The following is a 71,752-nucleotide window of genomic DNA, read 5'->3' as shown; positions in this document are numbered from 1 at the left end:
TGCTACTTATTGCCTCTTGCACATCTCACACTCAATCGATATTCAAAACAAAGCAACATACCTTTAAAAGACGGGTGAAATAATCAGACAGGTCCTTTGTTGTATTTCAAACCAACTTAGAGAAATGTCTGAATAGCCCGTTATTATACTATACCAAGGTCTATGACCATTGGATAATCACTGCGTGACTTGCGCGTGCCCATTACGTCATCGCCGCGTGCTTAACGCATGCCAAGCGGCATGAGTCCCTTTTTAACTTAACACCTGCACTCATGTATAACATCAACTACTTCACCCTGTCACATCAGCATTAGCATTGATGGCGATAGAAACTAACTTCTTGATGAACCTGAAACGCACGTGTAATCTGTACCACAGAGTGATTGAAATCTTCTTGAGAAAAGAACGGAGGATGGATTTTGTATATAAATAAAAATAATTCTTGGTGATTAAAATATGTCAATTTTCCTAAATAATATTGCAATTTATTTAGGTTATTATTGATTCTTTTTTTTATGTGTTGCAGTTGTAGCTGCATTGAGGGTTTTACAGCCATGAAATACTTATTGAGGGTTGGATTGACTCACACACAGCACTACTGAAGGCCTAAGTGTGAAATGCATGGACCGCCACTGGTATTAACCCCATAATTGCAACGCCGTAAGTTGTAAACCAAAGTTCTCTTAATTTGGATGCCCCTAAAACAATAGAAAGCAACGTCATTTGGTTGTATAAATTGATCAATGCTTATCCAATCCGTAAAATCCATAAAGTCATTAATATGACCTATACCAAGCATATTTCCTCCGCTCAGGACAAACAGGGAATGTAAATGTTGCACTTGAAAAACACTACATCTCCCTCAGTCTGAGGGAAATTATGCCTATCCTAAATCAATTATTTTATCTACCCCAGCCAGGTATCATTTACCTAATAATTTGGACGAATTCCATGAGTTTTCTCATGCCATTTCTGCATTGTTAAATTCATATCATCAACAACTAAATAACTCTTAATACCCAAGATATAATTTGCACAATCACCTCATATGATGTTTACTTAAGAGAAGAGCTACCACTATAGCTCTCCGTTACCACAATAAAAATCTACAATAATTAAATTAGAGAAATCAACGCTTTACCAGGCATTCCTAATTCATTTTTTAATGTTTAATAATGGACCCACAAATTGTCATCAATATGCTATAATATTGTAAATTTTCCCATCCTTTTCTTTTTCTTTTTCCAGCCAATCTCCTATGTTAAAGTATTTTGAACAATCCAAACATTCAAAAACAGTATTAATATTCTTTTATCCTCCAAAAGCAAATTTTCTTTAATTAAGAGCCCTTCGAAATCCACAATTTGGTCAAAAATGGCTATATTGCTCCATTCCCAACTGCAACGTCAAACAGATTTTCTATCATCTTAAAATATATTTCTGTTTAAAACATGTAAAATGAATGCGAAAATAATCGCATAACCCTGCATTTCTTGCAGACCATGTTTTGCTCTTGTTATGAAATGCTCAAACGGAAGCCGGCTCTTAGCCGCTACCTGCGACCTTGACGCTCGCTGCGAAAGCAGCGTTCTTATCTTTTTGTTTTGTTTTTTATTTTTCACCAGCGAGGTGTCTCTTTTATTCCTGTGAATAACCCCACTCCTCGTTCGCCTCTGATTTTGGAACGTAAAATTTGCATTTGGTTTGGGGGTGAATGCAAGAGGTTGAACAACCTGAGGTATTTGGGTTACTATAACATTTTTCTTAGCATCTTTATCCTCTCTGTGCGGCTCCCAATTGAAGTTTGAGAGGTTTAATTTGCATTTCCTGCACTTCTGCATTGTGTTCAGTAATTTAAGCAACATGTCTCATAAAACATAACACTAATTATTTCCATTGTTCCCAGTCATTAATACAATTGCCGGGCTGATTTTTTTTTTTATATTAGTTTGAACCTCTTTTGGCAGCATGGTCATAATTGCAATCTTTAAAGACCAAAGCAGATGCGGTCATACGCAATGGTCGCCAGTGTGATTCAAAATGTATTTTCACACTGTGCCCACCAAGAGGTGTTGTTTCTCATCCCATTAAAAAAACTGGACTTTTCTATAGTTTGGGACGGAGAGAAACTCCATTAATTACTTTACCATTCTGTCCCAATCTATTCATGTGAATCTGTGAACAATCTAATCCTTCATCCACTCTCCTGAAGGCAGCTGCTTCAATTTCTGTCAGTCTCCAATTTAGGATTTGGCCTGACGTCTCCTAAAGTCAATTCTAAGCCAGCTGTCAAATGTTGTGTTTAGCAAATTAATGCTCTTTCCTCCAAAGAGGGGTTTGCCAATTAATATTTAAACTTTGAATTTGAAGGGTTTACATTGGTATTTGCATAATTTCCAAGGATGAGTGGGAATTTCTTGACTGTCTTTGTTTTGGCTTGACTGCGGTCTTCAATGTCAAATTTAGCGTATTTGCGTTCTATGGCTTCATATTTAGATCCTTTTGTATTTATGCTTGTTAAGAGCACTAGTTTCTGTTTCTAAACCGTTTCATATCACTGGACTTTGTGTCCAGTTTCCATATTAGTCACGATTCCTTTTCATTCATCTATTTTTTTTGTAAACTTTGCAATGTCTCTAGCTTTTGGTGGAGTCATTCTCAATGGTAACACAATCGGATAAATCTCATTTATTGTTGTCGGCCTCGATTGTTACTAGCCAATTCCCACTAGAATTATCCCCATCAATTTTTACTTGGACTCTGAATGGCCTTAGCGCTTGCCCGCTGAATTAACGGTCATTTTAAACAGTAAATATTGTCTTTATGATCTGATAGTCTTTAAATTAAAGTAAATCAACCATATGAAATACTTGCAAACACCCGCTTATAGCCAATTGTTTGCCATTGACGACTAGAGAAGTCCAATCCATTTGAAGCAAATTAACAACCTCCCATTACAAGCGGATTGGAATCTACTAGTGACAAACCGATGTAAATAATACCAACAGAAAATAATGTGATTCACATTATAAAGGACTGTTGTTATACTAAAACAGCAATTCGATGTCATTAAGATTTATGTAAAAGTATATATGTATATGTTCATATTCTCTGCGTGACTTTTATTGTGAAGGTCTCAAACTTAAAAACAACAGCTGACGACGCGTGAACAAAGGAAGAGTTTGTTAGTCTTTTAGTATACATCTTAGGACAGGTAAAAGTAACAATTTATCACGGTGGTTGGATGTTTCGGAAACAGACTGACTATAATTAAACAAAGTGAAAACTATCAGTTAAGAGTTAACCATCTTTTGGTTGGTACGCTACACAGTTTACAAATTACAAAAATAATGATCCAAATAATGAATTTTTATTCAGTGTCAAGACTCCCCTCATATTAAAAAAACAAGAGTTTTCTCTACGGGACAGAGAAAAATCATCACATTTGAGGAGCAGAAGTTCTGAAAAATCCTCCTTTTAGTCGTATCCATCGTTCCACTCCATGACTTTGTCGTACTCCTGAATCTTGAGCTTGATGTGCGAGAGTTTGTTCTTCAGGTAGTCGCAACGCTCCTTCTTCTCCAGGAAAGTTGGGTCCTTCACGTCAAGAAAGAAATCTTAAGACAAAATCTGCAAGGCAGCCGGCCAAACTCCACCATATAAGCCCCTCCCTTTAAGTGACTCACATTTTTCTTTCTCTGGAACTCCTGAAGGATTCTGTTGATGCGATCTGCTTCCTGCAAAAAGAGAAGGAGCTCCCTGTTATATCATGTGGGTTTGTCTGGCTCAGTGAGTACATGGTCACTGCCCAACCCATATGGCAAGATCCAAGATGGCGGCACACACGAGTCCAGCGGCTCTTTGCTCTCCAGTTTGGTGTTTTGTTTTCTCAATCTTATCGTTATTTACTAACATCTAATTTCCCGAATATGGGATGAATAAAGTTAACCAAGCCAATCAAATTTTGAATGAAATATGTGCGAAACACACACAAAAAAAAGAATTAAGAACAATATTAATTTCTCATCTAATTTTCTGAACCGCTTAATCGTCATTAGGATCGAAGGGATGCTGGGGCCTATCCCAGCTGACTCCGGGCCAGAGGCAGGGGAACACCCTGAATCATTGGCCAGCAGATCGCAGGGCACTAAGAGACAGACATCCATACACACTCCGTGACCGGACGTTTGGTCGCCGGTCTTTTGGCCCCTTTTGGTCGCCGGTCAAATGGTGACAGAGAGTTTATTGTTGAAACCAGCTCTCAAAATTATATTCATGAGAGAAAGTTTAATATCTATGACAGAGTTTAATATATAAGAGAGAATTTAATATCTAAGAGTTTAATATCTAAGAGAGTTTAATATCTAAGAGAGTTTAATATCTAAGAGAGTTTAATATCTAAGTACTGTTGTAACCAGCTCTCAAAATTATATTCATAAGAAAGATTTTAATATCTAAATATCTACTGTTTTCAACAGTACTTAGATATTAAACAGTACTTAGATATTAAACAGTACTTAGATATTAAACAGTGTTTAGATATAAAACAGTGCTTAGATATTAAACAGTGCTTAGATATTAAACAGTACTTAGATATTAAACTCTCTCTTAGATATTAAACTCTCATGAATATAATTTTGAGAGCTGGTTTCAACAGTAAACTCCGTCACTCTTTGACCGGCGACCAGACGTCCAAGCACCGCACGCTCACACCCATACCTAGGATCAATTTAGAGTGTCTAATCAGGCTATGTTTTTGGAATGTGGGAGAGTGTGCAATATTCTGCAATATTAAAGAATTGAAACGATTCTGCAGACAAGAGTGGGCCAAAGTTCCTTCAAAGCAGTGTAAAGTCTCATCACAAATGATCGCAAACGTGTGAATTCAGTTATCGCTGCCAAAGGTGGCACTCTTTATTAGGTTCAGAGGGCAATTGCTTTTTCAGAGGGCCAGACTAGTTTGTAATATTTTCTGCCTTTGAAACTAATCATCATTTCGAAACAGCATTTTCGATTTCCTTTGGTTGTCTCTGCTCCAAAATTAACTCGGCATTTGACTGTGCTTGACATCCAATTATTCATTTTCCAGCCCTCGCATTCCAAATGAATTGCACGTCTATTGGCCTCATTGGCACTGAAACATGGGCATTCAATGCTTCACATCCTAATTTAAACAAAGTTAATCTATATCTGTGGGAATGCCATTAATTGAATTAGCCGAAAATCCAAATGGCTGTTTGTGGCATAAAGCAGAAACCCCACTCACCATCTGAGTGCCGGCCTGGCGTGGGAGATTCTGCATCATGCCGTCCATTTCATCAAACTTCTTGCAGGCAGCCAGAACGTCGGCATGCAGCTCCTTGTACTCAGCATACTGGTCATTGAATACGGCACGATACTGGTCGCGCTCCTCATCTGAGCGGATGGTTGGGTATTTCCTGTTAGCGGAAAGACGCGGTCAAGCCAATTGATACGATGCCGCTGAACAGAGGTTGGGGCTACACCTACGCAATGTAATCAGGCACGATGACCGGCTTGGGTATGTGCCCGGAAGGGATGGCCCCCTGCAGGACCTTGGGGGCCAAGGCAATGGGCACGTCCCGAGTAAACACGACTGGGGATTCTTGTCCAGAGTTTTCGCGGTTCACTGTAGCACTAGCGGTATCTAGCTGCTGGGTAAAAACATAGACAGGTATCTCAAACTTGCAGTCGGAGGCCAATCATGGTCCACATGGACAGTATTTTGCAGGATTAACCCATGATGCCTCAATTTACATTGATCAAATATATGTAAAATGCATTGTACAAACATAGATTATATATATTCAACATCAGAGGTCTCCAAACTGGTCCTCGAAGGCTGCTGTGGGTGGAGGTTTTTGTTCCAAACCATCCAACACCAACAGTTTAACCAATTGTTTCTGCTGAAAATAGAAGCACCTCACTGCAATCCACTGATTGCACTTCTACAATACCAGATTGGTGGACAGGTTTCCTCGTAAAGTTTGGAACGAAAACCTTTTCTGCAGCCCTTTCTGGAAGTTTTGGGACCACTGCTCTGCAAGGTCTTTGTGAGTGTGTGCATGAATGGTTGTGTGTCTCCTTGTGCCTCACAATTGGCTGCCAACCAATTCAAGATGTACCCTGCTGACAGCTCATAGTGTGCTGGTGTAGGGGTTGGCAACACTGTGATCCTTGTGAGGATAAGCATCACGTAAGTATGAATATATTTGCAAAAAATGCATCTACAACCCTAACCCTAACCCCCTGAACAAGGCAGACAACACATTACAATTGACGAGAAAACAAACTTATCATCCCAAAAGATCAGATATTCAACAAATTGTGAACTGTGGACATCAGCCTTCCTGACCTAATACTTATTTTCCACCATGATTTGCAAAAAAATCTCTTTAAAAATCAAACAATGTGATTTTGAGTTGTTTTTTCCACATTGTCTCTCACGGTTGAGGTTAACCCATGTTGAAAATTACAGGCCTATCTAATCTTTTCAAGTAGGAGAACTTGCACAATTGGTGCTTGACTAAATACATAATTGCCCCACTGCACATACATACATCCATATGTAAATATGTAGATACTTTTATGAATTTCTTTGATATGGAGCCTTTCAGAATTTGACACCCCTGCCATAGAACAAATTGAATTTGCAGTGGGCAGAGTCACACTGGGGAAACCCTCACCAGCAACTGTGGCGATCCAAAGGGTGACTGCCGCATCTAGAAAAACAAGCAGTACAAGTCGAGGGTGAATTTTTAAAAACAACATTTCTGGAATAAAACGCAGTGCAACCTCATGCGCGTTGCGCTCACGGTTTCGCCGCGCCGCTTCGTGGCGCCACAACTTCAGGCTGACGCCGGCCCCAATCAGGTAGATAAGCATGGTGAGGAAAAGGAAGATGATAGCAGCTGTCTGCCCCGCCTCTGTCCGGCAGAAGTCGCCAGCCATACCATTGTTGAACATAGGGTAAGAACACAGGCCCCCACGTGTCGTGTCACGTACGTACACAATACCTGTAATAACAGGAGGCACAAAGAGAAATATATATTACAAAATTTAAAATACAAATTGAAACCCATTCATGCATGATTTACATTTAACTGCCCTATTTTCACACCTATAGGGCGCAGGAAAGTCTAAAATTTTCTATCGGTCGGTGCATTTGGTCTGTGCACTAAGTTCAATTTTTGTATGGCCTTGACCACTTGAGTGACGCGTTTTATTTCTTGCCGGCACGCTATTTATTGCCATCAACCCGGCGGACGTTCACCCTAAAAATAGCCTCCCCACGCATTACAGTAAATCCATTCAAAACATCATAGGGGAGTGGCGAAGCATTTGGCTTTGTGTGTTAGCAGCGCTATTAACCCCTTAAATACAATCAATACTTAAGAAACAGCATATCAGAGCTATACAGAGGAAATGGCTGGCGTTAATGACAACACAATGTGGGTCTGAATGCTCGGAAAATGGACTGAAGCCATAGATCGAACACGATAACAGCTTTGTTAACGGATTGCTAACAAATTGCTAACGGATGGCCAACATTGTAGTTAGGGCAGGCAGCGCAAGAGTTACGTGACGATTTGGAACGAATTGTTGTTGCCGACATAACAGTGAGGAGAATCAAAAGCTTGGGAGTGATACATGTCGCAAGTTACAATGGATTGTGGATGACTGGGCTCCTTTGTCGGCCAGCACTGTTGAGCTTTCGCCAAAGCTGGAATCAATTTCCTGGAATTTCCTAGCACTTGTTATTGACACTGCAGCTAAAAATATGATGCGCCGAATAGTCGTGAAAACACTATTGGACTATAGCTCCCACTGACCTTTTTGTGGATTACATTCAAGCAAAGAGGAACTATTTTCACTGTGAGTCCAGTATTTAATAACATTTTTAATACATTGACTATTTTTACATATAAATTAGTCTGCATATGCCTATTATTGTAACATTTAATGAATTCATTTCTTGATAATAGTACTTTCATTGTTATACGGGTGATCCTTTAGTTTTTTTATTATCGCAGTCTTGTCTGTCTACATTATCTGCAAAATTCAAGGGATTACTTTATTCACTGCGCAATGGGAATTAGATAACGAGGCTAAATCTTTAGAGGAACGCATCAATTTAGGTTAGAAGGAGATTGTGCTCATCAACGGAAAACAGACCAGCCAACCCTGGTGCCAGGAGACTAGGTGGTTATCTGCAGCATAAAGAACTGGTATGACCCAAAGTGGGAAGGACTGTACCTAGTCTTGGTGAACACATCAACAGATGTGAAAATAGCCAAGAAGGGGACATGGATCCACCTTTTGTACCATAAGAATTTAATGTATGTTTAAACGCTTGAGACTGGTACTAATATTGAATGTAAATGAACAGGGTAACCATTACAATAGAGAAAATTATTATTTTTATTTTTTTCTTTTGAGGCAATAACATTGAACATAGTGGTCATATTTCTTCAGAATTTGGGCCAGTTACGCTAGCCACTAGCTAGCTACTGTTTGCCCATGGATTGTAGCCTGTACATCAACATCCACACAGCTTTACGAATGGTGGCAGGCAGTGTTGGGCTAATTACACTAGCTAGCTACTATTTGCGAATGGATTGTGGCCACTTGAGCGAACGTGTCTGCTTGCACGGTTGTTCGAGCTTTTGCCAAAGCCGGCATTATCTCTGTGGAGCCACATGGCAATGACGATGACTCTGAGAACGAAGAGACGGGACCCAGCGTTTTTGACGACTCATTTAGACAATTGTTCAATTCGGACTCAGAAAATGAGGACTTTGATGGATTTGTGGGTGATGATGATGTGAGTACACTGTAAAATGGATAAATAAAGTACAACCCAACTCAGTTTTTCTTCCGTTGCATTTTTAAAAACGTGTTCTTAGCGTGTGGGTGTTGCGTGTATGTTTAAGCTAGTGTATGTTTTGCCATGCCTGGCAACGTCTTTTTAACGGTGCGTCCTTTGTGTGTCAAATATAGAAATAGCACTTGTTACTGACACGGCGGTTTAAAATGTGATGCGCCGTATAGTCGTGAAAATAGTGTTTTTTTTTCTGTATCTGCATTCCGCCCCTTCTTGCTACTGTCAAAATGAAATTTCCCGAATACGGAATGAAAAAAAATTATCCAATCCAATAATTGTTAGTAGCTGTATTTTTGGGATTTTTTTTAATTAGAAGTATAATTTTTATTTATAGTGTTCATATGCATATGCAATCAACTGCTTCATGTACATTTGGCAACTCATTTCCTGGGATTGACGAATGTTCTTTCAGTCAAGATGAACTAGATGTCTATCAATTGCACCGACACGTGATAAACCCATGCCAGCTATCTCAGTTAAAATGGTTTGAATGTCTGTCACTATCAGTAGCGATGAAGGAGCAAAATTTAAAGAATTTAAAACAGAAGGTGTTTCCTACCTGCCGCCATGTAGAACACAGCTAGACACAAGTTGATGATGAATTCTGTCAGTGGCCACCAGATGGAGTCAAGCAGGATGGTACGGTAGTACATGGTCATACCCAGTACCAATATAATGATGGTTACCAGCCACGCCAGACCGGCAACAACTAGTACAAAAGGTGTCCTGGGGCCTGAGTAGGAGTTAGCGCCAGTGCCATATAAGCCGCCACCATAGCCGCTACCTGGTGATGAGTAGCCGAACGTGTTGTACCACTTGTTGTCCTTGTCGATGTAAGCACATACGCAGGCGAAAACAGCGGCGCCAAGAAGCAGCTCTACAAAGCACAGGATCCGCAGCAGCCCCGCCCACGACTTCATGAAAGCATAGCGTTGGTGGTACTCCTCCACGCGCTCGGCGTAGGTTGGGGCTGTACGGTAGGTGTGGCCCGAGGCCGACTCGCCCAAGTCCAGGAGTTCCTTGCCTGATTCGTAGCTAACGGCTGAGCCCCCGTAAGGGTCCTGGTACGAGTCCGGGACAGACGGTGTGTGCGGGGGTGAGCACCGGACTCCCTCGCTAGTACTGTTGTTTTTATATGATGCCGATGGAGGTTCCAGCCATGCCCCCTTTTTGCCGCTTCGGTTGCTGACCCGGAAGAATGTTTTCCACGAGTCAGGGATGAAGCGGTGGACCGGTTTGATGTCCAGCGCTGGGTCCAGGTTCAACACCAGGTCACTGGAGGCACAGTTTCCAATTAAAAACTGATATTTGAACACACACACACACGCACAATAGGGCTACCCATATTCACACATGCCCAATAAAATCCAGGGTTGTGACAAATTATAAAGCCTGACGATTAACACGGCCCTTAAACCCAAATGGGACCGGGGATAATGCGATGTGCACGCCCGCTAAAACCCACTAATGAAGGCCAGCGCATTGTCAGGTATGATTTTTAGCTCATACTCTCCCAAACATGAGGTCCTGACAGCTGATCGCCAAAACCATTCTACACTCACCACCGTTTTTATGATACTTTGTATCATTAGTTGAATCTCGTTTTCGTACCTTGGTATGGTCATTTGCAGATCACAGTGTTTCTTAACCCGAAAACTTCTTGGCTAGAGACAATCCTAAGTAGAGGTATGACTGTACAGTAATCCATTGAATATTGCGGATAATAGATACAGCATGGCTGCGATAATAGAAAAAAACCCAAGTAGTTGTCACTATATTATTATTATTATGTACAATACTACATGTTTTCACGCCTACACAAAAAGTACACAAGTATCAAGAAGTGAATTTATTAGATATTACAGTGATTAAAAGACTAATGTATTCATACCTAAATATAATCTCTAATTTAGAAAAAAAATGTCCTGTGATCCTTCATCATGTCATGGCTTCAACATTTACAGCTTCAGTACATTGCACTTTTTTAACTTAAGTATAAAAAAAATGCTCACAAACAATGTTTCCACTAATATTTGGTTTGTCTGGGCAGAAAGAAAACCTCGCTGAGCACACCGAGTATAAGAGTAAGGAACATCATCATTGCTCGCTATGGGCGCACACCCGTAGAACAGCATGTCGGGGTACCTTGCTTGCTATATTTTTGGGAATGCACGTACCTATATCATGCTTGACAATATTAGCAATTGACGATGCTGATTTCCTCTGCTACCGGCAACAGAAACGTTCCGGATTACAGACGAAATGGGTAAAACGAGATCGTAAAAACGTATTTTAAAAAAGAAAAATCCCGTACAAAGTTTGTGATACAGCGTTCACAATTCAAAATGATCAAAAAACTTATACCTTGACAGGTATGTGTCTACTAGCCATAAATTATCTAGTCCTAATCAAATGTAATGATTCATATCTGTGGATAAAATATCCAAATAAATGACACTAGAACCTGCACAAATCTGTCTTAATTGACCTAATTTTTCACATCTGTCCTTCTCACTTCTCATTCTGCTTCAAATGTCTTTTCTGCTGAATGTGTCACTGGCGATAGTCAAGCGTCCATTAATGTGCAATTGTTTTCCTTACAACTTTAGCTTCGCTGTATGTTTTGCAGAGAACTTTCTTTTGATTTTGATTTGATTTATTTCATAAGGGACAGCACATATTCATGAACATACATGTAAATATGTAAGATTGCAGCCAAGGGCTAATTTCCATCCACAGTGTTCCTTCGCTTATCGCGGTTAATGGGTTCGCTTATCGCGGTTAATGGGGACCGGGACACCCCGCAATAGCTGCATTTCCGCGAAGTAGGCGTGCCCCTTCAAAAATGCTTAAAGAAACGTATAACACGTGCACAAAAGCACCACCAAGCAAAAACATAATAGTAGTCTGGATGGAGGATCTTCTGCAGTTTTTTTGCACGTAAGAAACATCGTTTTTGGGAGTTGTGAACATTGTTTTTTTGGGCGGTGAAGATGCGCCTAGAACAGCCATGACATCATCAATGCGATTCCTGAACTCTCACCATGTTATTGACCATTTCTTTGGCCTTTTTTGATGCAATTACTAATTCTTATTGAATATTTTGTTTCCACCTCTTGTAAAATGATGTACCGTATTTTCACGACTATAAGGCGCACTGGATTATAAGGCGCACCTTCAATAAATGGCATATTTTAAAACTTTTTCCATACATAAGGCGCACCGGATTATAGGCCGCGGCACTAGAGGCGGCAGTAGAGGCTGTAGTTACGCTATGCAACCGTTGGGCGGTGCCGCGCTAAAGAAAATGTCAACAAAACAGTCAGATAGGTCAGTCAAACTTTATTATTAGATTACAAACAAGCTTTCCACAACTCAATTCACTCCCAAAATTAATAAACAGCTGTATTTATTATTTTCTCTGAGGTAAAGCATTTTCGTGACACATCTTTAACATCTTTGAACAATAGCAAGCCATAACATGTTACTTTTCCTCCATTTAGTCAACACACAAAACCGTCTGATACTGTTATGGTAAATTAAACGTGAGTGCAATCGCAATATAGTGACACCCGTAATGTGCAAAAACAATAAAGCAATAGGATAATAACTGTAAACTATAAACACACAAAACAAAAACATAAAGCTCACTCTATCAGCTCCTTATCTAAGAATTCCTCGACTTCTTCTAAAGTGTTCGAATTGACCATCTCAGTGAATGGGGCATCCAACACGTCCGGCTCCGTCTCATCAAGCAAAGCTCTGAGTCCGCGATAGCTGAAGCGCGAAGTAGCGAGGGAACACTGTATAGTCCATCGTATAAATTGAAGACAAACAGTGACATATTTTCCACACACACACACACACAGACATACACTTGGCAAAGTTTTCGACAGTTCTCACCCAATTTCACCGCTCGTTCTCCTAATTGCTCCGACAGCAATTCCATCTTAGAAGAACCGCATTTCTTTTATACTTTGACTCATTTAGCCATGATAAAGGCTTGGCAGCAGCTCCACCGAGTTGATGGCATATGCTAACCTGCGAAATGAACTCATATGGCTGGACACGGTGTTTGACAGTTTTATCCGAAATGTAGCATAGCAATGTCACTTTTTCGGTCACTGTCATCATGTCTCATTTTTTTTGGGTTCATTGGGTCTTACAAGGTCCCCCGCCCCTAGCCCAAAGTCAGCAGGGATAGGCTCCAGCACGCCCCGCGAGTGATGTAGTGCATAAAGCAGTTCAGAAAATGAATGAAAAAAATATCTATGAATAAAACACCTTCATAAATGCCATTAGAATATGCACAAATCTGAGTTAAGACTTATTTTATACACCTGTCCTTCTCACTTCTCATTCTCGTTCAAATGACTTTTCTGCTGATCGTGTCACTTGAGATAGTCAAGTTTCCATTTATATGCAATATTTTTCAATGATTTTGCTTTAATTTATTTAGTAAAGGATAGCACATATTAATGAACATATTTACATTCAGGTTAATGAGCATATATATATGTAAGATTGTAGCCGAGGGCTAATTTCCATTTATAGTCCATTGTGTAGGTTGAAGACAAACGATCACGCATACTAGACCAGGGGTGGGCAAACTTTTCGGCCCAGGGGGCACATTGACTTTAAAAATTTGACAGATGGGCCGGGTCAGCACAAGATATGATACATATAAAAACTGCATCCATTAACAGTACGGAAACATAAACAGAATAAAAGGAATAAGGTATTAACATACGGATCACTCATCATTTAAGTAAAAAGTATAAAGTACAAAGTAAAGTAAAAAGTAATGTATTAAGAAATATTAAAATGTATTTTAAAAAAAGATAGAGGGGCTGTAAAACACGAAAAACAAATAAGAATGGACAGAGCTACTGCCACTGGCTTCCGCGTGACAGCGCCATCTTGGAAAATAAATAAATAAACAAACAAACATTATTTGGACAACGTCGGCGGGCCGGATTAAAAAGCCTAGCGGGCTAGATGTGGCCCGCGGGCCGTAGTTAGCCCATGTCTGTACTAGATGCACGCACGCACACAACCACACACAGCAGATTTAGACAGTTCTCATCTGACGCTTGTTCTTCTATTTGCACAGTTAAGTAAAAAGGAATGTATTATGAAAAATTAAAATGGAATTTTAAAAAAAGATAGAAGGGCTGTAAAACATGAAAAACAAGAGTGGACAGAACTACTGCCACTGGCTGCCACATGAGGAAATAGGGGGTAAAAAGTGTTTAGATTTTATTTTGTGCACCATATGATTGCTGCTGCGCGGAGATGACGGGAGTTGTGCGCAATTGCCCACGCGCGCAGCTTAGAGGGAACATAGCTCAAAATACCACTGTATTCGACTCAGTTTCGCTATCTCCCCTAACTGTTTATCTTTTATCCTTATTAAAAGAAGGCTATCCATCTCATTATGAATGCACCCGCACAGCTTGGGAATTAGGATTAATCTTTGGAAGGCTTGATATCCTAAATAGCATCCTTCTGCTTCAGGATGGTGGTGCATATTGTTGGAAAAACTCACTCTCGTATTGGCGAGCTAGCTCCATCATGCATACACCACTCCTGGAAAAGAATGCAACGCTCCACCCGGTGCTCGGACGTTTGGTCGCCGGTCTTTCTTACAGCTCACCGCTCACTGCACCGCGGCACACTGGTTGGGAAACACTAGCTAAGATAACGCTAGAAGCTTATGAGGCATTTTCCGCGGAGATGTAAAACCCAAACAAAGCTGGAATTGAATCAATATGATCTCTCTATACGAGGTACAACGTACGCGATGTAAAACGTGGTGCTCGGACGTTCGGTCGCCGGTCTTTTGGTCCCTTTTGGTCGCCGGTCAAATGGTGAGAGTTTACTGTCGAAACCAGCTCTCAAAATTATATTCATGAGAGATTAATATCAAAGAAAGAGTTTAATATCAAAGAGAGAGAGTTTAATATCTAAGAGAGAGAGTTTAATATCTCAGAGAGAGAGTTTAACATATAAGAGAGAGTTTAATATCTAAGTACTGTTTAATATCTAAGTACTGTTTAATATCTAACTACTGTTAAATATCTAACTACTGTTTAATATCTAACTACTGTTTAATATTTAAGTACTGTTTACTATCTGAGTACTGTTTAATATCTATGTACTGTTTAATATCTAAGTACTGTTTAATATCTAATTACTGTATAATATCTAAGTAGTGTTGAAAACAGTAGATATTTAGATATGGTGTATTGCTTCTTCTTTGGTGCTTAGAGGCAATCATTTTAGCGCCCAAGAAGAAGCGGTACCCTGACTTTCTTCCTGTTGCAAGTTTAAGTGTGGAATTTGACATTTTTATTAGTTTTTTTATACTTCAGAACAAAATCTGCAATGTAAAAAGGACCACAGTACCGTGGTACCTCGAGATACGAGCTTAATTTCTTCCGGGACTGAGCTCGTATGTCGATATTTTTGTAACTCGAACGAACGTTTCCTATTGAAATGAACTAAAAACTAATCAATTCGTGCCAACCCTCTGAAAAAACACCAAAAACGGGATAATGGATTGGAAAAAAACGTTCCATCTCTTCTAATCGCCATATATCAACAAAGTAACACAATTAGTGGTTTAATATTACTAAAATGTGTTTGATTAAACTAAAATTAGACGGATTTTGCGGAGGGTAGAGAGAGGGGCAGAGAGGGGGGTAGATGCAGGGTGGGAGAAAGGGAGAGGCAGGGAGGGAGTGGGCGAGAGGCAGGGAGGGAGAGGGCGAGAGGCAGGGAGGGAGAGAGACAGGGAGGGAGAGAGACAGGGAGGGAGAGAGACAGGGAGGGAGAGAGACAGGGAGGGAGAGAGACAGGGAGGGAGAGAGACAGGGAGGGAGAGAGACAGGGAGGGAGAGAGACAGGGAGGGAGAGAGACAGGGAGGGAGAGAGACAGGGAGGGAGAGAGACAGGAAGGGAGAGGGAGAAAGACAGCGAGGGAGATGGAGAGAGACAGGGAGGCAGAGGTTGAGAGACAGAGAGGGAGAGGAAGAGAGACAGGGATAGAGAGGGAGAGAGACAGCAGGGAGCAGCCTGCGCGAATAAGCCGCACCCTTTAAAGTGCCTTAAAATTGTTGAATTTTCAAATTTCTCACGTTTAATTTCTTGCATTATTCTCAATTTTCACCTCCTTATTTATGGTTTTAATAGGGAGTACAAATGTGTTATTTTAAATGGAAAATCTTGAGAAAAATCATCACACGTGGTATTTCTGAGATACTGTATGAATAAAAGCATATTTTTGGGGTCAATATCATAAGTTAATATGGCCGTCTTTGTAAATGCAAAATACCAAATTGTTCAATTTGAAAAAATAAATAAGTCTATCTTGAGGAGAACTTGGTGCTTTTTATTGGCATTACAATTTTCTTACCAGAAGTTTAAGATAAGGTGGCCAAATTGCTTCGAATGACAAAATATTTTTTTCAATGGTTCATATTACTGCAATAGTTGTCACTTTCGAACAAGAAATAAAAAATTAAAAAAATCAAAGCGTAATGTTGTTTTATTTCATAATTACAAACGTACAATCATTTTCTTTCTGTGTTCCGTAAGGGAGTAAATGTGCCCATAGCGCTATACGTAGTGTTCACCAAGTCTCTTGGTGCAATAAAAGCATACACATTACTTGGGAATCCAGGTTTATATTTTAAAGATTGTGCTGACATGGTAAAATCAACAGTCAGAGCATGTTAACTACAGTAAGATGGCGGTGCCCCAAGCGAGCAATAGCAGAGAAGTAAGTGTACTCATGTCTGGCCAGTCTGAGCACGTTTAACTATAGTAAGATGGCCGTGCCCTGAGCGAGCAGTGACGGGAAAGCTAGTTTTTTTTTTTCACGTTTTATGCAAGATACGGTCTTTTATTTTCAAGAATTATATTCATAGATGTCAAAATACATTTCGTTTAGGGTTTCATCTGTTTATATTTTCATTATTTTTAAATAAATGACCATATATTGCTGCATTGTCTTGCGTCGTGATGTCCCGAAGGCGTCAATTTTTCTTGTGACGTCATCGTGTCATCGTCGTCAACGAGCATTCTAATTTTGGGAGCGAACGAATCCGCCGATAAAACATCCGGTCACGTCATGACTTAAATTAATTGGACAAGTATCACCATCAATGGCAGTCAACAAGTAAAGGAAAAAAAGGAAAACTCTTCCTTTCCATTTCATTCTTTTGAAAACTACTTTTAACTAACAAAAAAATAGAGCCCGATAATAGGCAGAGCAATGAAATGAACCTACCCGTGGCTGTGGTAGTCGGGTCCAATGGGAGGCAGATCGGGTAGAGGTGGCGGTGGGAGCGGGTCGGCACTGAGCCCCAAGTACACTGCCGAGCTCAGAGGGTGAGGCTCGTAAGGCTTGGCTCGAGGCAGTGTGTCGGCCGGCACTTGGTCGTAGTGCGGCGTCTGGTCGTCATGTTCGCTGCGACCCGGCTGCTCTTCATCATGGAACATCAGGATGATGGGGGGCCCTGACATGGGAAAACCCATGCAAATTGACAACATCACACAGACATTGAATGTTTATTGTGGCAATCCTAATGCGCACAAGCAAAGGCACAAGGGTGTATAGCAGGGGTAGGGAACCTATGGCTCGGGAGCCATATGTGGCTCTTTTAATGGGTGTATATGGCTCTGCCCGAACCTGTGTGGTAAAATATGTGAACCGCTGGTGAGAGACCCAAGTCCCGAACGCACCAATGGGAGCGTCACGCCAGCACTGTGGCGCCTAAACTATCACTAGCACCTTTTTAAAATCATATTTTTTCTTCATTAAATCATAATTTTTCTTCATTAAATCAATTTGTCTTCATTAAATCATATTTTTTCTTCATTAAATCATAATTTTTCTTCATAAAATCATATTTTTCTTCATTAAATCATATTTTTTCTCCATTAAATCATAATTTTGTTTCATTAAATCATAATTTTCCTTCATTAACTCAATTTTTCTTCATTAAATTTTTTTTTTCATTAGACTTCTGCATGCATACTCTCTTTGTTACTCATTGATTAGCAACAGTGAAATAATGTTCTCAAAAGAATTCACTTTTTTTTACTTTCAAAGTGGCGAAATGAATAATAAATGCTCATATTTTCATGTATTTTTACTTTTAAATTCTGAGTATGGCTCTCAAAAATATGTTCGAAAAAATAAATTGTTTATGGCTCTCTTCGTCAAAAAGGTTCCCGACCCCTGGCGTATAGTCTTTGTAGAAATCTACGCGTAGTTATGGTAACCAAAACTACAGCAGCACCATTACACGAAAGGTCACCACAGAAAACAGTGCAAGTGAGACCCAGACCCACAAACCAGAAGTCACACAGAATCCTGCCACTAGCCGCATCCCCAGCGTGTCTCTCGGAAACTGGGAGGGGACGCAGGGATGTGCTGTGGAGGGCTCGTTGGAACACCAGATGAGGACGAGTTTCAAAGATAGAAAATGCTTTTAAATACCTCGCTGATATGCAGACACTGCAACACTTACATTGACGAGCTGCGGTGATCTGACGATCGCCTGAAACAACAAGTGCACCACAAAAATTTGCGTTAAACTCATTCAGTGTTATTGACGGCAACAGACTTCTGCTCCATTTTGACTGCTCTCTGTAGTCCATATAGATCGGGCATCTATAATCAATATATACTCGTGTATGTAATCAACACAAATTGTAATAAATTATTATTTTTGTAAATAGGGCTGTCAAGAACTACTAGTTCACATAATTTATGATCAAATTAATCCACAGCATCTTTGATGGTCAAGTAATCGTTTTGAGACATCAAAAGAGTCCAAAACCCTTTTTGCCCGTCGTATTCATTCATTCATTTTCAGGATCGCTTCATCATCATTAAGGTTAAGGGGGGTTCTGGAGCCTATTCCAGCTGAGTCCAGGGCAGAGGCAGGGGACACCCTGAATCGGCAGCCAGCTGGGCAAAAGGAGACAGACAACCATGCACACTCACACCCATACCTAAGAGCAATTCAGAGTGTCCAATTAGCCTTCCATGTTTTTTTTAAATGTGGGAGGAAACCAAAGTAACTGGAGGCACAGGGGGAACATGAAACCTACTACTAAATACAGGAGGACCAAGCTGTATATTTGAACCCAGGACCCCAGAGCTGTGAGGGTGACACGCTAACCACCGTGTCCGGACGTTTCGCCGACGGATGTTTCGCCGACTGACGTTTCGCCGACGGACGTTTCGCCGACGGACGTTTCGCCGACGGACGTTTCGCCGACGGACGTTTCGCCGACGGACGTTTCGCCGACGGACGTTTCGCCGACGGACATTTCGCCGACGGAAGTTTCGCCGACAGACGTTTGGTTGAGCGGACGTTCCGCCGAGCGGACGTTTTGCCGAGCGGACGTTTCGCCAAGCGGACGTTTTGCCGAGCGGACGTTTCGCCGAGCGGACGTTTTGCCGAGCGGACGTTTCGCCGAGCGGACGTTTCGCCGAGCGGACAGTTCGCCAAAAGGACGGTTTCCCGAAACGGGCGAGCGCAAGAATCCCGTTTCGCCAAAACGTGAAGTGAGAAAGGTAATGTGGACTGTGAAGACCAGGAAGGCTGCTGGCCCCGACGGAGTACCTTGGAAGGTGCTCAAAGCCTGTGCTGACCAGCTGACTGGTGTTTTCACAAAGTTTTTCAATTGTTCTCTGCAACAATCCATCATTCTATCTTGCCCAAAATCTGCCACCTTTATTCCTGTCCCTAAAAAGACAACCATTGACAGCCTGAATTATTATAGGCCTGTGGCACTTACGCCTGTGATCATGAAGCGCTTTGAAAAGTTAGTCGCCCGCCATATTAGGGATACAATCCCTTCGTCAGTTGACCCTCACCAATTCGCTTGTAGAGGAAACAGGTCCATTGAGGATGTTATCGCCATTACTCTACACACAGCAATGATCCACCTGGAACACCATGGGAACTACGTGGGGATGCTTTTCATTGACTATAGCTCAGCCTACAGAGATGAGGTCAACAAAATGTCTAAAGACCAGAAAGAGAAAGGGGCACTGTTGCGACATGAACATTAGTTCCAGACCAACGCCCAGTAGAAGAAGAGGATGATCAGAAAATGTTTTAGCTTGGTTTGCAATTAAGGCTAACACAGAGCATAGACACAAAAGGACAATTACATGGCCAAAATGAGTCATTATGAGATGCAAGAAAACACAGCCTGTCCACTAAGAGATCTCCCTGGTGTTTTCTTTTATTTTTAATGCCTTGTAAATATCTGTGCAAAAAGAGCAGCTTTATTGAAAATGTCCTTAACCCAGAGTCCCCAATTGAGGACAGCCTGTAATATTTTTCTTACTTGACAAAGATGATTTGCCATTTTGTATCAATATTTTGAAAATGTTCTAAAAATCAAAAACGTATATTGGGTTAAAATGAGTTAATTTCATCTAACTTTTTTAAATGGCCATATATGAAGTACCGTATTTTCACACCTATAGGCGCACTTAAGTCTAAAATTTTCCCTAAAATGGTCGATGCACCAAACGGTCGGTGCGTCGTGTCTGTGCCCTACATACAATTTTAGTATGGCCCTGACCGCTTGAGTTACTGGTTTTATTTCTTGCCGGCACACTACTTATTGTAATCAACCCAGCGGACATTCACCCACGCATTACAAGCATTACATCCATTCAAAACATCCGAGGGGACTTTGACTTCCGTGTGCTTGCAGCGCTTTTAACTCTCAAAAATACTCTCATACTTAAAGAAATAGAATATCAGAGCTAAACAGAGGAAATGCCTGGCGTGAATGACAACACAATACAGGTGTGAACGCTTGGAAAATGGAATGAAGCCATGGATCGAACAATTTAACAGCTTTGCTAACGAATTTCTAACGGATGACCAACATTTTACAGTGGTACCTCGATTTACGATTGTAATCTGTTCCGAGACTGTGATTGTATGACAAGCATATCATAACTCAAGCGGACGTTTCCCATTGAAATGAATTGAAAACAAATTAATTTGTTCCAAACCCCTGAAGAAACACAAAAGACACGATATTGGATTGGAAAAAGGTTTATTTCTTCTAATTCGCCATATATTGACAAAGTAATAAATAACGAGTGGTTTAATAGTAATAAAATGTGTTTAATAGATGTAAAATTAGACACATTTGGCAGAGGGGAGAGACAATGACTTGGCTGTTCGGGGGACTTTATCCACAGCAACAACGCACTCGTAAACGAACAAACAAATTTAAACTAACTTGGATTACTATATATAGACACTCAAATTTTAATGTAAGTTCACATTAAACTGAATTATAATGTTGTTTTAATCTTTTTTTACCTTAGTTCTACGGGTTGATCCCACCCGGACGTTTTGCCGGGGTCTTCAAAATGAACGCATCAAGCATTGTTAGGAACTTGCCTCCCCTTTGAAATGTTTCGAAAATGACGCACATAAATATCATCACAATATGCGTAATCCAAGCGCGCGTCACATCACTTGTAGGTCTCTAGAAGGCACGCGTGTTCTCCGCATTGTACACTAGTAGTGGCTTAATTATACAGTCACCGCTCGCATTAGCACACAACGCAAGCGTTAAGCGGTCCTTCATGGGTTTGTGTCCCAGTAATGCCTTCTCCTCTGCCACGATGAATGTCTGCCTGGGCATCTTTTTCCAAAAAAGACGTTTCATCGCAGTTGAAAACTTGCTGGGGGATGTGACTTTCCTCGGCGACAATTGAGGCAAATGTCCTGATGCGTCCTTCTGCTTAAGGATGGTGGAAATGGTTGACGAATTCCTCTCGTATTGCCTGGCGAGCTCAGTAACACATACCCCACTCATATTTTTCAATTATTTCGCGTTTTGTGTCTATTGTCAACGCTATTTCTTTGCAGAACTGCCGATCCATAGTAATATCGTTTACTTGTAAATGTACCCAACATGGGGGGAAAAGCTGGTGGGTGGGAAATGGAAAGTCCGCCCAGTGGTCGTAGAAATATTTTATACACGAAAGAGATGCAAAAAAAGACAGTGACATGGCCACCTGGCTTAGTCACATCACAAAATTTTGATCATATCTTGGGTAAATTATTCGATTGAAATTTTCGTCGTAAGACAAGAACGTCGTATGGCGGAGCGGTCGCATCACAAGGTTCGACTGTAGTTAGGGCAGGCAGCGTCGCATGGGTTAGGTTACGATTTGGAATGAATTGTCGATGCCGATATAAGAGTGAGGTGAATCAAAGGCTTAGGAGTGGTACATGTCGCGAGTTACAAGGGATTGTGGATGACTGTGCTCAAGTGACAGCCAGCACTGTTCGAGCCTTTGCCAAAGTTGGAATAGAGTTCCCGGAATACACAACTCTGACTGAAAGTGGAGCCTAGCATGTTAAACACCAAACTCTTTATATCAGGGTGTACCTCTGACCTCAATAAAGCATTATCAAAATCAGTTTTCCTCGTGCTGTCTTTAAAAAAAAAACACACTAGTGCCAAGCCTCACATACGCTAGCAGCTAGCATAACATAAGGATATCATAACATAGGTGTGCTAGCCGCTAGCATAACTTACACTAGTGCCCTATCGGACGAGGCGTCCAACGTATTGACAAAAAATATACCCGCAAATGAGACTGCGCCCTATCACCATGACCGGACGTCTGGTCGGCGGTCTTTTGATCGCCAGTCAATTGGTCCCTTGTGGTCGCCGGTCTTTTGGTCGCGAGTCAAATGGTGACAGAGTTTACTGTTGAAACCAGCTCTCAAAATTAGATTCTTGAGTTTCATATCTAAGATAGTAAGTTTAATATCTAAGAGAGCGTTTAATGAATAATTATTAAATAATTCCAAATTGTCTGTTAGCTTCCTTTCATTGCTTTTCCCCTGGTTTCGCTGCTTCCAGATGTGTTTTCAGATTGAAGCATTTAACCAATCACATTTCAGCCACTATTTGTCAGAAATCTGCCTCGGGTCCTTCACAATCAGTTCTGCAGGCTCTGCTGCAGTAACAAGCGTCGATAAGACTGAGTTTGCAGGTTTTCCCCTGGCCAGCGATAGTTTTCATCGGGTACTTAGGTTTCCCTCAACATCCCCAAAACATGCGTAATAGGATGTTTGGTACAGTTCCCCAGCTCTTCTACCCATGGCTTGGAAAGATCTGCTATCCTCCCACGACCCTTGTGAGATTAAGCATCTTGGCCAATGAGATTCTTTATCGAAGCCTTATCGGTATTGAATACATTGTAATCAGATCTATTTTCAAAAAAGGGAAATAAGTCTCCGAGTTTTCCTTTTCCGGTATGAAAAAAAACATTGTTTGGAGTTCCAGAAACAATTTACGTCAGGGATATTTAAAAAAAGATGGACAAGCTAGCATTGACGAAACAAAAATAAGAGGTAAACGCAGTATTTAACTTCCGTCGCCAACTATCCTAGTCGTCTTTGGTTTGACCGGTTTACTCAGCGCGAAGCGAGGTGTAGTGTACTTTCTGGCGAGCAATCTTCCGCTTTACTTTCGCGAGTTAAGTCTTTTTTGTTTTGATGTGTCGATACCGAAGCGGAAGACCAAACAAAATAATTGGGCTACCGTCTTATCTTCTGGTTTCTTTTTCTTCTCCACTTGGCAGAATGCTTACGAGAGCGAACCTTACCATCCGTCTTCCGCACTTTACAAGCACACCACGTGACCACTTTACCATCCCTGAGTGTGACGCATAGGAAATAATCTACAGTAATCCCTCGATTATCACGACTTCACATTTTGATCTTTTTTTTTCTTAATTAGACTCATGCATACACACTTTCTTTTTACGGATAGGTGGATAGGTGGAGAGGTGGATAGGTGGATAGGTGGATAGGTAGATGGATGGATGGACAGATAGATGGACCAAAAGCTTACGGTTAAAGGTGTTCACAGCTCTGCCAGCTATAACTTTATCAGGTTGATACAGGTTTCTTCGTCAAATCTTGCTTTGTTTTTTTCCATGTAAACGATATTTACGTGTGTGATGTATATTGAATTAGTATATCGAAATTTGTCTCATATCTCAAGATAAATATTCCCTCGAAATTTTACCCGTATCTCAAATTGCTCGTATGTCAGGCCACTCGCATGTCAAGGTATTACTGTATATGTTAAAATAATAATGCAGGATGCTTCCAAACTGCACAATTTATATGTGAAAGGTGGCTAAGAAGTTAGCATGCCGCAGAGCTGACAACCTCCGTCGACCCCATTTCGGAGTGTTATATTTTCATCAGGAGTTAATGCGACTTGCGCAAAATCAATATAAAACATAAAAAAACAGGACAATTTAAATGAAACTGTTTTCATCATGTTTTTGTATCAATTGAAATAATGTGTTTTTGCAAACTATTGAAAAAGTACATCTCTCATCTCATTTTCTGAACCGCTTTATCCTCATTAGGCTCGCGAGGGGCGCTGGACCCTATCCCAGCTAACTCCAGGCCAGAGGCGGAGCACACCCTGAATCGGTGGCCAGCCGATCGCAGGGCACAAGGAGACGGACAACCATGCACACTCACACCCATACTTAGGGGCAATTTAGTGTGTCCAATTAGGCTACCATGCATGTTATTTTGGAATGTGGGAGGAAACCAGAGTGTCCAGAAAAACCCCACACAGCAAACTCCAGAGATCTTGATTTGAACCCCGGACCACAGAGCTGTGAGGCCGATGCACTACCCACTCGCTCCACCGGGCCTGCCCTGAAAAAGTACAGCATAATGAAAATAGGTACAAAAAGTGACAAAAGTATAATTTGTTGAAAATCTATTGACAAATTCAAATATCCAGTTTTTCAGCTGTTCTTTAACCCACACTGGCATGTTTTCCAATGTGCAAATGTTAGTCCTTTTGGATACAGCTTTAACATGGGATATTTCGTTGACTAAGAACCAATAAACCTCTGCGCCCGTCTGTTTTGCGCTTATCCCGAACAGGCATATTGATAAGCGCTGTGTGCTTCTACTTCCTTCAGAACATTGGTTCTTAAACTGGATTCAATCCAACCCCAGGGGTTTGGCGAGTCAGTCTCAGGGCTTCGGTGGCGCCTTTGGCGTGGAGGTTAAGACGCATCGACTCCTCATGTCTACAGTGTTCCCTCACTACTTCGCGGTTCAGCTACCGCGGACTCAGAGCTTCGCGGATTTTTTTGGGAAAAAAATACAAATATTACATTGAAACAACATATTTTACAGTTTTTTTGTAATATTATGAATTTAACTCTCTCTACCCATATTCTATATGGTGTACTGTATACAGGGTGGTAAAAAAGTAAAATAAAAACAAATACAAAAAATAAAAAAATATTTTTGAATTAAATTCAAATTAAGCATTTTTGAAGGGGAATCCCTACTTCGCGGAAATTCACTTATTGCGGGTGGTCCCGGTCCCCATTAACCGCTATAACCGAGGGAACACTGTATTCATGATAACACGCAATTGGCTGGTAACTCAAAGTGTTTCCAGCCTGATGCCAGGATAAGCGGTACAGAAAAGGAATGAATATCAAATGTATTTTGGGGCTATTTTCTCATTTGAAAAATGTTTGTGAAACAAAACACTGAGCAGGTATTGAGAGATTTGATGCGAAAGATATCTGTTATTTCTCAAAGTTTCTCAAAGTTGTTGCTAATCTAGATAACATTGACATTATAGCATCGGGGCCATTCACTTGCTATTCTTCCTTCACTTTGATGTAAAGTCAAAATGCTTAATGACAGTAAAAAATAATTACATTATTTTGCTAGTTTGTTTGTGGTTTGAAAAGATTTCCAAATGGTAGTGGGAGGTTAAGGCTGACTGTTCCGTGAGGTCAATGGACATCCATTCAGTTTTAATATCTCCTGGTGGTCATTTGGATAAGTTGTTAGCACACCAGCCTGACAGTTCTTGGGTTAAGGGTTCGATGATTGTGTGGATGATCCATACCTGTCAACCTCTGCCGATAACTGCCCTAATAAATGATTATGATTCCCCGTATAACCCCCCCAAAAAAACGTACAAACACCGTACGACACATGTTCACTCGCGGTAACTCATTTCTTACTAGGTGGCTCCTCCATGCTTGCTTCCACGATATTTACTCTATGTATATTTACGCATGAGCATGTCATCCTTTATCGATATTGCCGTACGCACCGCTAAAAAAATACATACGATTAAGGATAATTTTTTCTGGTATACCGTGACCATAGTAACGATCGATGACAGTAGCGTCGTTGGCTACCAGCCTATGAGACTATCTGGATTTTAGCCGAAACAATCTTGTTGAGATCGGTTTTCAGAAATATTGGCAATTTAAAAAAACAAATACCCGTACTAAAGTCGGTGTACGGCGTACATGATTTGAAATGGTAAAAAAACGCATAAAATAAGTATAAAACGTACAAGTTGACAGGTATGATGTTCTCACTGGCCCGCTTGCTTGGCTTTTTTTCTTGGTACTCTGTTTTCCTCCAACATCCCAAAAACATGATTGATAGGCCACCTGAAATTCCTCCTAGTTAAGAGTGTGAGCGTGAATGGTTGTCAGTCTATTTGTGCCCTGTGATTGGCTGGCTTGTATATAGGTTCAATTTCAGCTCACTTCCTGTTAAATGTTGGGCATTTCTGTGTAACTGTTAATTTTGGGTCACTTCATATTGATTTCAGTTCAGTTTCATGTCACTTGCTTTTTATTGAGGATTATTCTGAGTTATTTTCTATTGATTTAGGTTCACTTCGTGTTTACATGGATTGGCCCTCTTTTGTTGTTTGTTTCTAAGCCAAAGGTCAGTCACAGCAAATTGACCTTGGCTACCACCTGCTTACAACCATTGACAGAATACTCTCTCCCCCCCAAAGCAGGATAGTAATGGATCTCAGCTACCAGTCGCTCCACGTGTTCACGGTTTGGGTAGAAGCCCTCCCGGCTCATCTCATCCATAAAACAGCGGACAACATCCCTTTTCTCGAGGAGTCCCAGAGGCAGCAAATGGAGCCGGGCCCAGAGTGGGTGGTGGCTTTCCAGGTGGCGCCTAAGCGCAGGCGCTGCGTCGGCCGGCTGCCCCACTGAGGTGTTGCGCAGCACTTGCTCGGCAATAAGCTCATGGCCCAGATCCCCAAGTAGCACGAAGACTGCGTTGAGGAAGTGGTTAGCAGGCGGTGAGTCCACCAGCTCCAACAAGGCGTCCAGAACCTCCGGACGCATCTGCTCGGCCTCATCTAGCACAAAGAGCGGGATCTTTTCCTCCTTATTACCTAGCTCTGCTGCATGGGCAACGGCTGAGACAAGTCGGCGGGCGCAGTCAACGGCGTCGGCGTCTTCTGGGGGGCATTGGTGCAACGCAAAGTACTGCAGAACCAGCGACTCGCCCAACACAGAGCGAAAGTGTCCAGTCAGCAGGCGGCCCAGGTGGCTTTTGCCCACACCGCTAGGCCCGTGCAGCGACAGCACCAGCGGCCTGTTGTGCACGTAGGTGGTGAGGAAGTCCCTCAAGTGCCAAAGCAACGCCTCCACTGCCCCATGCTGGCCAAAGACCTCTCTGCGCAGAGTCTTCTCCAGACCTTCCAGGTCGTAGCGGATCACATGGTCGTCCAGATTCTCGATGGCGTTGTAGACCTGCCAAGTGCACAAAATGAAGTGAAGCAAGACTCCACCACATAGGACAGTGTACATTTCCCTCAATGATCTACAGAGGACATAATATATGCATTGTTCAATAAATCATACAAAACGCAATTAATTTATGGGCAGCCATTGGCAGCAATATACATGCAGTCATGAGGCTCTTAAGCTATAATCTTCATAAAGCGTGTGTGAAATATATTTGTATTCTTATATTTAGTCTTGCACCCTTTTCACTATGATGTATTAAAAGTTACTAGAATATAATTTAACTTACACCTATTGGTTAAAATGTGCACTACACCTTTTGCACTCCACCTCCTTCATTTGCATTAACGCCTCCCATTTTTATGACTTGTCTTATCTCTAATAATACTTCGAGGAGCTTGGAGAGTAGTCACACTCTCGGGCCTCAGGATGGTCCACTCCCCCGCCTCTGCAGACGCGGCCTTCAACTTTCATTCCATCTGCCTCAGTGTGTGTTCCTGTGTTCGAGTTTATTTAAGTGTTGGCCAGTAGCCCCAACAGCGTGATTTATGGATGGATGTGTGGGTGGGTGTATCTAAGTGGACCTGAAAACTCACTGGCAGAAATTCTTCCAAAAATGCTGTTTGTAAATGACGTGGAAAGGCTTTCTACCTTATAACTACATTGGGTCAGTGCATCCAACACCGTGTCTCGCCGAGTCTTTCCGTCATGACAGGAAAAAAAGTGTTTCGGGGATCACGGAATAGATAAAGCGGGATTTGTGGATGGGTGGCCGTTTTATGTTAACATTCTCACGCTACATTTGTCCGAAATGTGCATCGTAGGGTTGACATTATGGTGGCTAGAAACGGCTGTTGAATCCTAATAGACGAGTGATGGAATTTCTTTACCTTATCCAAGTGTGTAAACTAAAGCTTTGAGCATGTGCAAGGATTAGTGATGAGTATGCCTGACCAGAAATATGTTAACTTGCTGCTATGTTGTGGCAGTTTTAAGCATTGCGCTCTGCAGATTTGTCTGCAGATTCGAAAAACCCATACCTGCTTCAATGGACTCTGAAGTTCTTCCTTAGTAATTTCCAATCCAAGTTAGTTGCATGAATTACGCAACAGCGCCGCTATTTTGTGAGTTTTTGTTTTCATCATATTTTCATTGTTTTGGTTTACAATGTTTTAACAAAAATAACACCCAAACATTGCTTAAATAGGTCAAATTCTTTTGAAATTGACCTTAAGTTTTCCTGACTTTTTCCTGAAAAGCATTCTACTCCTGCGTCTACATACCTGTACTCAGTTGTATACAATTGTAACAGAAATTTTCCTTTCTCATCTAACTCGTTTTTTAAATTTTTTATTTTTTTTTAAGGCACACTGTCTTTTTGTTCTAAAAATGCAGGTGGGCCTGGCTTGTGACTAAATTAAAACTTGGGTGAAAAACGGAACAAAATGTTTTGTTAAAAACACAAAGAAAAAATTCATTCATTCATTTTTTTTATCTTCAAAAGGGGCACAGAGGCGCCGTGGTCTTTCACAGCTACAAGGACCTGGTGGGGGACACCGTGAATCGGTGGCCAGCCAATCAATTGTAGGGCAAAGGAGACGAACAACCAGTCACTCTCACACTCACACAAAGGGGCAATTTAGAAGTTTTCAAATGGGTCAGACCTTTTTGTATGGAGTTTACATGATTGCCCTGCCACTTCACAAAGATTGGAGGTCTAGCGCTGCTACTGAATAATAATATTTTAGGTACAGATTTTGTTGCAGCTGGCACTGGTAGTCCATTAGTACAGTTAGGAAGAGCAGTGCATTTTGAAGATGACATACCGTACCTGAAGAAAGAGTATGGCGCTAAGCAGGTAGAGACAAAAGCGGGCATGACTCCGCTCGGCCGGCACAGTCGCTCTTCGTCTCCGATTGGGGAAGAGTACTGTCCTCTTCTTACGCTTCTTCCTCAGCGGCTGCGACGGCACGGGGGAGGCAGGGGGGTCGAAGGTGAAGATCCTGGGGCTTTTACGTGCCGTTGCCTGTCGCTGTTTCTTCAGGGCCTGGTACTTTTGCCTTATGCGGACGACAGCACGCAGGGTCGACGACACGCCCAAGAGGCTAACGCTGCCTTCAGGACGCATTTCTTCCTGCTGCTCCTCCCCTGATGAGCCCCACTCCTCGTACGACATCTGCTTGAGGATACACGAAAATGTTCATCAAACAAACTAACAATTTTTAACATGTGGATTAATTAAGAACTTAGTGGCTACAATTGAGAGCAATGGACAGGAATTGATCCAATATCAAGAGGAAGTACCACACAAATGGCTCAAAACAAACAGGCACTTTCCTTGAATTGAACCGACATCAATAGGAAGTGACCATGCACTGAATCTAAATAAACAGCAAGTAACCCAAAGTGAATAGAAAGTGACCCAGAAATGCCCTATGATTAAAAGAAAGTTTCTGTAATTTAACTAAAATAAACAGGGAGGGAGAACTCCCTGATTGTTTAGTGCAGGGGTGGGCAAACCTTTAGCCCGGGGGTCACATTGACTTTAAAAATTTGACAGATGGGCCGGGTCAGCACAAGATACGATACATATAAAAAACGATGAAAGATAAACAGAAAAAAAGACTTAAGTATTAACATACTCATCACTGATCATCAAAGTAAAAAGAGCTATAGTAATAATAATAATAATAATCGGACATAGGCTTTGTCATCATCATTGACTAGACAAAAGCCATACCCAGCTGCGTATGACGAAATTGGCCACCTCAAAATATACTGCCCCCCGCTGGAAATATTCTTAAATACAAGTACGTAGTACAATGTGCTGCCAATATTTTATAATTTCTTATATGTGTACACAAACACACGCTCTTGCTACGCATGAAAAAAACACTAGAAGACATACCTAAAGACAGACTAGAAGGCTTAGGGAATAAAACCTGAAAATGCAATTAAACACTTTTAGTGAGGTGTGCCAATAAGAACAATATTTTTATTTTTGATTATTTCCCATTATTTTAGCAAATATTTATTCAAAATAATTTGCTGAGAACCTTAATTCAAAGATTAATCTCAATGTTTTCTATGCTGGTTTAAATTTTCTGGAGTAGGATTCCTGGATTTACAATTTCATTACAGTACTTACTGTTATAACTACTTTTTTCTTCTTCTGTCACCTACTGTTCTGCGTGTGTTTGGCTGTGAATAAATGCCCTTGTTATTTTAAATGAATGTTGTTATCTTTAACGGTTCGTATATGGCCCGCGGGCCGATGTTGAAAAACATGTAAACACACGACGGGGCGGGGCGAGCGCGCGAATCCCGTTTCGGCGCAACGTCCGTTCGGCTGGCTATCCGGTCGGCTAACTATCCGTTCGGCTAACTATCCATTCGGATAACTATCCGTTCGCCCAAACACCCACTTGGCGAACTGTCCATCGGCCAGACGTTCGTCGGCGAAACGTCTTTACACAAATCGCCCGAACACCGTGGGGTTGATCACAGAGGAGAATGAGACGGCCTACAGACTCAGTGAGTGGGGCACTCTCAACAACTTTGCACTGAATGTCTCCAAAACCAGAGAACTCATCCTTACAACACAACAATATATTTGCTTGTGCAGCTAGCCCCAGATACAGTTTGGTAGCTCTGGCTAATCACTAGCCAACATAGTTGGCGAAAGCGATGACGTATCCCTAGGCCTCCAAGATGGCAATGATGCATCCCTACGCTTGGGACAAGGCATTGTGGTGTTGCCAACTCGAAATTTGATTGGTTAAAGCAACAGTCTTATCGACGCTTGTTTAATGCAGCAGAGCCTGCAGAAATGATTGTCAAGGCCTTGAGGCAGATTTCTGACCCTGGCAACAAATAATGGCTGAAATGTAATTGGTTAAATACTTCAATATGAAAACACACATCTGGAAGCAGTGCAACCAGGGGGAAAATCAATGAAAGGAAGCTAACAGACAATTTTGACTTATTCAATAAGTATTGATGGGCAAAATATAATATATGATTGAGATATTTCTTAGGCCAGCAGAGAAGGCCTTGAAGGCCCTGACGACCCACCACTGAGTAATATAACTGATATGTTCTGCCAGCATCGGATAATACACCCTTATGGACCGCAGGTTTTTATTTCTGGAACCGTTTATGTCAATTGTGTATGTGCATGCCTGTCCGGTGACCTCAAGCACAGGACAAAAAGCTAGCGACTCCTTTGTCAATTTTACAATATATTTCAAAGTACAACCTGTTGCTTCTCTCCATCTGTCCATCTACCACACAGTTTGGATTGTGCATTCCCTCCCTTCTTGCAACTGTCACAATGAAATTTCCCAAATACAGGATGAATAAACTTATCTAATTCAATCCAATCCAAATAATAAATCACTTTGTTTGTATTAAAGTCAAGAAATGCTTGCATGCACAACTTTGTTTACAATATCACACCATGTAATTTCTTTGTCATTAGTCCCCCCCCCCCCTCCACTTAGCAGGCATGTTTGCCTAGTGCTTTTTTAAAATTTACACCAGCCTAGAAAAGCACACGACTGAGTCAGATCCAATCTTGTGACCAAACATGATACTCCAAATATACTCATATCGGGCACTGAGTATCGGATTGGTAAATCTATTGCATTAATGAGGATCTTTTGCTACTCCAGGGGGAAAAGTCTCCCGTCTGCAGAACCTACTCAGATCCCTTAACGTCCAACCCTTTGGAATGTTCATTTGGTACCAGTAATCACACTTCAAATTGATCTCTATTCCCTTTACTTTAAATTAAGGTGATCACCCATTTGTAAGTTTTCAAGATATGAGTTACAACTCTCATGACGTTTTGGATTACAACATCGGTATGTCGTTTGTGGTACAGTGTTAAAAGAAGCAGTACACAAGTTAGCAAGTAAACTTAAAGAGGAACCATACTCTCACAACAAGCAAACCTGGGCGGGAGAGAGGCCACGTTCCAAACTTATCCCATAATGCTTCCCCCCCTTCCTCCTCCAAAGCAACGTGGCTACCCCAAGTGAGTCGGCGCAGAAGGCTTCCCAGAGGCAGAAAGATAGTTCCTGTGACTCACCTGCAAGGTATCGAGGCGCTCACAGCGCTGCACTGCCAAACTCCATTGTGATCAGACACAGGCCTTGTGTGAGACAGACCTGCAGACGGGCGGCCCCACCCCCATCCTGGTTACAACACTTCCTTCTTTTGCTCCGCCTGATCGAAAAAACAATCTGCAAGTAGTGCTCAATTGCTTAAGTTTGCAAACAAATACAGGAATGTTTTCTTTGACCACTGGGGAAAAAAATCACATGACTGGAGGAGATAGAGGGCCATCTTTATGTTTAATATAGATTTTTTTTTTCACATTGTCAGCCATTAGCAGCAATAGCGACTGAACTGTCAATATCTTGACAGCAACAGATGTCCAGTTTGTTTACTCTGGCTGAAGCTGGCATGGTTCGAATTAACAGATTTGTCGTAAAGTGGTCCACTGATTAAATCATTGAACTCATCGATTAATCCCAAAATTATACTAGTGATTTAACTGTATTTAAATCTTTTCTGGCCCGATGGTGAGTGCAACGCTGCCAACCTCTCTCGACCCCATTTGAGGAGTAGCCTTGTGCCATTTCCGGAGTTTATCCGGAGTGAATGCGATTAACGCAAAATCCACTTCCTGAAGTCGCACAAGACAAATGATTCAGAACTTTTAACGCAGATGACTCACAATGCACTCGTTCCCGAATTCTTCTGATTTACAGTGCAGTTGTATCAAGATGGCGGAATCCGTGGCAATAGTAAGAATTTTGAGGCATTCAAATGAGAAATGTAGTACTTTTCTGATGTTGCCTAAAAAAAATAAGTGGCAATATTTTGGGATTTACAGAGTTTAGAGAAGTTGTCCGGATTCCCGGAGTTTGCGATGCATTTCTGGGTAAATTCCTGAAATTCTGGAGTAGTTGGCAGCTCTGTGAGTGGTTAGCGCATCGGCCAAACATTTCTGAGATCGAGGGTTCAACCCTTGGACATTCCTGTAGGGAGTTTGCATTGTTCTGCCTAGCGTTGAATGGATTTTTTGGGTACCCCAGTTTCCTTCCATATTTGAAAAACATGCATGGTAGGCTGGTTGAACACTTTAAATTTCCCAGGCACGACGGCTGTGTGCTGAGTCCACTAGTACTATACTCGCTCTACACATACACATTACAATGCCGTGAAAAGGTATTTGCCCCCTTCCTGATCTGTGTTTTTATAACATTTATCACACAGGTATCATATCAATTTTTCATGACAGACAACCTAACGAAAGAGGAAATTCAGTTTCTAAATGATTTCATTTTCAAAAGCAGAAAAAATACAAACTTGTCAGGCCCTCTGTAAAAAAGTAAATGTCCTCCTTAGTTAAATCACTAAATAACAATATATATATATAATATATATATTCATGGTTTTAATAGGGAGTACAAATGTGTTACTTTGAAGGGAATATCTCAAGAAAAATCATCACACATTGTATTTCTGAGATACTGTATTAATCAAAAGCACATTATGAAGGTCAATATCATATGAAAGTTAATATGCCCGTCTTTGAAAATGCAAAATATCAAATAATTCAATTTGAAAAAAGAAACAAGTCTGGTGATGGGACCCTGAAGCTTTCTGATTACAGAAATTACAATTTTCCTACCAGAAGCTTAAGATGTGACAGCCATAATACTTCGAATGTCAAAATATCTCAATTATTTCGATGGTTCCTATTACTCCAACAGTTGTCACTTTCGAACAAGAAATAAAACGAGAACAAATCAAAGTAGAATTTTGTTTTATATCAAAATCAAGGCGACTCACATCTGGCCATTCAGAGCACAATTAACTAGGTATAGACGGCAGCGCCCTAGATACACATTATTGGATGAATTGGGAGTTCTTAATGAACATGCATTTTATAAGTTATGTGGTTTAATTCCTGTAAATGTTTAAAATACTAAGCCTGACATCAGGGGGATTGGGTTCAATTCAATTTAGAAATATAAATGTATTATTTATTTATTTATTTATTTATTTATTTATTTGTTTCTGAATATTATTTGATGTGAATATACAGTAAATCCTCAACAATGGAAGTTAATATGAAATGGATTGTCGTTGCTTGGGATCATCTGCCGAAGGATCAAATCTTCAAGTCGCTCAAGGGATGCGGACTGACCAACGCTCTTGAATTGAGACTGGTTTGTAACCTCTCCAGCAAGGACGGGCCAATGCTAGCGACGATGAACGTGAACTCAATCAGAAAATTGACGCGTATGCGGAAGGTGATGTCAATGATGAGAACAGCTACAACAATGATGTGGCACTTGATTTTTACCAATGAATTTGTAATTACTTAACAGTAATCGCCTTGTATTTGTGCCTTTTGTTAAATAAATATGTATGTGTTACCTGGTTTCTCTCTTCATATATAAAATTTACCGCATCTTCTCAAAATTATGACCAGCTAATCAAAAAATATAGTGGCACCCTCTAATTGAGCGGCGATACAGGTCCTGTGTGTTTAACCACTCGTCCAGGAATCCATTTGTTACCTCCTCCTCAAGCTGTATTACGGAGGTATACAAGTTCGTCCTTGTTGATACTGCTTTCTGCGAACCGTCTCTCTGATTCTAGGCTTCAGGAAGTCCAGCCGGGTGCGGACATATCGGTGGAGAAATAAATCCGTTGGATACTGAACCGTGGTGCAGCTGGGAGATGTCCGGTACTGTAGCAGAAATAGTGAAAGTTTGTCCTCGATGCTGCCGGGCAGGGTGGCAAGTTTTGTTCATTCCGGTCTTGAATGTTTGGACATATCTCTCTGCCAAGCCGTTTGTTGCTAGGTGCCCTGGTGCACTCGTATGCCTGATGCCATTCTTTATCACGAAGTTCTGAAACTCTTCAGAGGTGACGGCTGTCGCAATATCAGTCACAATTTGCTCAGGAAGTCCATATGAAACAAACAATCTTTCAGCATTGTCACTCTTGCTTGTGTTGTTATCTGAGACATGTGATAGACTTTCAATCACTTGGTGTATAAATCCACAACCACCATGAACATGCTGTTGAGAAAGGTCCGTCGTGAAGTCCAGAGTGGAGGGTACTAAGGGTGAAGGCGAAGTCGTTGTATGTAATCCGTGGTCGTGGGGCTGAGCGTGGTCGGAATCGTATATAAATAAAGGCAGGCAAGGAGAAAACACGAGGGTATCTAACAGTGAACTGATGAGACAATCCAGCGTGGTCATGTTCCTGGTGGCTTTAAATACTCCTCACTGGCTAATGACTCACACCTGGAAGCACTCGAGTCATTAGGGGCCGGGGCCTGTGATTGGATGGCAGGTCCAACCAGCCACCAGTCTGGTCTGGGGCCTGACAGTACCTCCTCCCCAAATGGCCCGCGACGAAGGGCCCCCGGGTGGTCCGTGTGGATGTGGGGGGCAAGAACCCAGCTACGCTCCTCAGGACCGTACCCCTCCCAGTCCACCAGATAGTGCAGGCCGCGACCTCGGCGGCGAACGTCCAGAAGCTGTTTCACAAGAAATGCTGTGACCTAGTCGAGCGGGTGGCCAGGAGCGATGGAGTGAAAGATGGAACCGGTAATCGGGGGAGAATGAGCTGGATGGCTGGCGTAGGCGAGTGCGTCGGTGGCTTCCTGCTGGGTCCATGCGGGTCGTAAATTTTACATTTGTGTCTCGGCAGTAATAACAATGCCTTTGGAGTCTGGGAGGAAATTTTGAGAAGGAAACACTCGGATCCGCTGTAGTAAAATTGAAAGGAGAGATGACCAGGGATAATGAATTTATTAGTGCGAAAAGGATTTACCAAACGGGGAATAATTGGTTGGTGTGAATGGAAAATGCAGCTATTGCTATAAATCAAACTTGCATAACATGTATGGGGCCCCGGCCTCTCTTACGAGTAGTACCCGCGCAAATTACCCCTGATTGTGTAATGGAGATAATGATAAAAGATGTAAGTCCCAATTGTGAGAAATGGAATAAGGTATACCCTGTTACAAAAGAAGCAAAAGACAAACAACTTTTCAGCACGTTACCTTTAATCATTTTACCTGCTTAAACCTTACAGGGCATGGTCTGAAACTGGGGGCGATAAATGAAAGTTTCAGCAAGTTCTGTTTACAACTTCCGAACGTCTCCCTGAATAGACGTTTCCGTACGACTCTTATTGTCATGAATCAAAACAATTTACAGAGTTGTTGATCATTCCCTCACGGAAGAGTAAAAACAACATCTGGGACTACAATAACAATCAAAGTATTTTACCAATAACAAAAACAGGAGACTAGACCTAACAACATTTAGATTAGAGTAATTATACAACTTCCTTGACCTAAGAATCATATCATATAATCATAATCAATTAATGGTTACATACAGAAAAACCCGAAGTGCACGGTTACATAACGATAACAACATTCTTGTTATTGGCCGAATAGCCCTGGCCTCGTCACCAAGGGCCCTCTAAATCTCAAGGACCCAGATTGGGTGGATTGTTTGTATAACCTGTTACGATCGCCGCCGCGTAGTGCGAGGCGATCGGTCGGGAAGTTGAACCCAGATGCAGAGTCGCCGAAGGAATGGAAAGGTGAGGCAGATCTGTAGCTCTTGTAGGTTGATTTATTGAACGGGGTAACATAACTTCAACAACTTAGCTTGACCACTCATCACAAACGAAAACAACATGCGGCGGGGCGTCATGGAAACAGCAATGACTACGAGGATTAACAGTAAACGAAACCAGAACTTAACCAGTACTACACCAGGACGAAAACAGACGATCCAACGGCGTCCACAGAAAGTCACAATGCTTAAATACCAAAAATAATCTGTTACGGCTGGCAGCCTGGACACACCAGTAGGAGGTGTTTTATCTCCAGCTCTGGCTCCACCCCTGTGACCGAGCCCTGCCCAGGCCAAACACAGCTGTAATTAATTCCCCAATCATCCCTCCTGCCCTTACTTAAAGCCTTTTCAGTTGTCAGTTTAGCCCTTGCCTTTTACCCTTTTCTTGCCCTGGCCCTTGCCTTTTACCCTTTTCTTGCCCTGGCCCTTGCCTTTTACCCTTTTCTTGCCCTGGCCCTTGCCTTTTACCCTTTTCTTGCCCTGGCCCTTGCCTTTTACCCTTTTCTTGCCCTGGCCCTTGCCTTTTACCTTGCTTTCTTGCCCTGGCCCTTGCCTTGCTGAGTTGCAGGCTTGTGAGTATGTTACTCCATGTTATATTTTGTATGTGGTGTTAATGATTTTGGGTTGCATAGGGGGACTTGAGATAAGTTTAGACACCCATGGGTATACATATAGTTTGTGCATTTAGACACAGTTATTCCCCTGTCTAGATTATATTACATCAGTTTAACAGTGGCATCCTTCGGTCTGATTTCCTGTATTTTGTGGGTGTTCATTTGGACACCTGTCTGGGAGGGGGTTTTACCGTGTTTATTTGAGGGTGCCACTTTAATATCTCGTGCTTCCCCTATGTTATCCCGTAGTCTGTTTTGTTGACTTTATTGTAAATAAAAATAACTGAAGGCTACTTGCAATGTGTGTCCGAACTCATCTTTGACCGAACCTGTCTGCTGTGATAGTTGCGACTCTCTGGTATATCATACCCCAGGGGGAGTCGTAACAAGTGGGGGCTCGTCCGGGAGATCATTAAGATCTGTTATCACAGCAGCAGTTTGGTCATTGGTGGTACGGACTGCATGTGCAGTAGGCCGGTGAAGGCAGGATGGAGGAAGATGAGGTAGGCAGGGATGGTGTCACCTTGAATGTAAAGGCTCTAGTTATAAATCCCAGGGCTTGTTTAAAAGGAAAACCAGAGGGATATGGTGCTGTATCTATTGGGGAAAATGCCCCCATTGCTCTAAAGATATTACGTATGCAAAATGAGGCTAGGGATAGGGAGTATGCTCATCAGCTGGCCCTCAAGAAAATGGAGTTTGATTTGCAGTATGCTCATCAGCTGGCCCTCAAGAAAATGGAGTTTGAGATTGAACTAAAAAGGAAAAGGCTGGACATTGAACTCTCAAAGAGTTCTAATATGGTAGAAAGTAGGGGGTTTAAAGTTAGTGAAAGCCTTCCGCTTGTACAGCCTTTCAGTGAGACGAACGTCGAGGCGTGGTTTGGTGCGTTTGAACGGATAGCACTGTCCAATAAATGGCCAGAAGAGGGCTGGGCTCTAGTCTTACAAAGGAAACTGACAGGGAAAGGCCTTGAAGCTTTAAGTACACTGTCGATAGAAGACAGGTTGGTATATGATAAGGTAGCTAGAGCAGTGTTGCGCGTTTACGAACTGGTGCCTGAGGCGTACCGCCAAAAGTTCAGAAATCACAAATTAAAGCCTGGACAGGCCGTGGCTGAGTTTGGCCATGAGAAAGAAAAAGCTTTGGAGCTTGAGCGTGTAGAGAAAGCACGTGTAGCTCAAGAATGGCTTGCAAAAGAAAAAGCTTTGGAGTTAGAGCGTGTAGAGAAAGCACGTGTGGAGCAAGAATGGCTTGCGAGAGAAAAAGCTTTGGAGTTTGCACGTCTAGAGAAAGCACGTCTTGAGCAAGAACGGCTTGAGAAAGAAAGAGTTTTGGAATCTAAGAGGCAAGAGAGAGAAAAAGCTTTGGAGTTTGCACGTCTAGAGAAAGCACGTCTTGAGCAAGAACGGCTTGAGAAAGAAAGAGTTTTGGAATCTAAGAGGCAAGAGAGAGAAAAAGCTTTGGAGTTTGCACGTTTAGAGAAAGCACGTCTTGAGCAAGAACGGCTTGAGAAAGAAAGAGTTTTGGAATTTAAGAGGCAAGAGAAAGAAAAAGCCTTGGAGCAAGATCGACTAGAAAGAGAAAAGGCCTTAGAGCAAGATCGACTAGAAAGAGAAAAGGCCTTGAAAGCAGAGCGAAAAGAAAAAGAACTGATTGAAAGAGAAAATATTTTGGAGCAGGAAAATTTAGAAAGAAAAAAATTGGAGCAAGAGCGGCTTGAAAAAGAACAAAGCAAGAAGAAAATGTCCGCCGCGGAGATCAGCCTGCAGAAAGCACCCCAAGTTTCGGTGCCGAGGCCACGCAAAGTACTCCTGTCGCCCCTGGGGCCGCCAGTCGCACCCGTGCCGAAGCCACTAACCAGGCTTCCGGTGCCGGCCGGCCTTCCAGGCACAGTTCTTTCTGGCACTGTTCTGCCCAGCACCGTTCTGGCCAGCGACTGCCCGCCCAGAAGTGGTAGCAATGCTCCGGCGCCCCTGGATGATGGTGCCGGCGACTGCAAGAGCGGCAAAGCTCTGGCACCCCTGGACGAGGGAGTTGGCGACCCTCCGAACAACCAGGGTAAGGTGCCTGACCGTTCTAAAATTCTAGTGTCTCCTAAAGGAAGGGGGCTTGGCCAAGACTTAAAGGACCGGCGCGGACGCCCTCCGGACCGACCACTTCCTCGTCTCGTTTCTGGCTGGCATGGACGCCCGCCAGATCGGCCACGGCTCATCACCGGCCGGCACGGACGCCCGCCAGACCGGCCAGGCATTGTCATCGGCTGGCGCGGACGCCCGCCGGACCGACCTCTACCTCGTCTCGTTTCTGGCTGGCATGGACGCCCGCCAGATCGGCCACGGCTCATCACCGGTCGGCGCGGACGCCCGCCAGACCGGCCACGCATTGTCATCGGCTGGCGCGGACGCCCGCCGGACCGACCTCTTCCTCGTCTCGTTTCTGGCTGGCATGGACGCCCGCCAGATCGGCCACGGCTCATCACCGGCCGGCGCGGATGCCCGCCAGACCGGCCACGCCTTGTCCTCGGCTGGCGCGGACGCCCGCCGGACCGACCTCTTCCTCGTCTCGTTTCTGGCTGGCATGGACGCCCGCCAGATCGACCACGGCTCATCACCGGCCGGCGCGGACGCCCGCCAGACTGGCCACGCCTTGTCATCGGCTGGCGCGGACGCCCACCGGACAATGCCCTATCTCAAGTTTAGGAGAGTTTTAACAGGAGTGTATTGATTGATTGGGGCAGGTTGGTGGTTCGGTTTCGTCAACAGGTTGACTCTTGAGGGGGGAGGTGTTACGGCTGGCAGCCTGGACACACCAGTAGGAGGTGTTTTATCTCCAGCTCTGGCTCCACCCCTGTGACCGAGCCCTGCCCAGGCCAAACACAGCTGTAATTAATTCCCCAATCATCCCTCCTGCCCTTACTTAAAGCCTTTTCAGTTGTCAGTTTAGCCCTTGCCTTTTACCCTTTTCTTGCCCTGGCCCTTGCCTTTTACCCTTTTCTTGCCCTGGCCCTTGCCTTTTACCCTTTTCTTGCCCTGGCCCTTGCCTTTTACCCTTTTCTTGCCCTGGCCCTTGCCTTTTACCCTTTTCTTGCCCTGGCCCTTGCCTTTTACCTTGCTTTCTTGCCCTGGCCCTTGCCTTGCTGAGTTGCAGGCTTGTGAGTATGTTACTCCATGTTATATTTTGTATGTGGTGTTAATGATTTTGGGTTGCATAGGGGGACTTGAGATAAGTTTAGACACCCATGGGTATACATATAGTTTGTGCATTTAGACACAGTTATTCCCCTGTCTAGATTATATTACATCAGTTTAACAGTGGCATCCTTCGGTCTGATTTCCTGTATTTTGTGGGTGTTCATTTGGACACCTGTCTGGGAGGGGGTTTTACCGTGTTTATTTGAGGGTGCCACTTTAATATCTCGTGCTTCCCCTATGTTATCCCGTAGTCTGTTTTGTTGACTTTATTGTAAATAAAAATAACTGAAGGCTACTTGCAGTGTGTGTCCGAACTCATCTTTGACCGAACCTGTCTGCTGTGATAGTTGCGACTCTCTGGTATATCATACCCCAGGGGGAGTCGTAACATAATCCAATCACGTAATTAGCCACAGGTGATAACTATCATGACGTCATGTCAGGAGAGGCGATCCAGCGACTCCTGACAGTACACCCCCTCTAAGGGACGGATTCTAGACGTCCCAAGGTCAATTACAACATGAGAAACGGGAACAAGCAGGGAGGGTGGGTGGGAGAGCTACAATTGTCCGGTGGTCTTCCACACCAACCCAAGAACAGACGGTGGGGTCGCTCCGGCGGGCGTCCGTGCCGGTCAGAAACAAGACGGGGCAGTGGCAAGTCTGGCGGGCGTCCGTGCCGGTCAGAAACAAGACGGGGCAGTGGCAAGTCTGGCGGGCGTCCGTGCCGGTCAGAAACAGGCCGAGGCTGTGGTCGATCCGGTGGGCGTCCGCGCCGGCCAGAAACTAGACGAGTCAGTGGCAGGTTTGGCGGGCGTCCGCGCCGTCCAGAAACGAAACGAGGCTGAGGTCGATCCGGCGGGCGTCCGCGCCGGCCAGAAACGAGACGAGGCGGTGGTCGATCCGGCGGGCGTCCGCGCCGGCCAGAAACAAGACGAGGTTGTGGTCGGTCCGGCGGGCGTCCGCGCCGGCCAGAAACGAGACGAGGCAGTGGTCGATCCGGCGGGCGTCCGCGCCGGCCAGAAACGAGACGAGTCAGTGGCCGGTCCGGCGGGCGTCCGCGTCGGCCAGGAACGAGACGAGGCTGAGGTCGATCCGGCGGGCGTCCGCGCCGGCCAGAAACGAGACGAGGCTGTGGTCGATCCGGCGGGCGTCCGCGCCGGCCAGAAACGAGACGAGGCAGTGGTCGGTCCGGCGGGCGTCCGCGTCGGCCAGAAACAAGACGAGGTTGTGGTCGATCCGGCGGGCGTCCGCGCCGGCCAAGAACGAGACGAGGCAGTGGTCGGTCCGGCAGGCATCCCAGCTGGTCCCTTAAGTCTTTGCCAAACTGCCTGCCTTCAGGAAATATTAGAAGTTTAGTACGGTCGGGCACCTTACCCTGTTTGCTCGGGGGGTGGACAGCCCTCGTCTCCCAGGAACCCGGATCATTGCTTCTCTGGACGTCGCCGGCCCCGTCCTCCAGGGGCACCGGCGAATTGCCACTCTCGACGTCACCGGCTTCTTCCTCCAGGAGCACCGGCGAATTACCACTCTCGACGTCACCGGCTTCTTCCTCCAGGAGCACCGGCGAATTGGCACTCTCGACGTCGCCAGCCCCTTCCTCCAGGGACTCCGGCGAATTGCCTCTCTCGACGTCGCCAGTCCCTTCTTCCAGGGACTCCGGCGAATTACCACTCTTGACCTCGCCAGCCCCTACTGCCAGGGACTCCGGCGCATTGCCACTCTCGACGTCACCGGCTTCCTCCTCCAGGGGCACCAGCGAATTACCACTCTCGACGTCACCGGCTTCTTCCTCCAGGGGCACCGTCGAATTGGCACTCTCGACATCACCAGCCCCTTCCTCCAGGGACTCCGGCGAATTGCCTCTCTCGACGTCGCCAGTCCCATCTTCCAGGGACTCCGGCAAAATACCACTCTCGACGTCGCCGGCCCCGTCTCCATCGAGCGCCGGAGCATCGTCGCCACTTCTGGGCGGGCAGGCGCTGGACGGGCAGGCGCTTGGGAGAGCGGTGCTTGGGAGAGCGGTGCTAGGGAGAGCGGTGCTAGGGAGAGCGGTGCTAGGGAGAGCGGTGCTAGGGAGAGCGGTGCTAGAATGGCCGTCTGTCACCAGAAACCTGATCCGTGGCTTCGGTATGGGTGCGACCGGCGACCCCAAAAGCAACGGGAGTAATTTGCGTGGCCTTGGCACAGGAGCTTGGGGCACTTGAGACGGCGCGCGGGGCCGAGTAACTTCGGCCACTTGGACAGGCGTGGTCGGCCGAGTGGCTTCGGCCACTTGGAACGGGGAGGGCTGCAAAGTCCTTAGGAGCTGCTGGTACAGCGGGGTCGGCCGAGTAACTTCGGGCACTTGGAAAAGCGTGGTGGTGGTCGGAAAAGGAGCTTGGAGGGACGTGGTCGGAAAAGGAGCTTGGAGGGACGTGGTCGGAAAAGGAGCTTGGAGGGACGTGGTCGGAAAAGGAGCTTGGAGGGACGTGGGCGGGCGCGTAACTTGGACAGTGGTTAGTGTGTCCAGGCATTGCTTTCGTTTCGCTCCACGGCGTGGCGCTCGGCGCCTCCTCTGGGAGGACTGCACAGCACCCCCGCCACCACGCCGCGCCCCACAATTGGTGGCCAGCCCACTCTGCAATTGCTGGTCGGGGTATTTGTAATAGGAATTATCGGGGGAACAATCGGGATAATCCTCCTCCAGTGGAAGGTCTCGGGGTCCGAATTGGTCAAAGAATTCATCATCGGATTCCGAAACGCCAGCGAAAAAATCAATTTCCTCAACGATGTCCTCCTCACCAGAGTCTTCAGGCTCCCTCCATGGTGAATCAATACCTCTGGGCATAGGCATAAGATAACTTGGGCGGCCTCTGGTGGTTGTACGCACCTGGGCCTCATGATGAAACGGTAAAGGCTTCCCAGGGCGGCGTGCATAGCAGTGGTGGGGCGTATGAGTACGCTGCGGCTCTAACTCTCCTCCTAGCTGTGGCTCATCTCTAGCGATGATGTGCCTGAGAGCCCCGCACCACGGTGTGTCCATTACAAAATTCCTAAACGATTCTGAGGGGTTTCTTATACATTCCAAGCAGTCCGGTGTCTTCGAGGTGGATGGTTTGCGTCGCCGAGTGCGTCGGCGCGAGCGTGGGTGGCGCTCCGCTGGGTCCATAATGGTTGGATCGTGCTGTTACGATCGCCGCCGCGTAGTGCGAGGCGATCGGTCGGGAAGTTGAACCCAGATGCAGAGTCGCCGAAGGAATGGAAAGGTGAGGCAGATCTGTAGCTCTTGTAGGTTGATTTATTGAACGGGGTAACATAACTTCAACAACTTAGCTTGACCACTCATCACAAACGAAAACAACATGCGGCGGGGCGTCATGGAAACAGCAATGACTACGAGGATTAACAGTAAACGAAACCAGAACTTAACCAGTACTACACCAGGACGAAAACAGACGATCCAACGGCGTCCACAGAAAGTCACAATGCTTAAATACCAAAAATAATCCAATCACGTAATTAGCCACAGGTGATAACTATCATGACGTCATGTCAGGAGAGGCGATCCAGCGACTCCTGACAGTTCGCCGCCGCGTAGTGCGAGGCGATCGGTCGGGAAGTTGAACCCAGATGCAGAGTCGCCGAAGGAATGGAAAGGTGAGGCAGATCTGTAGCTCTTGTAGGTTGATTTATTGAACGGGGTAACATAACTTCAACAACTTAGCTTGACCACTCATCACAAACGAAAACAACATGCGGCGGGGCGTCATGGAAACAGCAATGACTACGAGGATTAACAGTAAACGAAACCAGAACTTAACCAGTACTACACCAGGACGAAAACAGACGATCCAACGGCGTCCACAGAAAGTCACAATGCTTAAATACCAAAAATAATCCAATCACGTAATTAGCCACAGGTGATAACTATCATGACGTCATGTCAGGAGAGGCGATCCAGCGACTCCTGACATAACCATCCTGGAACAGGCCATCCAGGTTAAAGATGACTTGGCAATACTCGTGACCTTGCAACACTTTGAAAATAGAAAGAGAATGATTTAACAAAGAAATAAATTAATACAAATACAAATATTTATAATAGTAATACAGAATAAACCCAACATTCCCCCGTTTTTATAATATGTATGTTATTAATCATTTCTTAGTAATCACTAAATGGTAATGTCGGGTGACTGTGATTTTTCCCGCCTACTCCTTACTCCCATGGCTGGTCTGAAAGAGAAAGAACATAATTATATTCGTCCAATTGGTCCTCGGATTTACCGTACTCCTGGACCTCACTGCTTTCCCCAAACCGTCCCATAAGATACAACTCATGTACTTTAGAATTTGTAGGGGCAATTGCAGTAGTTATAAGTCGGCTTAGCAAGGAGCGCAAACAGGGGATACTACATCACCCACACAATGTTAGGATAGCGGTAATTGTGCCTATAGTCACCACGAAGGATGTAGCCAAATCTTTAGACTTTCCAAAGGTCTTATCCCACCAATCTGACAATGCGGACGTATCTACTCCAGAAGGCTCTTGCATATTGCGGTTCAGTGTTTGCAGGCCAGTAATGGCCCTGGTGAGAGATCCACTGGGTGACGTGGTGTTCGGTATGAAGGTGCAACATTGTTTTCCAAACATTGCACACACGCCCCCTGTTTCAAGGATCATATCCACCGCTATGCGATCCTGGAACGCCATCGGACTGGTAGCTGCCAGTTGTTCCTTCATGGCCACAAATCCCTGTTTAATATAATTTCCAAGTTTTGGACATGGTTATTGGCCGAATAGCCCTGGCCTCGTCACCAAGGGCCCACCAAATCTCAAGGACCCAGATTGGGTGGATTGTTTGTATAACCATGCTGGAACAGGCCGTCCAGGTTAAAGATGACTCGGCAATACTCGTGACCTCGCAACACTTTGAAAATAGAAAGAGAATGATTTAACAAAGAAATGAATTAATACAAATATATTTATAATAGTAATACAGAATAAACCCAACACCGACTTATAACTACTGCAATTGCCCCTACAAATTCTGAATTAGACTAATTATATCCTCTGCTTATGAAATGTACCGGGGATAGCAGTGAAGTCCAGGAGTATTGCAATTCCGAGGACGAATTAGGCAAAAATGAATGTTCTTTTTCAGACCAGCCATGCGAGTAAGGAGTAGGCGGGTAAAATTGAGGCAGTCAACTGACATTCCCTTTTGTAATTGCCATAAAATAATTAATAACATACATGTTATAAAAACAGCACGATGTTGGATTATTTCTGTATTACTATTATATGTGTGCATTTAATCATTTTTGATTGGAAGCTTCTTCAATTTGTCTGAAGAGAACTCGGGATCATAACAAGTCACCGAGTCCTCGTTCCAAGGACTGTTTACTGGACCTTTACCCAAGGAATCCAGACCAGGAAGGACGCTTAAGAAGATGCTTATGCAGCATGGTCGCTATCCAAGCAACCATCATGATTACTCACATATTGTCGTTAATTGTAACGCTCTTTTCGCTTCTTTATGGAATTGTTGTCAAATGAAGGCTTGTTTGTTTACATTCAAATGGAGTTTTGTTTTGAGTTTCTCCTTAATTGTTATTATTAAATATCTGATATGCTTTGATTTTTGCAGGTGTTGTTTTTGCTTATGCAGTTGGATTAATCGATAACCTTGGAATTGTTTTGATTTATGGCTTTAAAGGGGCAGGAGAAATTACCGCACGGGAGAATTATTCGTGGCGAAGACGATGTCGGAATGTATTCGCACTTGCAAGTTGATCCCCAGGGATGCCAATTTAAATGTCAATAATTGAATCAGATGTCCCCATGTATTGTTTTAAAATTATATTAAATTCTAATTATTGATGAGCGTAACAGAACCAAAGGAGAGACCCTTGGTGGTCCGATCCCAGGCAGCAGAAACTGTCTCTTGGGACTTTGAATGTCACCTCTGTGGTTCGGAAAGAGCCTGCGCTTGTGGGTGAAGTTAAGAAGTTCCAGCTCGATGTAGTCAGGCTCTAGGCCAGTGGTCTCTAACCAGTTCCACATAGGGCCGCAGTGGGTCCTGGTTTTTGTTCCAACCGATCCAGTGCCGACATCTTAACCAATCAGGTGTCTTTAAAATAAGTAGCACCTGACTCTAATTAACTGATTGCACTTGCAAAAGGTATCCTTGTTGAGTTGGAATGAAAACCTGCACCCACTGCGGCCCTTTGAGGACCGGTTTGAGACCACTGCTCTAGGCACAGCTTGGTTTCTGGTACTACTCCTCTCAAGGGGGGTTGCATAATCATGAGCAGGTGTGGGAACTTATTGGAGAGTGCTCTTCTGGGCACTCTTTCGTTCTGCTGGGGAACTTCAATGCTCACGTGGGCAATGGCAGTGGGACCTGGAGGGGCGAGATTGGGAAGAACGACCACTCTGATCAGAATCCATGAGGTGTTCTATTGATGGACTTCTGCATTCGCCGTTGATTGACAATAATGAACATGTTCAAGCATTATTCACCTATATTGCGTCTGGCCACAGTCACTTTACCTGCGCAAAGCGCTATGAGGTGCATTATGGTTTATCCATCCAAAAATGCTCGAAAGCACAGCAAGCAGCCAGGCAGGTTCATTTTCATTATGCTGCTTCATGGTAGGTTGGGAGGCCGACAGAGAGCGCCCGTGAGAGCACTCCATGCGTTGCCTTTAATTGTCAACTACGAGTTGCAGGAAGGACCATAAAAAAAATGGTACCTTAATAAAATTTAATGGTATCAAAGAGGTTTTACGTTAACACAGTTAATAACAGTTATTAATAAAAGCATTGATTTCAATTAAGTGGGAAAAAAGTTTTTTTTTGCAAATCAGTAGTGCAGCACAAATGAAGGTTTCCCAACATTTAAATAATTTCATTGCATAAACAAATTTGAGGGGCATTATGGGCTCACTTTCTGTTCAGTTTGTATCACTTCCTCTACAGTTTGTGGCAGATGTGGGTCATTTTGAACCATGTCACAGGTTGTGTCATAGTTTGGGCATCCCTGGGTCACTTTCAGTTTAATTTGGGCATTCCCGGGTCACTCTATTCATTTTGGGGCACTGATTACTTTAGGGTTATTTCCCGTTGATTTTCAACTGGGAAGGCTGGCATTGAGGGATCAAGTTTGACATTTAATCACTGGCAGCCCAGCAGTGATATGGATTAGACCACTATCAATGGCAACCAATGAGTTAATATCTAAACATTAATCAACAAATTTAAAATAAAATTTTAAAAAAATATCCGACTCAAATGCCTTGAAAATTGCATGTTCGACCCCAATTTTCTATCATGCAATATCATCAGTAAAATCCTAGTAAAATGAAAGGATCGTCATTAGGTATATTTTAATTTTACATTGTGGATTGTGAGGGGAAGCACTTCAGAATACAAGTGACAGGCATAAATACAGAAAGCAGAAGTTATTGAAAAATGAAAGATAAGGGAATTTGGGCAAAAAAAGTTAGAAATCAATTTCCAAATGGTGTATTTTCTTGTGCGGTATTGAAAAGTATTTCTATTTCCTTTTCCTGCCACGGCCCCGCCTTCCTCTGGTGACAGAATCCACAGGACTGTCTTCTTCGTCATAGAGTGAGGGCCCTGCCGCCAGGTTAATTTGTCCTTCCTGGATTTCGCAGCGTGCCTCGTCGGGGAGGTGCTCAATGTGCCGCTGTGTCTCCAGATAGAACATGACGTCACGCAGCTGATCTCGCAACTCTGACACGGCCAGCTCTTTGGCATCGTCTAACCACAGCCGCAAAAGAAAAAAAGAGACACAAACAGCAGGCACGTTGAGAAGATTAAGTCGGCAGCGTTCGTTAAGTGGTGGCCATCTTAAAGCAGTGCTAGGCTCTGATAGTAAGGTGAGTGATTTTATCCAATGAAACATTGTTTCCCAACCCTTTTTGCATTAAAAAGCTGAAAATCTTAAAATTTTAAAATCTGTTGCCTACCTTCTATAATAATCCTTATAAAGCATGATTAATGGATGGATGTTATTATTGTTTCGCTATGTTTGTCCAAACCATGCATCGTAGAGTTGAATTTTTTTTTTTATGGTGGCCTGAAACGGCAGTCGGATCCTAATGGACGAGTGATTGAATTTCTTCTCCTTCTCCAAGTGTGTAAACTCAATCTTGTTAAAGCTGAAAGCAAAGTTGAATGTATGTTGTTTTTACATGATGCGCGTAATCGGTCGTAAGGTAGGACGCCTTTCCAAGTCATTTTGGAAATGCCATTTTCTAAAGAATTTCCACCAGGAGGTTTCCAAGTGTACACCCACCCATCCATAAATCACGCTTTATAGTGGTACCTCGAGATACGGGTGTAATGCGTTCCAGGACTGAGCTTGTATGTCAATTTACTCGTGACACAAATGAACGTTTCTCACAAAAATTAACGAAAAACAAATTATTACATTCCGACCCTCTTAAAAAAAACACTAAAAATAGGACATTGGATTTGAAAAACATTTTTATTTGTTCTAATTCGCCATCTATTAACAAAGTAACAAATAACTAGTGTTTTTATAGTACTAAAATGCAGCGGCAGTCCATGAATTTCCTAGCGACGCCTTCAGCTGTCGGAATCAATCCAACCCTCAAAAACTGTTTTATGGCTATAAAACCTCAATTGCAGCTAAAACTTGTAACACAAAAAACATCAAAAATAACCTCATACAATTGAAATATTATTTAGGAATATAGCCATATTTTACTCATCAAAAATCTTGTACACAATATCCATCCTCCTTTTCTATCGCCATCGAAGCTAATGCTGAAAATCAAGCCTATCCTGTCGTATTTCTGCCAAGTGTTTTTATTTGATTTAGTGCTGAAAATGTTCGTTCATGGTTGTGACAGGCTTGCTTGCCTTGGAGTTGTCCGACCTTTCTTAATGATGTCCAGCTTTTTTTCTTGAAAAGTCTGTCTTTAAAATGGCTTTGACAGTAAATCTGCAAATAAATCAATTTCCTCTCCTCCTTTAGCCATTGCAGGTTAACAAAACCACTATTAAATCAACACAACAATATATTTGCTTGTGCAGCTTGCTCCACATACAGTTTGGTAGCTCTGGCTAGTCCACTATCACTGGCCAATCATTGTTTGTGAAAGCGATGACGTATCCCTATGCCTGCGAGAAGGCAATGACGTATCCCTACGCCTGCGAGAAGGCCTTGGTGTCACCAAATCAAATTCTGATTGGTTAAATAGCCTACAGAACTGATTGTGAAGGCCTTGAGGCAGATTTCTGACCCTGGCAGCAAATAATGGCTGAAATGTGATTGGTTAAATGCTTCAATATGAAAACCGTGACCGGACGTTTGGTCGCCGGTCAAATAGTGACAGAGAGTTTACTGTTGAAACCAGCTCTCAAAATTATATTCATGAGACTTTAGTATATCTAAGTACTGTTTAATATCCAAGTACTGTTGAAAACAGCTCTCAAAATTATATTCATGAGGGTTTAATATCTAAAAATCTACTGTTTTCAACAGTACTTAGATATTAAACAGTAGTTGGACATTAAACTCTCTCTCATGAATATAATTTTGAGAGCTGGTTTCAACAGTAAACTCTGTCACCATTTGAACGGCGGCCAAAAGGGACCAAAAGACCGGCAACGAAACGTCCGAGCACCATGAAAACAACATGTGGAAGTAACCAGGGGGGAAAACAATGAAAGAAAGCTAACAGACAATTTGGAATTATTTATGTATTCATGGACAAAATATAATTAACATCAGTCTGTGATTCAGATATTTCCTAGGTCAGCAGAGAAGACATTGAAGGCCCTGACGGCATACCACTGCTGAAATGTGTTTGATAGTACGAAAATTAGACAGATTTTGTGGTTGGAAGAGACTTTTTGAATGGCAAAATGCTCGTAACATTCTGATATTCAGAAAATGATTCACACAGGTGTCCTCACAATTGGATAACGCAGCGAAGGGGGATTTTTTCGGGGAGAAATGAGAGCCCCAGGTGACATTACGGCGAATGGAATCGGCCTTGTCCGAAAGGACAGCAGTTTGGCCGGCGAGAATGGCAGGACGTCGAGGAGGAGCAAGGTGGAAGTTGAGATTTCATTTACATCCGAGCAAGCGGCTGACGTCGTTGGCGCTTATTTGAAAATGAAACCTGCCCGGCGAATTGGACGGCAGACAGCACCAACTAAGGGGGATTTTTATTTTATTATTATTATTTGTTTTTTGGAATGAGAGCCACGGGTGGCATTACAGCGAATGGATTCGGCCTTGTCTGAAAAAAAGAGCACTTTGGTCATCGAGCATGCCGGCTGAAAAAAAAAACTTCCCCCTTCGGTCCTCCGCGCAGTCCAACCGTCAATTACCCTATTTACCTGCATATAAACTGACCGCGCATAGAGGCAGCACTCTTAAAATAGCCTTAACATTGTTGAATTATACAATTACTCGCATATACGCCACTCCATGATTCCCAATTTTCACCTCCATATTCATGGTTTTAATAGGGAGTACAAATGTGTTACTTTGAAGGGAAAAATCATAAAACCATCACAGGTGGTATTTGAGATATTTTAGGAATCAAAACCACATTTTTAGGGTCAATATCATAAGTTAATGTCTGTCTTTGTAAATGCGAAATATCAAATTATTCAACTTGAAAAAAAAGTCTATCTTGATGAGAACCTGATGCTTTACATTACAGAAATTAAAACAATTTCACCAGAAGTTTAAGATGTTGTGGCACCCACATTGCTTTTAATGTCAAAATATCTCAATTATTTTGTTGGTTCATATTATTCCAATAGTCATTTTCTAACAAGAAATAAAACTTTAAAAAATTTAAGTGGAATTTTATTTTATTTCAAAATCAAAGCGACTCGCGTGTGGCCAGTCAGAGCACCTTTAAAAGATTGTTGTGCCCCGAGCGAGCAGAAACTGGACTGTGGGTTTTTTCACATTTTATACAAGAGATCTTGTATTTCATTTATAGACGTCAAAATAAATTTAGTTTAGTGTTTTTTCGGTTTATCTTTTCTCTATTTTGAAATAAATGACCGTATCAGCCGCATTCGCTTGCGTCATTGTGTCATGGCATCAACAAATTGCAGTTTTGATCATGTCATGTTTTTATAAGCTGCAGCCCTGATTCTGCAATTTTTTTGTCTGACAAATGCGGTTTATATGCAAGTAAATACGTTACATACATTATATCTATATATTAATACATTACATTATTTTCTTTTGCTTATAACTGTAATATTTAATAAATACATTTCTTGATCTGAGTACTTGTGTACAAGTATTTCTGTATAGGCCCGAACACATGTATTGTGGGGGTAATAACGGGGGTGATCATACCTCACGGTTTTTCGTTTATCGCGGCCATGTCTACATTAACCGCCGTATTCGAGGGATTACTGTAGATATATATAGAGGGGGAGCGAGCAATATTACTGCTATCAGGTAAATGCATTGATAATTGTGTTAACATTAAAAACCTCTTTGACTGTTAATTATTAAAATGGGAGATATTTTATCGTCGTTCACATAACCCGTAGTTGGCAGTTAAAAGCAATACATGAGGCATAGAGCACTAACATGAACGCTTTCTTTGGGACAGTGTCGGCCTGATCCGGTAAAAGTAAATTTTGGGTTTTAATGCGCAGAACGAGGCATAGTGAATGAGATTGAATTCGCCTGGCTACCTGTTGTGACCCATAAGTGCTTTCAAGAATGTTTTGATGAAAACCTGCGATGCACCTCATGGAGCTCTGCGTAGCTACTGCGGCAAGACGCACTAGAGGCGACCTCAAGCACAAGGAATATCAGTGTGTCAGGCAAAATATAACTGGCTGCTTTAGCCCAAAATGAGGCATTATAAGACGGCTTGTAGCATTTATTGTCATTTATTGAATAAACTTATGGAATAAAAAAAGAACGTCTCAGCACCATAAGAACCTCCAGCCTTGAGGCTCCAGGAACTTAGTCTTTCTTTTGTAGCCGCACTATTTTTTTTCAAAGGACCGATGTGATATACAAATTGTAACTTTGGCTTTTTAACCCAAAATGGGGCGCTCTGAGGTGGAGTAATTGGCACAACAGCTTCCCGAAATGCCTGGATAAGCTATAGTACTACCTGATTTTTTTTTCAAATTTAAGTAAGGTTTTTTTTTTCCATTCTATCATTTTGACATTAAATATTATTGAGCCATTACACGCAAATTGTCAAGCAGTTCCTTGTAACAGTACGTGTATAAGTATGGTCCTCACTGTTCTCTTTGGCTCGACGCTGCTCGTCGGTGAGTCGGTTCTGAAGTTGGGTCTGATTAGCTCGTAGACATTTGTTCATCTCCTGCTCCTCCTTCAGTTCCTGGCTGAGTTTGCTCACGCGGCTGCTCAGCTGCGTGCATCTGCGTGTAGCACATATTAAATATGTATGGTGGTCTAAAATAATATCCTCTATTTTTGGTAAAATTCAACTTACTTCTTCTCTGTGCTCTGCTTTTCTTTGCTGATTTCTCCCATTCTGCGCTCCAGGCTATCACAGCGTTCCAGAGTTTCCTTAAATTTAGCCTTCATGTTGTTGATCTGTCAAAAAAAAAAAAAAATGGATTGAGGAAAGGCATTTACATCTTGGGGCATTTCGTAACTTGGATCTGGTTTTCGTATGTTGAGACGACCATTTGCATATGGAAGGGTTTCGTAATCTAAAATTTTCGTACCAAGAGGCGATTGGCAAACCACATGATTTCACTAACACAAAATGATTTCACTAACCAACATTTCTTTATTTGTACACAAAATCCATCTCATTCTTCCAAGATTTCAAGTACTCTGTCATACAGATTATCTGTGCGTTAGTCATTCTTCAAAATCAAACTTCCTGCTTGCCCTAAAACATGTCAGTGTATCATTCTTAAGATTTCCCTATTTTTGTTCACCATGTCGTTGTGCAGATCCGATTCCCAGCGGAATTGCCTGCTCTGCTGTAGATCCACTTTGATTTCCCCGAAGGTTTTGGAAAGGACCGTTGCTTTTAAGTGCTCTGCAGTTATTTCTACGACATGATTTTAGTTCTGTGTTGTTTTTTGTAGGTGTAAACTGTGTTAAAGGTAGTTGAGATCAGAGAACATGGATTTGAAAAAAAAATACAAAATTACATAGTAAGTGATGGGTCACCTCTTCCGCCATTTCCTTCTCCAAATGTACAATCTTGTTCTCCCAGTAGACTCGCTGGGACTCCAACTGACTGGTTAGCAGGTACGAGTACTGAAAAAGACAACGACCACTCATCAACACTGCAAAAGACGGGTGTGGAGTTAGTAAGGGTAAGCTAACCTCCAGCTGTAGGGCATCGATTTTTTCCGCCTGACAAGTGTCTCCCTCACACTCGTACTGAACCATCTTGCCGTCTGTCTTGCTGGCCACCAAACGGTGCACATAATTGTCTGACAATGGGAAAGATCAGCTAGCATTAACTCTCCCATTGAGCGTAAATCACAGTACTAGGTGTCAATAACGAGTGCTATTTCTGTATTTTATACACACGAAGGACGCACCGTTCTTTTAGACGCAGCTAGGCATGGCATATATGTATTATTTATTGAATAGCGCAGACGGTGCGCAGTGACTGCTGGGCTATATAGTCCTTTTGTCAATACACCCATGTTGACGGCTATGAATTAACTTTGCACTAATAGTATCAATATACTACAATGGCGAACACACTAATTCGGTGCTACGTGCACCAAATGCACGCTACACCTGCACACTAAAAACACATTTTAAAAAGGCAACGGAAGCAAAACTGAGTTTGGTTGTATTTTATTTAGCCATTTTGAATGTACTCGCGTCATTAACACCCACAAAACCATCAGAGTCCGCATTTTTTGTGTCCGAATTAAACAATTGCCCAAATGAGTGTTCCAAAACGCCCGGTCTCCTCTCCACTGCTCCCATGCTGTTCTCAACTTTGCTTTGAAAGCTCGGTTGATGCCGATGTCGAGCGGTTGTAGTTCTCAAGCGGCAAGCTCCGACTTAATATATTATATATTATATATTATATATTATATATTATATATTATATATTATATATTATATATTATATATTATATATTATATATATTATATTATATTATATTATATTATATATTATATATAGATGTAGATATAGATAAATAGTTCGCAGTCTAGCTTTGAATGCTGTTGTCGCCAACATCTAGCGGCAGGATTTCTTTTGTAAATGCAGCCGAAATGACAGCGAGCATCAAATTAGTTTGCTCGCCGTCATACTGGGTGTATTGAGGAACTCTATATCCCAGCAGTCACTGCGCAGTACTTTATCGAAGGCTGCTTGTCGTAGTTATTTTATTTTATCAGGATAACAATTTTAGTATTGTTCCATATATAAAGCACACTGGATTATAAGGTGCCCCGTCTAATTTTTGAGAAAATTTAAGACTTTTAAGTGCGCCTTATAGTCGTGAAAATACGGTTCATTTAAACGGAGCGAATGTCTCTAAACAAGTTTTTCTCAAAGTGCAAACTTCTCCCTATACAGCAGTCCTCAGGTTCAGAAAGACACCGAACTGAATCCCTGGGTACATGTAAGCACACCTCCAGCATAATCCCAGACACGATGGTTGGTAAGCTGCATGGCGTAAGTGTGCTGCGTCTCCTCAAAGTGCTTGTAGGCATGGCGGCTGACATAGCGACCACAGCCAATGTGACCGCAGATCAGGCAGATCCACAGGTTCTAGAAGGGGGGTAACATGTTAACTGAAAGAGAACAGGAGGGTTAGGGTTAACCCGGCGGTTGGCATTACCTCCTGCACGCCGCACTCAAAGCATTTATTCTCCTCCACTGGTTCTGGAGTTTGACAGTAGCGACACACCGGACACCTGCGTGCCACATGGTTACTAGCACAAGTGCAAAAACATGATTCACTGTGCTTTGTACAACAAATGGCTTTGGTTTGTTTTGGTATGGTAACAATAGTTTAGAATCTGTGTAAATTTGTAAAATCTGCCTTTATCAATACTTCTAGAATTTTCTGTTATGAAAAATCAACTAAATGCAAATAACAGCGGTTAAACAGTTAAGTTGATCATGTTTTGGAACACACACGATGTGTACCTGCATTCAAAATATTTGTTTTCATGTTTAACAATACTCACCTTCCAATTTTTCCGTGTAAAAGGACACCAATATTTTGGTCTCCCTTTCACACTGGAAAACTAAAATTTAAGACCTCCCGGTGAAAATGTACATATCAGGTACTGGAATTAACTTGGGCGGCGGCTGGAGTCATGGGTTCAAATCCAGCTTATGTCCATCTGTGTGGAGTTTGCATGTACTACCCGGGCCTGTGTGGGTTTCCTCCGGGTACTCCAGTTTCCTCCCACATTCCAAAGACATGCATGGTAGGCTGATTGGACACTCTAAATTGCCACTATGTATGGGTGTGAGTGTGCATGATTGTCCGTTTCCTTGTGCCCTGCGATCAGCTGGCCACCGGTTAAGGGTGTCCCCCGCCTCTGGACTGGAGAAAGCTGGGATTGACACCAGCACCCTGTGATTCCAATGAGAATAAATAGATTCAGAAAATGAGATGAGATGGTATTAACTTAAGAACTTGTTAGCAGTGGACTTTCGATTGTACCTTCATATTCATTGATCATTTTATTGTTTATTTAACATGACTGTACTTAACTTTACAGGTTGGTCTATAAAAAAGATTTTTGTCACTGCTGGAATTGTTTTCTTTACTAATTTTATATAAAAATCAAATGCGGGAATTATGGTTCCTACCATAAACAATCACAATCAATTGTTTTTGCATATCAAAAAATGATTCTACCATTCTTAATATCAATTTATTATTGCTTTTTCAAATTTGTTGTGCTATTTACACAGGGATCCAGCAGACCAAGGTATATTCAAACAGTTTCTGTGCAAATCACTGTTTTAATTTCAATTGAATAAATATATTTTTTAAGTAGATATCGTAATTTTAAAGCATATTTCCACCTATTGAACTGTTTTTAAATTTTACTGAAGATGTTGTATGTTGGCTCACAAATGAATGGAACAACTATATATAAGCCATCATTTATTATCAAATCTCATTGCTGCTGACTGTGTTGCAACGCATAGATTAATCAAGCGAATGATTGCTTGTCAGTGACAATTGCATAGATAAATTGGAGAATACGATTAGTCAGGACAGAAGTTAACAGATTACGCGATCAAAACTATGTGTTAAAAAGCAACATATTTTAATAGACTTAACTTTATCAGTGTCCTTGTCGCTTTAAGTTTTTTTGGGGGGGCAATTGAAATGTTTGCATGAGTTTTCCACCAATACACATCCAATCCATTTTAAGTGGGAAGGTGGCATTCTTTCAATATTCGTCAGCCTACCCACTTCAAATTGATTGGAAATCTAGCGCTGTTGACGAAGAAAAAAAAAATCTAGCATAACTATCAAGTGAGGAGTATTGCTTGACACCACGGCAAATTCTTAATTGTGTTTATTGTTCTTGTTCAGCTGCGTTTTAACACGGATAGCTTTATGCTTGGTGATTATTAATCATAAGACATTAATAAATCATTTTCTCTAAGTTTTATGTTTCTCACATCTTTCATACAAAATTGGTACACTGACTTAGCGGGTTTAGTTGGTAGCTGTGTGGAGACTGTAAAACGAATTAGAGAATAGAGCTGCTCTACTTATAAAAAAAATTCAGTATCAGAAAAAAGTTCTGGAAACCTTTAATACGACTGTAAAACGAATTAGAGAATAGAGCTCCTCTACGTACAAAATTTTCAGTATTAGAAAAAAAGTTCTGGAAACCTTTAATACGACTATAGCGATATTTTTCTTAAATTATATGGCATCTCGGAAACAAAAGAAAACAATACTTTTATTATTTTACTCAATGCTTTTGACACCCCTACTTACGACGCGTCCTCCCATCGTTGAAGACACTGACTGTGGAAGCTGTGGTTACACAACGTCGTGAGGATCCCGTTGACAGACTCATCCATGCGCTCCAGACACACTGTGCACTTGGGAAGCTCTGTCAGCTCCATCACCGGCAAGCTAGCACCCTGAAGAATGGGAAGAAAGAGGAGGGGATTGCGGCACCAGCCAGCCGTCATTGCTGGGCAACTCTCACCTCCTCGGACTTGATGACCTCTGCACGCTCCACGTAAACCAACTGACACACTGCCTCCTCGATGGAGTTGAATCGATGGCCGTTGCATGTGGCATAGAAGCTGTCTGCGTCGGCCTAAAGGTAACACAGCTCTGTCAGGTCATGTGTGTGTTCTTGCGGGTGCGGCGCTTCCCAACCTGTGTGCTAAACTTGATGAGCACCATATACTGGTTGGGGGTAGAGTCCCGGATTATCTTCATGTGCTCCATGACATCGTTGAAAGGCGCCATCAGCTTCAACAGGTCGTGACTCGTCATGGCGGCAGGAACCGTCAGGATGCACACCAGCGCGCTGCGACAGGCGCCCTCCGACAAGGACGTCATCTTACTTATGGTCAGGAAGAGGATGAAGAAAGTGGGGAGGAAACATTACAAGACTAAAAGATGCCATTGCTGGAGAAAAATCTCAGTGAAGCTGTCTCTGGGTCAGTGTCTATATGTTTTAGTTAATTCCTAGTAATTTTTGGAGAATTTTCAGAAGAGCAACTCTTTGGTTGCCGTTGACAGCACGAAGACATCTAGAACTGTTTGAATACATTGGATGTTTACCAGTGTCAAAGCACTGAAACATCAGAATTTACTACAAATCCTGTCAGTTTAAATAAATTGCATGTCTATCTGTGAGTGAGTTCATTTTGTGTCTCTTTGTGAGACTTGGCTGGGAAAATGACATGAGACTAGCCCTTTCCATAGTGAAGCCCCAAAAATCTGAACTGGTCTTTCAAAGGCAACACCAGAGGTCACAGTGATTTTCAGGTATGTATGCTGTTGGTTTTGATCTGTACGTTTCATTTTGTGCACCATAGAAAAACTACAATATTTTTACACCTATAGGGAGGGGCGCACTTAAGTCTAAAATTTTCTCTAAAATAGTTGATGAACCCAATCAGTTGGTGCGCCTTGTTTATGCACTAAATTTAATTTTTGTATGGCCCTGACCGCATCATGGACTGGTTTTATTTCCTGCAGGAGCGCTACTTATTGCGATCAACCTAGCGGAAGTTCACCCAAATAACATTCCAAGCATTATGGTAAATCCATTCAAAACATCCCAGGCAAGGCGCAAGCCATTTGACTTCCATGTGCTCGCAGCGCTTTTAACCCCTTAAAACACTCTTAACACTCAAAGAAACCACATATTATAGCTATACAGAGAAAATGCCTGACGTGAATGACAACAAATTGCGGGTGAGAATGCTTGGAAAATAAACTGAAGCCATGGATCGAACACAATTTAACAGCATTGCTAACGGGTTCGGGAGTGATGAATGCCGGATTGCCAACATAGTAGTTCAGGTAGGCAGCGTCGCACGAGTTATGTGACAATTTGGAACAAATTGTCAATGCCGATATAACAGAGAGGAAAAGCAAAGGCTAGGGAGTGAAGCAGTTTGCGAGTTACAATGGATTGTGGAGGACTGTTGTTCGAGTTTTCGCCAAAGTTGGAATTAAGTTCCGGGAATACAAAACTCTGACCGAGAGTGGAGCATAGCATGTTGAACGCCAAACTCTTCATATCAGATGCAGACACAACTTGTGTACCTTTTACCTCAATAAAGCACAATCAAACTTAAATTTGCTCGTGCTGTGTTTAAAAAACACACTAGCGGATAGCTTAACACATGCCAGCGGATAGCATAACACATGCTAGCGGCTGGCATAACATAAGTACGCTTGCGGTTAGCATAGGTTGGGCAAACTATTCCAGAAAGGGCCGCAGTGGGAGAAAGTTTTCGTTCCAAACTATAAAGAGGAAACCTATCCACCATTCTGGTATCTTAGAAGTGCAATCAGGGAATTGCCGTAAGGTGCTTCTTGTTTCAGCGGAAACCTCATTGGTTGAACTGTTTGTGTTGGATCAGTTGGAACAAAAACCTGCACCCACAGAGGCCCTCGAGGACCGGTTTGCTCACCTCTGGGCCAGCATACCATATGCTAGCCTAGTGTCAAAATAGTGCCTTTTCCGACGAAGCGTCCTATGTATTGACAAAAAACTGAAAATATACCCTTAACTGGGACTGTGCCCTATTGGTGCATTTTTAAAGGTTTGAAAATACAGTAAATATATTGAATTTGAAAAGAAATAAAAACATTTATTTTACACTTAAGTAGGGTTCGGTGAATGCACACATGAAACTGGTAGGGTTCGGCAGCTCCAACAAGGTTAAGAAACACTGCCCTAGACCAAAGTTTTAAAGTTACTCAGGTGAAGGTTTGAAGCAAATACTTATTTTGGCCTTGAAGGCGCCAACCACACAATTTCTTTTTTTTTTTTTAATTAAAAATGTAATAAAAATGCTCCCACTAGTTGGAGCTGTGCCAGATTGTGAAAAAAACAACTATTAGTAGGACACTTGTCAAATGAGTCAAAAAAAAGTCACACTAACATTTGCCCATTTGATAACTTAAGATCCCTCAAGATTTTCCAATGCGGTGAGAATGGAGAATAAATATTAAATTTCAACATTTGAGAAAACAAAGATTTGTGTCATAGCCTGCAACACACGTTTCTATCGACAGGTCGGGTTGTAAAAACAAATCGCTGACTGTCTGATGGGCCATGGATCCAGAGGGGAAAAGAGAAAAATAACAAGTAATAATTAGGAAAACTGAATTTTACATTTTTTAGACCAAATCATTGCCCACATCTTCATTTTCGTAGCGAGAAGTTGTCAAATAACAAAGAGTCCTGTGAGAAGAGATTTCCCGGTAAGGAATGCTACATTTGGAGCCAAACGCAAAAATAGATTTAAGTGGATTGCATGTCCAAACAACTGATACAATTTTTGTTGGAACCCGGCGTGGAAAACCGTACAAAGATGCCGAAAGGGCACCTTAAATAGAACACGTTCCATATTTTGGTGGTTTGGTCAAATCCTCAAAATAAAAATGACATTAAAAAAACAGTTTTCCTGCATTCATTTAATTTCATCAAAGCAAAGAAACTTAATTCACCAATTTGTAAGGAAGGAAAACTTGAGGCGGCATAGTAAAACAGAGCGTTCACGTAGTGCGCCATTTTCTACAGCAGCGATCTCAAACCGGTCCTCAAAGAGCGGCCGCAATGGGTTCAGGTTTTCATTCCAACCGAACAAGAGGAGAACTTTCGCAAGTGTAATCAGTTGATTGGAGCCAGGTGCCACTTATTTCAGAAAACCCCTCATTGGTTAAACTGTCGACAGGTTGAAACAAAGACAAGGACCCACCCTGCTCTACAGAATGCACGGCAGGGAAAATAAACATTTAATCATGAAGGCTCATGATTTATTTGTAGCCAATTTATTCATTTTGATAGTAGGCGAATAAAGATACATACATTAAGTATTGCCTTCATAAGGCATATAATAGTTAGAGCGCTGCCAAACACCAAAATATCATATTTCAGAATGAGTAAAGAGAATTTTCAGATTTTGGGAGATTTTTTCCTAGTGGCGTTTAAAAGAACAAGTTCTGATTTTAAAGTCTTTTAGGATAATTTTATCACTTATTCAAAACAAAAAGAGCTGCAAACAACACATGATTATTGAGAACTTTATTACACAAAATTTGTGTGAATTCAATGTCAAATTTTTTGTTTGCATTGCTGTGGAGAATCAAAAGTATGCTTACCTAATGCAATTTTTGTTATGTTAGCATATTTTGGTTTTCCAGAGCTGTCTTATTTCTCCTACTAGTCCCCATTGCACATCTGCTCTCTCCTGTACTGTAATGTCCCCTAGCTCCTCAACTTGCAGGCAGCTGAAATTTTCTTCCACAGCATCATCTTCACAGTCAGGGTTCATGCATTGGAATCTGTTGATGAAGTGTCTTACTCTTGTGAAGGATTTTTTTTTTTATGATGCTGAGATCAGGTACCTCAGCATGTTTAAGCGACTCATCCTCCATTGGAAATTGCCAATGGAAAAATTATTTTTCGGTTGAAACACGGATATATAATACTGTATTCCTTCTTGAACTTTTGCAGGCTGTAGTTCGTTATATTTTTTTCCGATGGCAAATTGAAATCAAAAGCCTTTATTATCATCATACACCGCTGCATATAACGAAATTGATACTATAAAATATCAGTAATGCAGTTCTCTCATCTTCACTTGGAAGCCATGGCTACGGTACATCTATGCTGCTTCAAAAATCTATCGAAACTGCATCCACGTGATGAACGGATGTGATATCCGTTTAGGTCATGTTGGGTTTAATCTGTAATACTATTATATATGTGTATTTAATTATTTCTTTGTTAAAGCATTCTTCCAATTGTCCGAAAAGAACTCAGGGTCGTAACCAGTCACACAGTCCTCTCACGAGGACTGTTTATCTGACATCTAACCCAGTCCCGGGCTCCGAGGACTGATGATAAGGGTTTGCAGCGAAGAGTCATTAAGGACGAACTCTTGCTACCAGCAGATGGATATCAATCATTCCAGGAACACTCACATAGTGTTCCTACATCGTGACGCACTTCGCGCTTCTTTATGTTATTGTTATGCCAAATGAAGGCGTGATTGTTCTGATTCAAATGGAGTGTTTTTAGTTTCCTTTCTTTTATTGTTAAATACCTTATTTGTTATTACAGTTGCAGATGTTGTTTTTGCTTAAGCATGTTGGATTAATAAATAACCTTGTAATTCTCTTGATTTATGGCTTTAAAGCCGTAGCCGAGGTATTACTGTTCGAAGATACTTTGGAGATCAGGAGGAAGTCTTGACGTATCTACCCTTATAAGGCTGTTACCAGAGATGCAAATTATTTATTTAAATGTCAATAATTAAATAAGATGTCTGCCTGCAGGGATTGATAATTATAGAGAAGTGTATTTATTAATGAACCTATGAGGTCACGTGGCTGTCGTTTCGTTTTGAGCCATCGTCAATCGGCAAATTTTAACTGAAAAAGTTATTAAAAGCAAACGTAACGTTTTGAAACACTGATCGCGTCAGACATTGCTTGATTTTTTTTATATTTTCGTAGTTTACATAAAAAATGCGGAGTTTGCTACAAACTGGCGTAGTAAACTACAGACAATTCTTAGTATTTGGTAGCTCTGTAGTCAAAAAAATTTTGGTCACAAGAGACGAGAAATTTGAAATACGAACATATGAAACGGTTCCCAATGCTAGGTCGTCCTTTCCAATCTGCGCCGTGATGATCATGACGAGATAGAAAGGCTTCTTTTAGTATGGATTATGGAGAAACAATTAGCGGGAGTCCATGACCGTGACGATCTACAAAAAGGCCAGGGGAAAGGCAAGCATCTCAGAAAGGGTGACTTTACCACCGGAAGAAACCTTCAAAGGCAAGTCGTAGCTGGTTCGCTAACTTTTAAAAAAATGAACTGGAATACACATGATTGTGAGGCATGGTGAAGCAGCAAGTTGCGACGGAAAACTTGACACCTTTGCCCGTTACAGCACAACATTTTTTAAGTGCGTACAGACGCTCCCCTACTTAAGAACTTTCAACTTGCAAACAAACGGTACATACGAACATGTCTGCAAATTGCGTATATGTTGAAAAATGTTCGTTCGTTGAAATTTTTATTGTGCACCTTTTTCCGAGTAGTGTTTCTTTCCCCCGCTAATAGCGACGCCTGGCGCTGTAGGCTCAGCTCACCCAGCATCCACCTTCCTCTGCCCAGTTCGATGCAATGAGGAAGTGCATGACGTATCTCCAGTGCGCAAAGAACCTTTTTCATTTCTATCATTAACTATCTTGTGCATCCATTATTCAATATGGTTGGTGAAAAGCGAAAGGCTTCTAGTGAGGGAGGTGCAAGGAAGAGGCAAGCAATTTCATTTGAAACTAAAGTGGCAATAATAAAGAAGATTGATGAGCGTGAGAAAGTGGTGAGCGTTGCACACGAATGCAACTTGAATCGTTCGATCGTCAGTACCATTTATAAACAGAAAGATCGAGCAGCAGGACCCAAATATTGAATGTTGCACAAAGGTTGCAAATCAATTGAACGATGCTACAGTGCTACCGCATCATTTATGATGAAAAAAAGAAAACTGTGCAATCGTCATTAGATAGCTTTTTTCCTAAATCTCTCTCTCCATCTCTCTAATCTATGTATACAGTACTGTATGTTTTCTCCCCATTTCATTAAATGTTTTTTTCAGTACAAACCAATGCTGGATACTTATACAAGCGTTAAACATACAAATGCACTTATATAAACCTTCAATAAACTTATATAGGCCCTAAACATGAATTACAATACAAAATACAACACCGAATCAACTTCAATTTGAACACTTTCCACTTATGAACACTTTCCACTTATGAACACTTTCCACTTATGAACACTTTCCACTTATGAACACTTTCCACTTATGAACACTTTCCACTTATGAACACTTTCCACTTATGAACACTTTCCACTTATGAACACTTTCCACTTATGAACACTTTCCACTTATGAACACTTTCCACTTATGAACACTTTCCACTTATGAACACTTTCCACTTATGAACACTTTCCACTTATGAACACTTTCCACTTATGAACACTTTCCACTTATGAACACTTTCCACTTATGAACACTTTCCACTTATGAACACTTTCCACTTATGAACACTTTCCACTTATGAACACTTTCCACTTATGAACACTTTCCACTTATGAACACTTTCCACTTATGAACACTTTCCACTTATGAACACTTTCCACTTATGAACACTTTCCACTTATGAACACTTTCCACTTATGAACACTTTCCACTTATGAACACTTTCCACTTATGAACACTTTCCACTTATGAACACTTTCCACTTATGAACACTTTCCACTTATGAACACTTTCCACTTATGAACACTTTCCACTTATGAACACTTTCCACTTATGAACACTTTCCACTTATGAACACTTTCCACTTATGAACACTTTCCACTTATGAACACTTTCCACTTATGAACACTTTCCACTTATGAACACTTTCCACTTATGAACACTTTCCACTTATGAACACTTTCCACTTATGAACACTTTCCACTTATGAACACTTTCCACTTATGAACACTTTCCACTTATGAACACTTTCCACTTATGAACACTTTCCACTTATGAACACTTTCCACTTATGAACACTTTCCACTTATGAACACTTTCCACTTATGAACACTTTCCACTTATGAACACTTTCCACTTATGAACACTTTCCACTTATGAACACTTTCCACTTATGAACACTTTCCACTTATGAACACTTTCCACTTATGAACACTTTCCACTTATGAACACTTTCCACTTATGAACACTTTCCACTTATGAACACTTTCCACTTATGAACACTTTCCACTTATGAACACTTTCCACTTATGAACACTTTCCACTTATGAACACTTTCCACTTATGAACACTTTCCACTTATGAACACTTTCCACTTATGAACACTTTCCACTTATGAACACTTTCCACTTATGAACACTTTCCACTTATGAACACTTTCCACTTATGAACACTTTCCACTTATGAACACTTTCCACTTATGAACACTTTCCACTTATGAACACTTTCCACTTATGAACACTTTCCACTTATGAACACTTTCCACTTATGAACACTTTCCACTTATGAACACTTTCCACTTATGAACACTTTCCACTTATGAACACTTTCCACTTATGAACACTTTCCACTTATGAACACTTTCCACTTATGAACACTTTCCACTTATGAACACTTTCCACTTATGAACACTTTCCACTTATGAACACTTTCCACTTATGAACACTTTCCACTTATGAACACTTTCCACTTATGAACACTTTCCACTTATGAACACTTTCCACTTATGAACACTTTCCACTTATGAACACTTTCCACTTATGAACACTTTCCACTTATGAACACTTTCCACTTATGAACACTTTCCACTTATGAACACTTTCCACTTATGAACACTTTCCACTTATGAACACTTTCCACTTATGAACACTTTCCACTTATGAACACTTTCCACTTATGAACACTTTCCACTTATGAACACTTTCCACTTATGAACACTTTCCACTTATGAACACTTTCCACTTATGAACACTTTCCACTTATGAACACTTTCCACTTATGAACACTTTCCACTTATGAACACTTTCCACTTATGAACACTTTCCACTTATGAACACTTTCCACTTATGAACACTTTCCACTTATGAACACTTTCCACTTATGAACACTTTCCACTTATGAACACTTTCCACTTATGAACACTTTCCACTTATGAACACTTTCCACTTATGAACACTTTCCACTTATGAACACTTTCCACTTATGAACACTTTCCACTTATGAACACTTTCCACTTATGAACACTTTCCACTTATGAACACTTTCCACTTATGAACACTTTCCACTTATGAACACTTTCCACTTATGAACACTTTCCACTTATGAACACTTTCCACTTATGAACACTTTCCACTTATGAACACTTTCCACTTATGAACACTTTCCACTTATGAACACTTTCCACTTATGAACACTTTCCACTTATGAACACTTTCAACTTATGAACACTTTCAACTTATGAACAAGCGCTCGGAACCTAACTCATTCGTAAGTAGGGGAGCGTCTGTATAGTAAGTTAAATTTTAAGTTTGTTATGTAGTGTCACAAAAGTATAGCCATACTGAACGTGTTGCCGCCAAGTCTCTTTCCTGCCCTCTCTTCTATCCTCCTCTACACACATGGCCCTTAGCCGCTACCGTCTTTCCTGAAAGTAAGACCGCCATACAATACTGTACATAGGTACAAACAAGCAGATAACTACCAGCGACACGGTCATGTCTTCTTCTAGGAAGCAACAACAGAGAAGGCTGCTGCTGCCAAACTATCAGTCAAAACAGGAAGGGAGCTCACAATAATATCAGTAGCACAAGCGCTGTCACACACTACAAAAATTGTGACAAGGAACACGATCAGAGTTGGTTCTGCTGCACATGCTCGAATCTTGTCACTTCCGCTCGAGCGATGACAATTTTTTCATAATTTTGAGCGACTGACGTTACATTACAATGTATGTCATATCGCCCAGGTCTCACAGGAGGAGCTTCAAGATCCTTGTTTTTTAATGATGGTAAGATTTTTTTTTATCTTGAAAAAATTAACAAGCTTTTGCTTTTTCCTTTTAACATTTCTCCGGCAACCTCTGTGACCTTAATGACGATAAAGCAGTTCAGAAAATGAGATGAGACCTCCTTACCCGTACTGTTTTACTTGACTATATAAAGATGTGTTCAATTTGCCTTTAATAATCAAAATAATTTTGGAGGGGGAAAAAGTATATTGACTTAGAAAATCGAGATGATGCGAGTGTTAAGAATTTAAGTAAAAATAAATCATTTTGTGAATTAATAATCAACTACAAAAACAATCAACAGACTATCATGAGACGTGAGATTAATTGACTAATTGTCAAATTAATCAAGAGATTAGTCAGGAGATTTTTTTTCGTTTAAAAGTGGAAATAAATGATTTCGTAAATTAATAATTATCAACTCCAAAAATAATCACTAGATTGGTTAAAATCATTGTGGGACTAATTGACCAATTGTCATTTTAGTCAGGAGAAAAATAATCGTTTGGGACAGCCCTAGTCAGGAGCGAACGTTAGCACCGCTTACTTGCTCTTGTAGATATGCATGATCCCGTGGACAACCTCCACCGATGGGTTCCCGCTGAAGAATGATATTTGCTGAGGAAGCTGCTCCGAAGTCGAGACTGGTGCTGCGTTTGCCGATTCGTCATGACTGCCGCTACCGCCCGGGTCTTGGCCGCCACCTTTATCTACACACACACAATCATAGATTAGAAAAAGTAAGTCTTGCCACAGTAAACTCACGACTCATAGCTGGGGCCGCTGGTGACCTGGACTGGGTTCGAAAGTTTCGATGACCATGTCCCCCATGGACCGGCTGCCCATATGCTGATGCAAGACTGCGCTCCTCTCCTGCGCAGTTTTGCCACTCAAAGCCACCCGGGCCATCGTCAATGATTTATCCCGAAGCTGCTCATCCGACATGTCGTCTGCTGGGGACAACACCGATACAATTGCATTCTGAACAGGCTCTGATAATGCAAGAGAACGTCCGTTGTTTTCCGTCTAGGTGGAGTAATTGCAGTCATCTCATTAGCTTAGCCTGACGGCAAGTACAACGCACTCGACGTCATTGCCTTTACTCACCGGCAGAGTAGCTGAAGCCTTGCGGGTTTGAAGACTGGTCGGCGATTTCCAAGCGGATTACCACCAGCGACACGGTCATGTGTCTTCTTGGAGGAAGCAACAACAGAGAGGGCTGCTGCTGCCAAACTATCTGTCCAAACAGGAAGGGAGCACACAACAATATCAGTAGCGCAAGCGCTGTCACACTACCAAAATTGTGACATCAGACCTGGTTCTACTGCACATGCGCGAATTTTGTGTCACTTCCGCTCCAGCGATGACAATTTTTTCATCAGTTTGAGAGACTGTCGCTAAATTCGTTACGTTACATAACGAAACTACTTTTAGCTGTAACTTCTAACCTAGTGCGATTGCTCAAACTATAATGGCCCTATTGTTATTGTACGAGCGGAACCAAATGAAAAGTCTCCCTCTCGTTTACTTTACCTGTCCCTTTTGAATATAAGCGTTTCCTTTACCTATTTGGATCATTCGAGTGTAGTAATGAGTAGACTGTGTTTCAAGAAACGCGTGGGATGTGTAACAAATACAGTCGAACCTTGTGATACGACCGCTCCGCCATACAACATTCTTGTATTACGACAAAAATTTTGATCGAATAATTCGCCCGAGATACGACAATTACTAGGGATCAGCAGAGTTCTGCGTTGACAAAATACGAAATGCGAAATAATTGAGAAATATGAGTGAGGTACGTGTTACTGAGCTTGCTAGGCAATACGAGAGGTATACGTCAACTATTTCCACCATCCTTAAGCAGAAGGACGCATCAAGACATTTGCCTAGATTATCGCCGAGGAAAGTTACATCGCGTGTGTATGTATGCAGGCTCTTTGTCCATGAGCAGTAGGACCAAAGAGAAGTTGTCGCCCGGTACAGCCCTACATCCAAGCTCAACTAGGGTGAGAGATAACTCAGGTGAAACTATGCTATCACAAGGGAGATTCCCCACATAATGCGTCATCAAAGGAGAAAAGCATGAGTTGGTCTTTGAGGTGGTGGAAACGCACCAAGAGTACCTCCTCTCTGGGGCCACATGTGTGCGCCTGGGCCTGACATTCACAATACCCGAGGAGTTGAACAAAGTTGAGGGAGGAGAAGGCATGCCCCTCCCGAAAGAGCAGCTGCTATACAAGTAAGCTGACGTTTTCTATGACCCGGTGGAGTCAGTCCAAGGTGAAACACATTTTGAGCTCGATCCAAATATATCCCCAGTGCATTGGAATTTTTGTGATGCTGGAGCTTGTTAAACAGCATTTTTTTTTATTATTATTATTTTATTATTTCCAAGTGCTAGACCTACTTTTTTAATAGTACCTAAATGGACTGTCAATTTCCTGGAAACAAATGGCTTTTTGCAGCTTAGCCTGGTTTTGATCCCGTCCACTAGCGGGAATGTGGTGTTAAAAAAAAATGGGAAAAGTACAAAACGGCCAATTAAATGTTTTGCAGGGATTGTCACCTGTATTTTTTATCATACTCTAGACTTGTCAAATAATGCGTTGGCTGCGGGGGAAACGCTCTGTTGCTGCGGCTGCTGATTAGATTGGAATGAAACATGTGGGCTGCGGGGCGGTGGATTTGACGGTGTTAGGCATCCAATATGCGGGCGGACCGCACAATCGACTAAAAAATTTTGGACCCCTTCCGTGAAGACATTACAATAATTGGCTTTCTGGATGCTGAAGCAAACTTGAGGGCAAAAGTGCTGTTAGCTATGATATAGTCGTGTGTTGGATTAGTCAGAAATCCAATGGGGTTTCCCCGCACAGGTTGAGGGGACGGGTAGGATAAGCTTTCTGACTTAATAAAATGCGGGAACCACTCCAATATTGATTCGAAAGATTATTGCTCAGCAAGCTATAGCATAAAACTATAGAGAACTCTTTTATATTGGTTTTGATGTCTCTATGCGAAAGGTGAAAGTGTTTCAATTGAGACTAAACCATCTTACAAAGGGTTAAAACAAACGACCAGACAAGGGAAAATACGATCGGATATAATAACTTTACAAATGAAAAACGTGTCCTACTTGTACATAAAAATATTGAAACAGTGTCTATCCTGTTACACAGTAAAAAGCAAGTCCATTTTTTCCAAAGTGTTAACTTCACCGGTTTGAACCTTACAGGGCATGGTCTGAATCTGGGTGTGGTAGACAAACTGGGCTACTGATTCCACGGATTGTTTTATGATGGAGAAGTGGGGCAACTAAATTAAATTATCTAACTCTTGTCAAAAAGATACAGGACTTTGTGCTTTGGTTTCATTGTTTTTACCAGTGTCTGTTTTAGAGTGGAGGAGATACAATTGGCAGCTCGGAATTTCGGTGTGGCGGCTGGCCTCTCTTGACGACGTTGAGCCTCATTAAGGGATGGCGATCCGACTTATGGGTTGGTTTTGCAAACTGCAGCAGGAGTCTATTTTTCTTTGGGTTACCCCAAATGAAAATAGGAATAGGGTGACTAACATCCATTACAATGTCCAAAAAAAAAAAAATCGATTCGCAATGGAGGAGCAGCTGGCAGCGACCAGTCTCATGACTGTCCCAGGGCCACAAAAGCGGGTGGTATGCTTCTGACGGTTGGTATGCTCTTGATGGAGCAGGGGGTGTATGCAATGTTTGAAAATGTTGCACTCAATAACACCTCACCTGAGCCGTTGAAGGCCTGACCATGAACCCAACCGGAAACGAAGAGGCACTCTGGAGTGTAACTGTCCACCTTGTGGCAGACTGGTGGGATAAGGCCTTCGCCAAGTGTCAAACAATTGGCCTTCACCGAGGTGATATCAATAGCTGTTTTGGCTAATACTTTGACAATGTGTGGGTGTTGTCTTATTCCCTGCTTACACTTTTGCTAGACCGGCTTAGGGTTGATACCGTAGCTCTAACAAACTCCGAAATACAAGGATTGTATCTGCTCATTAGACAGCCTACTGGTGATAACATTGAAGTCCAGGAGTATGGTAATTCCGAGGACGAATTGGGCGAAAATGACTATGTTCTTTCTTTTTCAGACCAGCCATGCGGGTAGGAGTGTGCGGGTAAAATTGAGGCAGTCAACTGACATTCCCCTTTGTATTTGCCATAAAATAATTAATAGCATACATATGAAAACGGCAGAATGTTGGATTAATTCTGTAATTCTATTATATATGTGCATTTCATCATTTTTGTATGAGAGCTCGTGATCGTAACAAGTCACAGAGTCCTCGTTCCAAGGACTGTTTACTGGAAGATAGGATTGACGTTTACCCCAGAATGCAGACCCATTAGGACGCTTAAGAGG

At 42.3% G+C, this 71,752-nt stretch overlaps 3 protein-coding genes across 13 annotated transcripts; all 3 read right to left on the bottom strand.

Annotated features, from left to right (window-relative positions):
• Positions 1–3,178: 3,178 nt before the first annotated feature.
• marveld2a (MARVEL domain containing 2a) lies at positions 3,179–23,655 on the bottom strand. 5 transcript variants are annotated; one of them, XM_077736627.1, is made up of 10 exons: positions 23,522–23,655; positions 18,411–18,471; positions 17,196–17,424; positions 9,462–10,177; positions 6,814–7,034; positions 6,705–6,740; positions 5,509–5,672; positions 5,267–5,438; positions 3,687–3,737; positions 3,179–3,597 (listed from the first exon to the last, which is right to left on the bottom strand). In XM_077736627.1, the coding sequence occupies exons 3-10, from the start codon at positions 17,405–17,407 to the stop codon at positions 3,478–3,480; spliced, it is 1,692 nt and encodes a 563-aa protein (XP_077592753.1). In that variant the 5' UTR covers positions 17,408–17,424; positions 18,411–18,471; positions 23,522–23,655; the 3' UTR covers positions 3,179–3,477. The 5 variants fall into 5 exon arrangements, with proteins under 5 accessions (XP_077592753.1, XP_077592755.1, XP_077592754.1 ...); XM_077736629.1 differs by having other exon boundaries at positions 5,509–5,669; XM_077736628.1 differs by having other exon boundaries at positions 18,442–18,471.
• A 2,961-nt stretch (positions 23,656–26,616) lies between these two features.
• On the bottom strand, positions 26,617–32,809 carry tor4aa (torsin family 4, member Aa). 4 transcript variants are annotated; one of them, XM_077736637.1, is made up of 3 exons: positions 32,647–32,809; positions 29,386–29,730; positions 26,617–27,560 (listed from the first exon to the last, which is right to left on the bottom strand). In XM_077736637.1, the coding sequence occupies exons 2-3, from the start codon at positions 29,728–29,730 to the stop codon at positions 26,736–26,738; spliced, it is 1,170 nt and encodes a 389-aa protein (XP_077592763.1). In that variant the 5' UTR covers positions 32,647–32,809; the 3' UTR covers positions 26,617–26,735. The 4 variants fall into 4 exon arrangements, with proteins under 4 accessions (XP_077592763.1, XP_077592764.1, XP_077592766.1 ...); XM_077736638.1 differs by having other exon boundaries at positions 29,386–29,733; positions 32,647–32,765; XM_077736640.1 differs by lacking the exon at positions 32,647–32,809 and adding an exon at positions 32,510–32,610 and having other exon boundaries at positions 29,386–29,733.
• Positions 32,810–36,636: 3,827 nt separating this feature from the next.
• Positions 36,637–68,679, bottom strand: brap (BRCA1 associated protein). 4 transcript variants are annotated; one of them, XM_077737189.1, is made up of 14 exons: positions 68,463–68,679; positions 68,147–68,308; positions 67,903–68,065; positions 58,419–58,608; positions 58,243–58,356; positions 58,026–58,174; positions 55,887–55,962; positions 55,678–55,816; positions 54,400–54,509; positions 54,241–54,330; positions 53,546–53,649; positions 53,332–53,471; positions 45,007–45,066; positions 36,637–37,120 (listed from the first exon to the last, which is right to left on the bottom strand). In XM_077737189.1, exons 1-14 carry the CDS (start codon positions 68,539–68,541, stop codon positions 37,086–37,088), a joined length of 1,611 nt encoding a protein of 536 aa, XP_077593315.1. In that variant the 5' UTR covers positions 68,542–68,679; the 3' UTR covers positions 36,637–37,085. The 4 variants fall into 4 exon arrangements, with proteins under 4 accessions (XP_077593315.1, XP_077593311.1, XP_077593313.1 ...); XM_077737185.1 differs by lacking the exons at positions 36,637–37,120; positions 45,007–45,066 and adding an exon at positions 47,785–48,818 and having other exon boundaries at positions 68,463–68,678; XM_077737187.1 differs by lacking the exons at positions 36,637–37,120; positions 45,007–45,066 and adding an exon at positions 47,785–48,818 and having other exon boundaries at positions 68,147–68,305; positions 68,463–68,678.
• Between the last annotated feature and the right edge of the window lie 3,073 nt (positions 68,680–71,752).

Source organism: Stigmatopora nigra, chromosome 17 (assembly GCF_051989575.1).
Source record: "Stigmatopora nigra isolate UIUO_SnigA chromosome 17, RoL_Snig_1.1, whole genome shotgun sequence".
In the NCBI taxonomy this organism is placed as follows: Eukaryota; Metazoa; Chordata; class Actinopteri; order Syngnathiformes; family Syngnathidae; genus Stigmatopora; species Stigmatopora nigra.
This window is presented reverse-complemented; position numbering and strand designations above follow the sequence as displayed.

What these genes read in the sequence shown, in the direction of transcription:
- brap (XM_077737185.1), bottom strand. Translation starts at nt 68,541, where the DNA reads ATGACCGTGTCGCTGGTGGTAATCCGCTTGGAAATCGCCGACCAGTCT. An exon ending in AACTTTCGAACCCAGTCCAG is followed by an intron (nt 68,066 to 68,146) that starts GTCACCAGCGGC and finishes GTGTGTGTGTAG; the next exon opens with ATAAAGGTGGCGGCCAAGAC. An exon ending in CAACGATGGGAGGACGCGTC is followed by an intron (nt 55,963 to 58,025) that starts GTAAGTAGGGGT and finishes TGTGGCACGCAG; the next exon opens with GTGTCCGGTGTGTCGCTACT.
- marveld2a (XM_077736627.1), bottom strand. Translation starts at nt 17,407, where the DNA reads ATGTTCCATGATGAAGAGCAGCCGGGTCGCAGCGAACATGACGACCAG. An exon ending in CCCGACTACCACAGCCACGG is followed by an intron (nt 10,178 to 17,195) that starts GTAGGTTCATTT and finishes CTGTGCCTCCAG; the next exon opens with TGACCTGGTGTTGAACCTGG. An exon ending in TGTGTTCTACATGGCGGCAG is followed by an intron (nt 7,035 to 9,461) that starts GTAGGAAACACC and finishes CTGTTATTACAG; the next exon opens with GTATTGTGTACGTACGTGAC.
- tor4aa (XM_077736637.1), bottom strand. Translation starts at nt 29,730, where the DNA reads ATGTCGTACGAGGAGTGGGGCTCATCAGGGGAGGAGCAGCAGGAAGAA. An exon ending in GCGCCATACTCTTTCTTCAG is followed by an intron (nt 27,561 to 29,385) that starts GTACGGTATGTC and finishes TGCACTTGGCAG; the next exon opens with GTCTACAACGCCATCGAGAA.